This window comes from Muntiacus reevesi, chromosome 8 (assembly GCF_963930625.1).
Source record: "Muntiacus reevesi chromosome 8, mMunRee1.1, whole genome shotgun sequence".
NCBI classification, from domain to species: Eukaryota; Metazoa; Chordata; class Mammalia; order Artiodactyla; family Cervidae; genus Muntiacus; species Muntiacus reevesi.
This window is the reverse complement of record NC_089256.1, coordinates 59,244,036-59,314,515: the sequence shown is the minus strand read 5'-3', so window position 1 is coordinate 59,314,515 and position 70,480 is coordinate 59,244,036. Positions and strand designations below refer to the sequence as shown.

Sequence of the window (70,480 nt, the reverse complement as noted above, 5' to 3'; positions counted from 1 at the left end):
AGTTTGTTTATCTATTCATCCACTGAAGGATATCTTGGTTGCTTCCCAGAGTGGGAAATCATGAACAAAACTGCCATAAACAAGGATTTGTGTGGACCTAACTTTTCAGCTTCATTGGATAAATATCAAGGAGTGTGATTGCTGGATTATATAAGAGTATGTTTAGTTTAGTATGAGGCCTGGCGTGCTATAGTCCATGGGGTTGCAAAGAGTTGGACACGACTGAGCAACTGAACTGACTGAACTAATGTTTAGTTTTCTAAGAAACTGCCAAATGGTCTTCCAAAGAGGCTGTACATTTTGCATTCCTACCAGCAGTTCCTGTTGTTTTATATTCTCACCAGCATCTGATGTTATTGGTGTTTGGATTTTAGTCATTCTAACAGATGTGTAGTGGCATCTTGTTTTAATTTGCATTCCCTGGTGACATATGATATGAGCATCTTTTCATTTGTTTATTTACCTTGTGTCTATTTTCCTTTTGGCAAAGCTGTCAAAGTCTTTGGCCCATTTTTTCATTGAGTTGTTCATTTTCTTATTGCTGAGTTTTAAGAGTTCTTTGTATGCTTTAGATAAGTCTTTTATGCCTTTTGGAAATATTTTCTCTCAAGGTGTGGCTTGTCTTCTCATTCTCATGACATTATCTTTCACAAAGTAATTTTAAATTTTAAATGAGTCCAGATTATTGAAATCTTTCATGGAATTATTTATATATCTAAAGAGTGACTGCCATATCCAAGGTCATCTAAATTTTCCACTATGCTACCTTCTAGAAATTTTATAGCTTTGTATTTTACATTTAGATGCATGATCCATTAATTTTTGTTAAAGGTGTAACATCTGTGTCTACTTTTTTAGGGGGGGCATGTGAATGTCCAGTTGTTTCAGCACTATTTGTTGAAAAGACTGTCTTTTCTCCACTGTATTACCTTTGCTCCTTTGCTGAAAATCAGTTGGCTATATTTATATTGGTCTGTTTTCTGGATTCTCTATTCTCTCTATTCTATTCTCTATTCTATTTTATTGATCTCTGTCTATTCTTTCTCTAACACCACAGTGTCTTTATTACTATAGCTTTTAGTAAGTCTTGAAGCCACTAGGTATCAGTCACATGGTATCAGTCCCTCAAATTAATTTTTTTCTTTTTGTGTTGTGTTGATCATTCTGGGTCTTTTGCCTCTCCTTATAAAGTTTAGAATCACTCTGTCAATGTCCACAAGATAACTTACTGGGATTTTGATTGGAATTGCAGTCAATCTATAGATCAGTTTGGAAAGAAATGACATCTTGACAATATTGAATCTCCCTTTCCATGACCATGGAACACCTCTTCACTTATTTTTTTCTTGGGTTTGGTTCATCAGAGTTTTGTAGTTTTCCTCATATAGTTCTTACACATATTTTTTAAGATTTTACTTAATTATTTCAATTTTTGAGGTGGTATGTAAATAGCATTGTTTTTTAATTTAAAATTCCACTTGTTAATTGCTGGTATATAGGAAAGTGTTGGCCTTTGTATCCTGCAACCTTGCTATAATTGCTTATTAGATCCAGGAGACTTTTTTTTTGGTCAATTCTTTCAGATTTTCTACATAGAAAATCATACCATCTGTGAATAAAAAGTTTGATTCCTTCCTTCTCAATCTGTGTACTTTTAATTTCCTTTTCTTCTGTGATTGCCCTAGCTAGGACTCTGAGTTTTATATTGAAAAGGAGTGGTGGTAGGAGACATCCTTGTCTTAAGCTTGGTGGGGAAGTTTCTAGTTTCTATAGTAAAATATTAGCTAGAACTTATTTTATAGATTTTTTTTTAAATCAAGCTGAGGAAGTTCCCTTCTATTTTTAGTTGGGAGTTTATCATGGATAAATGTTTGATTTTATCAAATGCCTTTTCTGAATGTATTGATATGATCACGTGATTTTTTTTCCTCCTTTACCCTGTGAATGTAATGGGTTATATTAATTGATTTTTGAATTCTGAACCATTGTTGCATAACTGGGATAAATCTCACATTGTCATGGTGTATAGTTCTTTTGTACATTGTTGAATTTGATTTACTAATATTTTGTTGAAGAGTTTTGCGTGTGTGTTCATGAGAGATATTGGTCTGTAGTTTTCTTGTATTTGTCTGGTTTAGAACTGGATATGGAACAATAGACTGGTTCCAAATTGGGAAAGGAGTACATTCAGGCTGTATATTGTCACCCTGCTTATTTTACTTATATGCAGAGTACATCTTGCAACATGCCGGGCAGGATGAAGCACAAGCTGGAATCAAGATTGCTGGGAGAAATATCAACCTCAGATATGAAGATGATACCACCCTAATGTCAGAAAGTGAAGAGGAACTAAAGAGTCTCTTGATAAAGGTGAAAGAGGAGAGTGAAAAAGCTGGCTTAAAACTCAACATTCAAAGAACTAAGATCATGGCATCCACATGCATCACTTCATGGTAAATAGATGGGGGGGGGGAAATGGAAACTGTGGCAGACTCTTTTTCCTTGGGCTTCAAAATCACTGCGGACGGTGATTGCAGCCACAAAATTAAAAGATGCCTACTCCTTGGAGGAAAAGCTATGACCAACCTAGACAGTATATTAAAAAGCAGAGACATCACTTTGCCGACAAAGGCCCATCTAGTCAAAGCTATGGTTTGTCCAGTAGTCGTGTAAGGATATGAGAGTTGAACCATAAAGAAGATTGAGTACAGGAGAACTGATGCTTTTGAACTGTGGTGTTGGAGAAGACTCTTGAGAGTCCCTTGGATAGCAAGATCAAACCAGTCAATCCTAAAGGAAATCAACTCTGAATATTCATTGGAAGGACTGACGCTGAAGCTCCAATACTTTGGATGTGAAGAGCCAACTCATTGGAAGAGACTCTGATGTTTGGAAAGATTGAAAGCAGGAGGAGAAGGGGATGACAGAGGATGAGATGGTTGAATAGCATCACCGACTCAATGGACATGAGTTCTAGCAAACTCCTGGAGATACTGAAGGATAGGAAAGCCTGGCATGCTGCAGTCCATGGGGTCTCAAAGAATCAGAAATGACTTAGGGAATGAACAACAACATTAGGGTAATGCTGTTGTAGAGTAAGTTAGGCAGTATTGCTTTTGCTTCTGTCTTCTGAAAAAGACTAAAGATAATTGACATAATCTCTTCCTTCAAGGTTTGGTAGAATTCACCAGTGAATTCATCTGAGTCTGGTGTTGTTTTGGAAGGTTATTCATTAGCAATTCAAATTCTTTAGTAAGTATGAAAGTGAAAGTGAAATCGCTCAGTCATGTCCAACTCTTTGGGACCCCGTGGGCTGTAGCCTACCAGACTCCTCCGTCCATGGGATTCTCCAGCCAAGAGTACTGGAGTGGGTTGCCATTTCCTTCTCCAGGGGATCTTCCCAACCCAGGGATCGAACCGAGGCCTCCCGCCTTGCAGGCAGACGCTTTATCCTCTGAGCCACCAGGGAAGCCCTTTAAATAAGTATCAGTTCAGTTCAGTTGCTCAGTCGTGTCCGCTCTTTGCGATCCCATGAATCGCAGCATGCCATAGGCCTATTCAAATTGTCTATTTTTTCTTCTGTGGGTTTTGGCAGATGGTGTCTTAGAAATTGATCTATTGCATCTAGGTTATCAAATGTGTGGGGATAGAATTGTTCATGCTGCTGCTGCTACTAAGTCGCTTCAGTTGTGTCTGACTCTGTGTGACCCCATAGACGGCAGCCCACCAGGCTCCCCCGTCCCTGGGATTCTCTAGGCAAGAACACTGGAGTGGGTTGCCATTTCATAGTATTCCTTAATTATCCTTTTTAATGCCCATGGGTCGAGATGATGTTCCTTTTTTTCATTTATGGTATTAGTGATTTGTGTCCCCTCTTTTTTAGTTTGCCTTGCTAGAGGTTTATCAATTTTACTGAACTTTTCAAAGAATGAGATTTTTGTTCTTTATTGATTTCCTGTTTTCAATCGGTTTCTTCTTTAATTTTTATTTCTTTTTTCCTGCTTACTTTGGATTTAATTTGCTCTCCTTTTTCTAATTTTCTAAGGTGGAAGCTTAATGGATTGATTTTAGACCTTTCTTCTTCTCAAAAAATTTTGGCTGCAACACACAGCACATGGAATCTTAATTCTCTGACCAGGGATTGAACCTGTGCCCCCTGCATTGGAAGTGCAGAGTCCTAACCACTGGACCACTAGGGAAGTCCTGTGACCTTTCTTCTTTTCCAATATTTGCACTCTATGCTATATGTTTGCCTCTAAGCACTGTTTCCACAGCATCTCAATTTTTGATTGAAAATATTTTAGAAACTCATCATAGGGAATCTTTTAGAATCATTTAGAATCTCATCATAGAGATTTTCTCAATGACCCGTGTGTTATTTAGACGTGTACTGTTTAATCTTCAATTATTTTGGGATATTCAATATTGACTTCTAGTTTAATTCTATTTTGACCTGAGAGGAGGCATTGAACAGTTTCTATTTTTATTTTTAAAAAATTATTTTTAATTGGAGGATAATTCAGTTCAGTCGCTCAGTCATGTCCGACTCTTTGCAACCGCATTGACTGCAGTGTGCCAAGCTTTCCTGTCTGTCCATCACCAACTCCCAGAACTTGCTCAAACTCACGTCCATCGAGTTGGTGATGCCATGCAGCCATCTCTTCCTCTGTCATCCCCTTCTCCTCCTGCCTTCAATCTTTCCCAGCATCAAGGTCTTTTCCAATGAGTCAGTTCTTCAAGTCAGGTTGCCAAAGTATTGGAGCTTCAGCATCAGTCCTTCCAATGAATATTCATTCATAGAGGACAATTGCTTTACAATATTGTGTTGGTTCCTGCTATGTATCAACATGAATCAGCCAAAGGTATATATATGTCCCCTCCCTCTTGAACTTTTCCCGCCTCCCACTGCTCTAGGTTTTCACAGAGCACCTGATTTGAGCTCCATGCATCATAGAGCAAATTTCTGCAGGCTGTTATTTATATCTAGTTTAATTCCATTTTGGTCTGAGAGCAGGCCTTGGATGGTTTGTTTTTTAAAAATTTAGTTTTTTAAAAATTTGCTTCCCTGGTGGCTCAGAAGGTAAAGAATCTGCCTATAGTGCAGGAGACTTGGGTTTGATCCCTGGGTTGGGAAGATCCCCTGGAGAAGGTCATGGCAACCCACTCCAGTATTCTTGCCTGGAGAACCCCCACGGATGGAGGAGTCTGGTTGACTACAGTCCATGGGGTGGCAAAGAATCAGACTCTTTAAAATTAGTTTTAATTTATGGCCCAGAATGTATCTTTCTAGGTGAACTTGAGAAAAATGTATATTCTGATGTTGGTATGAATCAATCTATAGATGTCCATTATATCCAGTTGATTGTTGGTGCTGTTGAGTTCAGTTGTCCTTATTTTCTGCCTGCTGGATTTTGTTCATTTCTGAAAGGGGAGTTGAAGTCTCTATCCAAACTAGTGGATTTATCTGTTTCTTCTGGCAGTTAAGTTTGTGCTACACATATTTCAGTGCTCTGTTGTTAGGTGCAAATTCTTGTCTTCTTGAAGAACTGACCCCTTTATCATTAAGCATTGCCTCTTTTTAAGCCTGGTAATTTTCCTTGCTCTGAAGTCTGCTCTGTCTTAAATTGCTTAATAGAGTACTCCTGCTTTCTTTCCATTAGTATTAGCATGGTATATCTTTGTTATTTTTTTGTATTTGATTGTGCTGGATCTTAGATGTGGCACATGGGATCATGGAATGTTAGATCTTCATTGTGGTATGTGAACTCTTTTTAGTTGCAGCTTGTGGGATCTAGTTCCCTCACCAGGGACTGAACCTGGGCCTACCACTTTGGGAGCTCGGAGGCCTAGCCACTAAACCACCAGGGAAGACCCCATCCATTTAATCTATATATGGGTTTAAGGCAGACAATACTTGGGTTGTTTTGTGATCCACTTTGACATTTTTTGTCTTTTAATGTGTGTATTCATACCACTGGGCTTCCCTGGTGGCTCAGCAGTAAAGAATCCACCTCCAATGCAGAAGTCACAGAAGATACGGCATGTGGGATCATAGATCGATCCCTGGGTGGGAAGATCCCCTGGAGGAGGGCACAGTAACCCACTCCAGTATTCTTACCTGGAGAATCTCAAGGACAGAGGAGCCTGGTGGGTCACAGTCCATGGGGTCGCAAAGAGACACAACTGATATAGTTCGATTAATATCTTCCATATTTATTACTATTTTTTTTGTTATACTTGTTCTTTGTTCTTATTTTTGTGGCTTTGATATTTACATTTGTAGTTTCTTTCCTTTCTTAGCATATGTTATACTTCATTTTTTTAAAAAGTTATCCTTGTTTGCAATATACAACAAATCTAAGTCCACTTGAAAGTAACACCACTGCTTCACCAGTACTGTGAGCACTTTTTAATAAAGTGATTCTAATTCCTCTCTAGAACTGCTTGTTAATTCCTGTCATTCCATTTTTATAAGCATATGTAAATACATATGACACATATAAGCATAATCACATAGTTAATCAAATAGTACTGTTGCTATTATTTTCAACAAAATTCAGTTCAGTCACAGTAAAAGAAAAAAAATTACCTTTCCTTAATCCTTTGATGCTTTTCCTTTATGTAATGAGTTTCTATCTAGGTTATTTTCCTTTTCTCTCTGGAGCTTATCTTGCTAGGCAGGTGTACTAGCAACAAATTCACTCTATTTTGATAGCCTAGTCTTTAGTCTTCAGTGTTCACTTTTGCAAGATAATTTCATGAGGCAGAGAATTCTAACTTTGGGTGGGGGAGGGTGTTCTCTCAACATCTTAAATGTTACACCACTCTCTTCCTGCTTTCATGGTTTGTGAGACGTCAGATTAACTCTTACCTATGCTCCTTTATAAGTAAGATGTATTTTTCCTCTGGCTTCTTCCTGGATTTTTAATCTTCAGTTATCTGTGCTTTGAAAATGACATGCCTTGGTGTGGTTGGGGCATTTACCATTTGTTGTTGGAGTTTCTTGGATCTGTGGTCTGGCATTCAGCCTGTTCTAACCAGAGTATCATAAACTGGGTGGTTTATAAACAACAGAAATTTATTTCTCATAATTCTGGAGGTTGGGAAATTCAAGATGGAGACTCTGTCAAGATCAGACTCTGATGAGGATCTACTTCCTGATTCATAGTCATCTTTTTACTGTGTGCTCACATGGTGCAGAGCAAGGGAGCTCTCTGGTGTCTATTTTATAGGACTCTAATCCCATTTATGAAGGCCCCATTGTGATGACCTAATTACCTCCCAAAGGCCTAACACTCCAAGTAACATGACATCAGGGATTAAGTTTCAATTTACTGAAGGCACACATTCAGTCACAGCAGTCTGTAACAGTCAGACATTAACATGGGGGAAATTCTCCGTCATTACTGTTTCAAATATTTCTTCTCCATTTAGCACTGCCATGACATATGAGCCATACCTTTTGCAATTATCAGTTGTTTTTTTTTTAGGTTGGCAGTTTCTATGAATTCCTTAAGCTCAGCTATGGCCTGTTAATAAGATTGGTAGGGGCATTCTTTTTCTGTTCTTTATCTCTAGCATTTTTTTGATTTCTTAGAATTTCCATGTCTCTGCTTGCATTGACCATCTGTTCCTGCATGCTGTTTACTTTATCCATCCCAATTCTTTGCATGCTAATCAGAGTTAAATTCCCAGTCTAATTCCAGCATCCCTGCCATATCCCTGTCTGGTTCTAATGCTTACTCTCTCCAAACCGTCAATTTTGCTTTTAATATGCCTTCTAAATTTTTTTTTTTTGGTGTTAGCTGGACATAACACACTCAGAAAATGTGTTTATAACATATGGGTAAGGTCTATACCCTTATGATTGGTATCTTTTTGTGCTTGTGCCTCTGCCTGTAAACTTTTTAAGTGCTTCTGGACATCCTCCTCCCCCAACTCCTTCCCTTTAGGTGGGACAGGATGGCTAGTGAGCTAGAGTTGAGTATTTCCGTTCCAGGTCAGTGAGTGTCTGATAAAATCACAGCATGTTGGGCTCTGGTTAGTTTCTCTTGGGACCAGATCTTAAGAGGTACAGAAGCTATGGTGGAATCTCATGGTGGTTCCTTTTCTTCCTCCTCTGAGAGCACAAGGGGACTTCTGAACATTCATCGAAAAATTAGTTGAGCTGGCAAAGCTCACAGAACTGATAACTCCCTTATGGCCATAATACTTTTTATTCCCCCCCACCCCAGATTTCTACTTGTGGGTTTCTGCTCCAGTATATTGAGATTTTATTTGCCTGTCTCCAGTTTGGGAGGCAGCAGTTTGCCCCATGACCTTACCTCTCTTATGAATCTAAAAACAGCTGTTGACTTTTAGCTTTTTATTTGTTGTTAGGATGGAAAGGTGACTTCCAAGCTCTTATGTGAACTAAAAACCAGAAATCATTTGATAACCTTTAAATTCAAATACCACATTTACACTAAAGCAGAGAGTTTGTTTTTTTTTTACGATTATCAGATAATTCTTATATTACCTAATCAGACAATCCTCTGCAGGGAGAGAATCTTATGAACTTGGTGACTTCTAGTTTTAATAAAGTATATATCCATTGTATTGAAAAAGTAAATCAACCTGAACATAAGCGGCTTTACTTTAGGAAATTTAGTTTTAACTATTTTTTAATAATTTTAAGCTGCCGACATTTTAAAGCAAGCTTTAAATTGTATCGTGGTTACAAAAGTCAAGTAGGCAATAAGCCAAATAAAAATTAGGAAAAGAAAAACTGGGAGATGTGGTTGGAGAGATGCAGTGAGGTGTGTGGTTACATAGTGAAGGTCTTTTGAGGGTCACTTAAAAAGTTTGGATTTATATCTAAATGCAAGAATCAATGAAGGGTTTTAAAGCAAAGGGATGATGTGATCTTATTTACCTCTTGGGACATTCACTTTCACTGCGTAAGTGAAGAACATATTAGGAATATGAATTGAGACTAACAGAGATGGCTACCAATTAGGCATCACGAATGACAAGGAGTATTTGTCAAGACTTTTGACTGTAAACAAAAAATGCCAGATGACAAGCAGATAAGACACTTTTGGAGGGTTTTTAAGAACATATGAAGTTTGTAGACTGCAGGAGGAAAGAACCAGGCTACGAAGGAAGTTTAACAGCCAAAGCCACACCAGGAAGTCAGTTCAGTGAGGTGATCACCACTGCCAAACCCTGGACACCACAGCCTATCCCACTGCTGTCAACACTAGACAAGGAATCTCAGCTAGAGACAGAACCTCTCCACTCCTCAGGTCCACCCCTGCACCCATTTCACATATTGCTGACATCTTTAAGGCACTCTTCATCACCTACCCATTCTAATTCAATTTGCTACTGCCCCTGCTTCTTGGGGTTAAGGGTTACTGATTAGCGTTGTGCAACCACTTTTTGCTGAAATACTCTCAATGCAAAGGATGGCTAAAGAATTTGGGATTTAGGGCGTCTTATGTATCATGTAGTCACTAAATCGTATCCAACTCTTTTGCAACCCCATGGACTGGGGCCTGCTAGGCTCCTCTAACCACAGGATTTTCCAAGCAAGACTACTGGAGTGGATTGCCACTTCCTTCTCCAGGGGATCTTCCCAACCCAGGGATTGAAACTGCATTGGAAGATTCTTTACCACTGAGCCACCAGGGAAGCCTCAATATTCACTGGAAGGACTGATGCTGATCCCAGTACTTGGACCACCTGATGCTAAGAACCAGCTCACTGGAAAAGACCTTGGTGATGGTAAAGACTGAAAACAAAAGGACAGGGGGGCTCAAGGATGCATTTGAGCAAACTCCAGAGATAGTCGAGGACACAGAAGTCTGGATTGCTGTAGTCCATCAGGTCTAGGTCTCAGTTGGATACCCAGATTAAATGACATCATGATCAACAGCACAGACTACAGATTGAGACTGGTTAAGTTCAGATCCTGGCATTGGTATTTTAACTGCTGTTTGACCTAAGGTAAATTACTACATCATTATGATTGATGCAGCTAAGCGTATTGTGCTCAGTCGCTTCAGTTGTCTCTTTGCTACCCTATGGACTCTAGTCTTCCAAGCTCCTCTACACACGGCATTCTCCAGGCAAGAATACTGCAGTGGGTCGCCATGCCCTTCAAGTACACGGGACAGAATATTTGTATGTAAGTAATAATACAAGGGTCAGCAGGCTAACAAACTTATTTACCTGCCTAGAATTGACCATGAAAATATCCTAGAAAAATGTTCATTTCAGGCACCTTCAGGGCAAGTGTGGAGAATATTTTAATATAATACCATCCCCAAGTGGAGATGTTCATTCCAATACCTGGTTACTTACTTTAAATGTATTTTCCAGGAGTACAAAATTTACCTATTTAAAATAATTTTAACAACAGAAAGAATACCATCTTAGTCCAAGGAATACTGTATAAGGGACTACAAACTATAAAAGAACTCTATGTAGCAAGGTTAAAACAAAATCTCTATAAACTGAGTTTTACCAGCCTTTTTGCTCTTTTCATTTGCATTTATTTAAACACAGTTCTCAAAACATTTGAGTGAAATTGGGCCTCCTTTGGTAAGCAAAGGACCTGAAAGTAATATTTAAAAAATGAACAGGCAAAGTCTTCAGATCATCCACAACACAGGTGTAGTGTTCCCTTCTTTTTTCTCAAAAACTCTGAAGCACCCAGTTTTTCCATATAGTCTTAAAAGCTAGAACAAGAAGAGTACATTTGTGGTGGAATGTATTGTCACTGCTGATAACTAACTGAAATACCATTATCCCCTTGTAACAGCTTTAAGAAATAGCCTTTTTAAGGCATACATTGTGTAACTCATCTTATTCCCTGCTATATATAATACAGATTACATAAAGGCTGACAAATTCACATTATATAAGCAGTAAGCATTTGCTGTATTGAAAGATCTTTAGTTTTAACACTAGCAGTATAGAGTTACAGAGCGTAATTTTTATCATTTAATTGCAGGTATATTAAGTATGGTATGTTTCATGGACTGGAGGAAAACGGGCATTTTTGTCTTTAATTTACTACTGACAATCTAATCTGAACAGTTTTGCTAAGCATTGATATGTTAGAAAGAAAAGTAAAAACCAAACTTTATTGTTGCTTTTTGCCATTTGGTAGCATTTTACACACAGGCTTCGATCTTCAGAATACCCTGGATTCAGTAGAAAAACCATTTAAATGAAGTTCTGTACAATAGAAACTTCTCAGCAGTCAAAATTTTAGACTGTAAAAAAATACATGCAAAACATACTTTTCTGAAAACACTTAACTTTGAACAAAGCACCGAACTACACAAATGCAGAATGAAAACAGCATTTCAACTCCACCAAAAGTAGTCATCATAAAAGGTGTAAAAGTCACCTAACTTCACTAGGCACTGTTCACTTTTTAAACAGGAGACAATAAAAAATATTGTCCACAAACAATATCCCAACTCTAGGGCAGGTTTCAGAAAGTCTTCAACTTCATGCTTTAATAGCGACCTAGAAAAAAAAAACAAATACACTTCAATACTCAAGTGCATACATTTAATATTGAGAATTTTAAACTTTTCTGTCATCAGGAAATTCCTATGTACCAGACAGATTCTTTTGTGAAAACCTTCACATAGTGCAGAACCAATGTTAAAACAGAAATAGCTGGGAGTTTTATCTAACTCAATCTGAAAGCTAAGGTTTTTTGTCGTTTTTTTTAAAGCTAAGGTTTTAAGTCACTCAAAAATGTTTCTAAGCTTTAAAAAAATTTTAATTCCTAAAAAAAGCTACAAATGGTGAGAGAATACACATGCACTATTTTAATTAGCAATAAGAGTAAGATCCAAAGGTTGTTTTCATATACTTTCTTGAATCCTACAGAAAAAATTGAGGAAATACTGAGTCAACCCATTATCTGCTGTGGTTTCCATAAGTCATAGCAAGCCACACTATTATATCAAATTATATCAAAATAAAAACTTACGAGGTGAGTATGATCGAGATCTGGAACGTGATCTGTATCCTCCACGACTATAGTAGGGAGAAGGTGACCGTCTTCTGTAAACAAGTATCAAGACCATGTAAGACTCCACAGATCACATATTAAAGTGACTGATTCCTGTATCAGTTTCCAAAACTAAAAGACCCTCCTCAGCTGACCTTCAATAACACTGCAGTAGTGAGGTCTGTTTTAGTCCTGAGAATGAAGCACATTATCAGTACCAAAAAACTCCTCTATCAAAGAGGTTGAATATTCCTTGCTCTATCTGACCCACTGATCATCTGCTAGTTAACAGTACACCTAACAAATTTAAACTGGGTTAGAGAAGAAAAAAATCATTACCACTAATTTTAACCACACCCTATGAATGAATACCCAAAATTTCATTCATAGTGCTTCAGTGATTTAGTTTTGTGTTAAGATAGACTTGAATAATTTGCTCATTCTGAAATGTTTATAAAAAGCTAATGAAACCATTAGGGATAAATAAGATTAAAATATTATGGATTCTTAGTTTATGCCATCATCTCTCATGTTAAGGTATAAAATGGTACCTTTTATGGTATCACTGAGTGATAACAAGTATAAGCCCAATTTCTATAAACACAAATTAAGCCATGTACATTGTCATTTGACTTCAGTTACAGTATTTTTATAAACTTGTTATAAAATTTTGTGAATGCCATTTATAATTTATCAAAATATGAATAACAAATGTCTTTATGTGAGCCATTCTACTATTGTACAGATTTAAAATCTTTTCCTGGCCATACCTGTATATCTGATCCCTATCTTGAGCAGCTCTCCATCCTCCTCCTCCTCCACCTCCACCTCTGTGAAGGCAGAAAACAAACATTTTAAGCTTTCAAAATGCATAATTCATGCAATGAAATTAAAACAGAAGTGAAAGCTAGTTTCCTTTAAGCAATGAAGAGTTGCTTTTGCCACCCCTTTACAAGCTGACAGAGCTCTCCCTGGTGGTTAAAATGAGTATCATAGTAAGTACTCTTAAGACTAATCTTTGCAGACTCCACACATCAATCCCTTACATGTCAGTACAAAAATGCCACTTAAGAAAGTTTGTCAGTGCTAAATGTCAGGACTGTCAACTTTCTAAAAGTTACAGAATAGTGTGCAAAAAAAAAGACAGCTCACCACCACACCAGAATAGGGTAATCATGGATTAACTGTTATGGTCAATATTTACTACATAGTTTGCATTTTGACAAACAACGCAAGATCTGAATTACCTGCTGTTGCTTAAATAGAGAACTTTACTTCATTTTTACTTTCCAAAGTATTCCTAGTATCATGAGCATTTCCCTATCAACCCCTGAAAAATGTATCAATAGTTAGTATTAATAATAAACCTCTTACCATTGTTATAGCAAACTTAAATAATTACTTTAGATTTTTCCAAGAATCAATTTGCCTTGTCCTTCACAATTCCTCAGCTACCAAAAAATTGCTTTAGAAAGCAATGATAGTTAAAATCAATTCATGGGGGAGGGGACTGAAGTATGGTCTATAATTTTATTGTCCCATTGGTTTACAACTTGGTGCTTATAAAAAATACACATACCAAAAAAAAAAAAGTATAACCATAAAATCCAGACTTCCCTGGTGGTCTAGTGGTTTAATACTCCATGTAGGGGGCACAGGTTTGGTTCCTAATTGGGGAATTTAAGATCCACATGCTCCGAGTTGCCCCCCAGAAGAAGGCATGGAAACCTATTTCAGTATTCTTGCCTGGAGAATCTTAAGAACAGAGGAGCCTGGCAGGCTACAGTCCATAGGGTTGCATAGAGTTAGAAACAACTGAAGCATCTTAGCATGCATGCCTTGAGCTGTGGCCAAAGAGTCCAGTTTAAACTCTGGATCTCCAATTTAATAGTAAAGGTAAATACCTTTATCAAAGGCTAAAACCATGCTGCTTTATGTTGCAACTGAACCAGAAGAGTTGATTTGTCTTTCAACTTTGTATTTTGGTTAACATACCTGTACGATCTGCTGTAATAGTCCCGATCATCATAGCCTCGATCATATCCTCTGTCATAGTAATCTCGACGACGTGAGCTGCCACTGTGAATAAGATTTATACAAACTTGGTTTTACCTACATTAATACTTAATAGTTCCCAGTGTGGGAAAACTGGTCTCGTGAGAATCATTTAACTACCCAGCAATGTCAAATATAATATGGCATTTCTTTATGATAAAAGTAGGATGTGATCTATTACATGACATCAGAATTTATGGTACCAACCGAATGTTTCTACTGAATATATTTATACTGAATTTAAGTTTTAGTCAGTTGTAAATGCCAAAAGCCTCCCGGTGCCCTGAAGTGAACTGTCAATATTTTAACAACCTTGAAAACAAACTTACTAGGTAGGTCTCCCCATGTAAATTCCCGGTGTTGGAGTATGTGGTCTTTTCGTTATGGAGAAGTCAACTCTGATCCTACGTCCATCAAGCTCCATTCCATTGGCACGCTCTTTTGCCTTCAAAAGATATGTGAGTTGTTATATAAATCATGAACAAAGCCCCAAATTAATTATTATCTATAAATAAAACCCAACTAGATGTTTCAGTTAGCCAGGGCATTATATCTGACAGCTTATTAATAGGTTTTTCTGCCTATCAAATCTTTACTTACAAAAGCTAACCTAGGAAAGTTCCTTTAAAAAAAAACAAAGCCACCCATGAGAGCCAACTTAAGCCATGAAATATTTGAAATTACTGTATCAACTATAGATTTGACAGTACCTGTAGGTCTATAAAATAGTACACAGTTGGCAAACTATAACCCATGAGCTAAGAATTTAAACAGGTGTTGGGGGTCAAAGTAGTGTTTCATCAGAAATGAAATTCAAAATTAAGTGACCATGTTTTACTGAAACAAAACCCCACTTACTAATTTGCGTTTTATATGGCTTTTACATTATAATAGCAGGGTTGAAAAGCTGTCATTGAGCTCTTATGGCTCCCAAAGCCCAAAATATTTTCTGTCTAATCCTTTACACAAATTTGAGGACCCCTGCTATGGAAGCAAAGAACTGGGATGAAAGCTTGAATTACGCATAGTTCCATAACATTAAAATGAAAATACTGTACTTTAAGAAAGAAAAATACCCCACCTCAAAGACATACCAATTTATTCACAATTTAAAGAAACACCTCTCTAAGTAGAATTTAGATTTCTAATTCCAATTATGCTATTTTCTAGTTTGACTGTTTTAAGCCTCAAGGCAGTTTCTGGCATTACTGATTTAGATACAAAATATACTATCTTTCAAAAAAGGGAAATGTGGTTCTATAGCACACACACACACACACAAAACTAGAGATACCAAGAAGCTGATCCCATAAGTAAGCTTGGACAAATATTATTTACATTTTTCACATCAATTATTACCAAAATGAAGTTGAATGACATCTTAAAGCATTCCTTAAATCTCTTAAATTATAACCACTTGCATTCAGCTTTTAATTCTTCCTTTAGTAGATGGGCCTACTCTATTCATTTAATTTTATATAGAGCTCAAAATTATTAATCTCAATATTAACCTCAGATGACTTGTCATTAGTTTCTCAAGATTCTCCCCTCCTTATACTGTCCTTGGAGATGACTTTAGCTATCATCCACATGTATCTTAAGTTCAAATTTCTTCAATGGGCCAGGAGTCACACATCGAATTTTTACTTTAGTCTCTGTAAAAAAAAATTTTAACAAGGTCCTTGGTGGTCCAATGTTTAGGACTTAGTGCTTTCACTGCAGTGGCCCAGGTTCAATCCCTGGTTGGGAAACTAAGATCCCATAAGCCTCAAGGCCAAAAAAAGTTACTTCCTATGTTTTACCTCAACATTCAAAACATAAAATCACTTGCCAGTATACATTCAAAACCAGTTCCTTTCTCCTGAGTCATAGCTTTATCAGTTTTTCATGTTTTCTTTCATTTTAAAGTAATCTGATGTAAACACTCATTAAATATCCCAAACTGGAGTATTAATATTCTTCTATTTTAGAAATATCTGTATCTAGGCACACATCTGGAAACAGCTGACTGTGTTTGAATTTACTTCAAATAAAATGGTGGAAGAGACTGAGTTGGAATTTAGAACCAAACTAACTTTTCTGTTATGCTACAAATCTTTGAAATTTCCACATTAAAAGTTTTTTTTTTTTTAAGTTCTAATTATGGACTTTAGTTATATATTCCCAGAAGGCATTTCCTTTAGATCAAGCTATACAGATACTAAAAGGGCTTCCCTGGTAGCTCCCCAGCTGGTCAAGAATCCATCTGCAATGCAGAAGGAGACCCCAGTTCCTGGGTCTCCTGGAGAAGGGCAGCTACTCACTTAAATATTCTGGCCTGGAAAATTCCATGGACTGCATAGTCCATGGGATTGCAAAGAGTCTGACACGACTGATCAACTTACTAAAGCAAAAGTCATCCAAGGAAGAATAGTTAAAAATAAGACTGTGTGTGTGTGTAAAAGTGAAAGTGTGTGTATATACATTTTTTTTTTTTTACACAAAGGTACAAGACTTTTACTTACTTCCTTGGCATCATCTACATTTTCAAAGTATACAAAGGCAAATCCTCTTGAACGTCTAGATTGCTGGTCATATACAATAGATACATCAGCAATTGGGCCATATTTAGAGAACACTTCTCTTAGATCTCTTTCTGTAGTGTACAAGCTCAATCCAAATACTCCAAGACAACAGTTGGGATCAGGATTTGCCTAGAAATAGAAAAATGGATAAAAAAAAGAAAACTTTTAAAAAGCATCACATAAAAAATAAAAAAATAAAATAAAAAAAAAAAGCATCACATATCAATCCCCCCCAAACTGTCACTAATATGAATAGATAACAATGAAATAAAACAGAATTTTAAAAGTAATGTTATGTCAGCACCACAAGCATGTATGCACAGAGAACTGTGTCTAAACTTCAAAATGGTGAATTAACTAACATATCCACTCACATCATAGACGGTTCTGACCTGCCAGAGATACAGAAGGTATGTTCAGCTTGATTTCTACAGAAAAATTGTTAAGTGTTCAAATATACATACAAGTGAAACCATAGATGTGTACCAAACTTTTAAAAATCAGATATTAAGCAGCTTCAATTATTACAATGAAGATAAATAGTGAACTAAATGTTGCTGCCATCCCAGTTGCCATGAGTTTGCATAAAGGTTTCACTATTTCGCACATACATTTACTACAGTCAAATTCCACCCCACTTTCAAAAACATTAACTCCCTATAGACCTACTTGTATATTATTCAATAAAAACCACAATAGGAACACACTAAATGCCATCTCATTCGTAACTTCTCATGGAAGACGAGCAAAGCTTTAAAACTGGAAAGAAACTTGCTTAAAACTAAATGGAAAATCAGAGAATATTTTAAAGCATGTTAAACCCAGAAAACTCTAACAATAGTATGGAACATAGATACATGATCTAACTATATTAACCGTAATGCAGAGAATTTTTATTTGAAGTGCTGTTAATGTGACAGTATCTTAAATATGATCAACAGCTCAAATGTAGACCATATGGGAGCTATCTTTTAAAATGAAAAAAAAATCTCCAAACACCGAAAAGGCTCTAGAGAGAAATCATGCTACAGCTCCACCATCAGAAGTATCAGTTTAAAGTTATTACAGAAGAAAACAATAAAAACAGAGGGGAATATATTATACATTAATTATAAAGTGGCTTCCTACAGTGTTCACTGCTTCAGAAACAATTGTTTTCATCTTACCCGATTCCCAACATGACGCCGGCGAGTAGACATGGGAGAATGACTGTGGCTATGCCGTCTTCGATAATCTCTGCTGTAAGATCTGCTACGAGATCGTCTATGGGACCGGGACCGAGATCGTGACCTTGTATAATGCCTCCGAGAACTTCTTCTGGATCTAGACCTGAAAGACAAAGGCTTCAAGGTTATGACTAAATAGCTGACAGTAGGATATGGCTTTTAATTCTTTTAACACTTTATTCTAAAGTTAAGCCTCAAAAGGTAAAACACACAATCCAGGTATACAGTGGGATCAATACTTTTCTTTTGTATATTGTCATTTCTGAGATAGGAAGAGTTCCAAAACCATCACTAACTAAAGCTTCCTTCCATCATCTCTTAAATAATTACGAGATTAAACAACACAGTATCTATTAAAAACCATAAAACATGCAACATTTCATACTAGCCTGATTTGTGCCCACCTTTACCCTTCACAATACCATCCTTTATTTTTAAGCTTCTTGCATTATGCCCATTATTCACTTATGATAACATCACCATTACAAGCAGTATTCTCCAGCAGTGTTTTAAAATCAACCAGTTGCTCTTAACTACAGTGATCATATGAACTGTCATTTAAACCAGGAAGAATACAGTGTAAGAGAGAAAAGGGGCACTGTTAATTATGCCTGACAATAGGCATTAAGCTGGGGCTGACCTGGGCAAACCAGGATATATAGCCTACACTTGAACATTAAAAAAAAAAAAAAAAAAGTGCTATTAAGGTTTTTTGTTTTATAGTACATCTGTCATATTAGACTACACCTATTTATCAAGAATTGCAGTTACTAAAAGCCAATGCTCTGCACTCTTTTTTTTGCCATACTAATAAGCAGTTCACATAAACTAGTGAATCCTCACAACAATTCTGAAGAACTGGTACTATTGATAATTCATCTTTTATAGATAAGGAAGTTAAGATTGAAAAGGTTAAGTAATCTGCCCAAGCCAGAAAAAAACAGAGGTAAGATATGAACCCTAACACCAAAAGCCCAGGCTCTTAGCCACTTAGTCTTCTATCTCCCAGAACTTAACAATTAAGTTCATTTCTAATACCAATATTAAATAAGCCAACAAATGATCTAACCCTCTCTATCTTCCTAGTTTACAAAAGCACACACCAGTTTGAAAGCTAAGAGTAACAAGAAAATCCCAAGACAGTCTTTCTTACCTAGATTCAGATCTGGACCTGGACTTTGATCTGGAACGCCTGGAATCTTCCTTGGAGCGAGACCTTGCAGGGGTATGCCTTGCAGATTTCCCAGATCCATGAGCACTTCCACTTCTGGAAGCAGAACGGGATTCCTACACGTAGATGTCAAAAGTTTAATTTGTATACTTTCTGGGCAACTTTAAAAACAAATAAGCTGTGGTGAGATAAATGGTGAGGGAAAGCAATCCCCTTCCAAGATAAGAAAACATAGGTAAGGGCAGGAACTGAATATACCTGGTATAATAGTTACGTTGCTCCAATTGACATAAGCCAATTAACTTGAACTTCCACCTTTCTTGGGGAGCAGGGTTAAGAGTTAACTGACCCCACTCTCTTCAGAAATGGGTGCCAAAGCCAAGCAGTTAAGGGAACTGCCCAAGGATTGTTTTGGGAATGTTACTCCATAAAGACTAGGGTGAGAAAGAACCTTATTAACTATGACACCTATACCTCATACCTATTATTTCAGTCAAACTGCCATCAATTAAAAAAAACCCTGTGAGATTTGTAAAATTTACTTTATTTTCAACTTTTATTTACTGCTGAGTGGAGAAAAAAAGACAAGGACAGTACTGTTTCAAGTCACAGAGGAAGACAGAAACCTAGAGAGCAAGGACCAGCTTGAAGGAGACTAGATCTGTAGACCCTGTCCATCCAACTTTGTAGGAAGCCCTTAAAGATCTCAAAGCAACCAGATGAAGCTACAGCAGAAAGGCAGTGAATGAACTGCAGAGGTAAGAATTAAGAGAGTACCAGAGATTTTCCTTAGCTAAGTGTAGATGAGCCAGGGCCAATGGATGGGAAACTGGGAATAAGCAGTTAGAAAAGTTACATACAAAAAGGACATAGTAAAACTGAAACAGTTTAGATCACAGGCTCCTAATCTAGGTTCAGAAAGAGAAGTTCAGAACTGTATGTAAAAAACAACATCTAGATACATACTTTATACCTAAGCTTTCTCCTATCATAACTGTGACTAGCTGGTAGGCAGGTCGTACAAAAACAAAATCTCTAAAAGGAACTAGCAAAGAAATGGGTAAACAGGATAACTAGTTTGGTGAACCAAAGACACATAATTCGAGAAAAAAGCTAAAGGAATGTTCCGCCAAGACACCAAAATAGAAACAGTGGAAAAGACAACAATTAACTCAGTCTGACAGCTAACCAAGGTATCATCAAACAAGACAACATTTCAGGTTATCCACCTTCATCAAATTTAAAGGCATTAATCTCATGAATCTTCCTGCCCAACACAGAATAAAAATGGCTAAGTCGCTGTAGGGGTAACAATCAGTGTTCAAGTGGCACAAAAGTTTATCAAGAGACCTCCCTGTGTGGCAGACCTTCAGAATAAAACACTCCAGCCATTCTTAAAAGGATAAAGGTAGGAAATTCATCTAAATCACAGTCCAGAAAATTTGGGAAGATCTTTCCTATGATGCTTAAGGACAAAAGTTACATGCAACACAGAAGAAACAAGGCTTCAAGTTTAGAACAAGATAAGAGTAACTCAGTGGGCAAAATGAATTCCGGTATCTATACCCAAGATGACTCTAAATATCAAAGTCACATGAAACATGGTGTGAAGTGGCATGAAACATGGCTACTCTCCTTCCTGCCACGAGTTAAAGAGAGTCAAAGCAAAAGAGGACACCCCTAATTATTGCTGAAAATAGTTACTTTTATCATCAAGAGGCACTATGGCTTTGAGGACCCCAACTAACAATCCCTTGACTTTCTCTGGCAAATATTCTGGACATTTAAAAGTACAATTCTCCTCTCCTTGGATAAAGAGGTTCTCAAAATGGGGATGCAGTTTCTGCAATCAACCAACAGGCAAAAGCTAATGTAGAAGATAAGGTAAAAGGAGGGTCTCTAACACCTTTGTTTATTCCAATGCTAGAAAGATGACTTCATGGAAAGATTATGACCTTTAGTGGAAACAAAACAATCTGCTCTAGCAGGGAGAGAATATGGGTGCCTCACAATAAGAGTTAAAAGATTACCAATAAAATAACTATAGTTAACAGAAACCAGTCTGTCTAGGGATCTAAAAAAGAGTAGAAAGTCAAGATCCTCTTTTAAGCCTCTTGCTTCAGTAAAACAGAAAAGCCTTATTCTAAGCTGAGGTGCATTACAAATCTGTTCACCAAGAAGGAAAAAAAGTCCTTATAGCCTCAGAATAAACTTTAATGAGGTTTCTGGCAGATCAAGGGTCACAAATAACAGTATTTGTGAAATTATAAGACTTTTCACTCAACCTCTAAAACTAATTGGCTATATGCAGATGTATTTTATGAACAATCATTTCTCAGACCAGGAATAGGAGAAACCATTAGAACACTAAGTCGTCTTCTGTACTGACACTTGTTAGGCTAACACAGAAACACTGTTTCTACCTCCTACCTTTCATATCAGAGATAGTCTTAAAGTTAAACAAACCCTTTTGCAATTATCTTGGCTATTAACTGGTTTGGAAATATATGCAAGGATATATATATCCTGTCTAGAAGGCCGAATCTAAAAGCATAAAGTTAACTTTAAACCTTGGTCCATGTTTAAATCTGTAAAACCAACTAGAAAAGCTCCTAAACACAAAATTCAAAGACCACTTTCAGGGCTCACAACACTCTTCAATGCTAACACAATTAAAATCCTACCAAAAGAAGCACTACTCTCAACACCAATACCTCAAAAAAAAGGATCATAAATGTAAAGTTAGTATGAATGACACAACCAAAAATTCCCTGAAAACCATACAGGGAATCAAGTTCTTACAAACTGAATCTAAGTCATGTACTAATATACAATCAGTAGGGAACACATCGGGGGAAAAACAAACTCAGCCTTCCAACAAAATACCAGCATCTCCCTATTCTGAGAATGACAGAATCTTAATAAAACTTTTTGAAAGAGATGAAAGAAGTAGGAATAACCATCCAATTGCTAGGTTTCTCACATATTTTAAAAAGTAGATGCAATAAAGTAGATTTTCAACAAAGGCTCTTACAGATACGTAGTAAACCTACAGAACATTTAAAAATAGATCCCCAACTAGAGCTTATTTTAGCAGGTCTGGAGTTGGGCATCTGCATTTCTTAAAAACACCATACATATTTGTGATGCTTATTTAAGTCCACTGACTTAATTTCCAGTTTTATGCTTCTTACTTATCTGGTTTTTTCAACAGTCATTTTCCTGAAACCTTGTTTTCTGTCATCTTCTCTGACCCCACCTCCCCACCCTGTCATTTATCAGCCATCCTGAGGGCATGTACCTTACACTTGCCCCAGGACAAGAAGTCTGTTGTTTCCCCCTACTACCCAGGCAGGAGGTGGAGAGAGGCACTCTCAGACTCAAAGATGCTTTGGCCAAAGAGGGGTAAAAACCTGAATGGATAAGATGGTCCACTAGCATCAATGTTTACTTTTGCTTTACATCTTTCCAGCTTTTGCCATATAATCAATACTTTTGCTTTACATCTTTCCAGCTTTTGCCATATAATCAAACTCCAAACTGCTGCTTCTCCTTACACGACTAACAGATCCTTTCTCTTTCAGACCCCAAGGACTTTTTTCCGGTCTCCTGATAAAAGAATCAATGAGCTTGAATAAAAATACAACATCCATTCACATCACTTGCCTCAGCCTAATCGGTAAGTAATTCAGAATGCAAAACAAACACTGCCAATTTAAAGTTATTAGTTTACATGTGGCAAGTTCTACAAAGTAATTATCAGGACAAATGATAGAAGATGGGTATAATCTTCTGCTTGCAAGATACAGAATTGAAAAAGCACAAATTTGACACAAATCGGCCTTGAAGTATCAGAAAATGAATCTGTCTAAAAACTCATTTAAGACACTGCCCCAAGAGTTGTAAGGTTCAAAAACTCTCAAAAGTTTAGGCTATCTTAATTTCAGGGAGAAGTGATAGCCTTGGCTTTCCCGATAGGGGAGAAGCTATCTTGGTTGCCTACTACTGGGTATTATTTTGACACATGAACTTTCCCCATCCAACTGAAAGTAACAACACTGCACCAATCATTTGACTCTTCTATTCAGTTAAAACAAGCATATAGAAAGGGAAATGACAGAACTTTTGGGTCTATTTTTACAGTAAGTGGTAAGAGTAGAGAACCAGAAACAAAGTTACTTTATGATTTGTTATCTCTCACACCATTTTAACAGTTAAATTGTTAATAGCAGAAAATGAGAAAAGGGAATAAAGACACTTACTGTTACTGCCACTGTTGAGTTAGGTATCCTGTTCACTTATGCGACCTATCTCATTCTAAGGGAAGCCCCTACAACTTTTTAGCAGTAACCCCAGTCATTCAGCTGGAATAACCATTAAACAGAAAGAATTAAGACTCATCTTGTGAGTTTAGCACACATGCATCTTAAAGTTAGGGCCTAAGTGGTCATAGTTTTCCACTATTGCCATCTAAAAAGAAATTAATTTTTTCATAAATGCCAAAAGGAACTATCCTGTCCAATGGATTTTGGGGGTTCAGTTCTATAACCATCCTGGCAACATTCTTTAGGAAAACAGACTTACAACATTCTACTTATACTGATCTGTACTGATGGATAGGGGGTCAGTACATTGAGTCCAGAGAGGGTGGCACAGACCACCTACTTCAATTCTGGAAGTACTCACGCCCCAGGACCAGCAATGTCAGAGACGAAAAATCCAGGAGACAACATGAAGCTGGCTGTTACCCAAATTGGAGAGCTCATTCCTGCCTCCTATTTGACTACAAAGGGTTATTTTTTTTAAAGTTGCATTTCAGTCAGTTGACTAAGAAGTTAAAAATTAGAATTACCTAATTTAAACGTTTCCCCTGGAAGGCACTTCTTTACCCTGTATATATTTCTTCTATTAAACAAATAACGCATGCATGTTTAGCAAAATATACAGGGACACATAAACAGACTAGTAATTACTTAGCGTAGTGCTTTCTGATTCCAGATTACTTCTTATCTTAACTTCATTTTTATTTCTTTTCTTCATTCTTCCGTTTCAAATTCTGACTTCTTTCATCTTCCCCACTTCACACAAATTGCTCAATATTCTACAAGTGGGACTTCTGGTCTGATAATTAGCATGCATTCTTTCTTTTATTTTTTCAAATTTCAGCTTCACTTATTCCTGAGCTTCAAATACTCATTTATAAAACTTGTCAAATGACGACTTCCGCATTTTCCTTCTTCAACATTAACCTTAATAGAAAAAGAACAGGATGAAGAATATTTTAAAACTCCAGGATAAAAGCCAGTGCCAAAACTGAAACTAGAAAAAAAAAAATCCCTCTTGCTTTGGATTTTTTAGAAAAACTAAAATACGCAGCTCAAAAATCTGAAACTAGTTTCCTGCTGGTTCTAAAATATAGTTAATCTCATTTGTCTACTCCATGTAGATTTATCATGCTTAAGCTGAAATGTGAAGTGCGCAACTGAACATTTACTGTTCATCTAACATTAAGAACTATAATTACATTTCACACTTCTTATTGTATTCATCAATAGAAAGTATGTTAAGTGTCAAAAGCACATCTCTAGTCAAAAAATGACACATTAATACAAAAGTGCAAGAAAGGAAAAGCACGGACAATTCATTTGCACAATGATGACAAGGCTCAGGGTTGAAGACGTCTACAAATTGTGACTAAGGTCAAAATATGTATTTAATGTCACACTTTTTAACTGTAAAAGTAGCCTGTAGGAAAACAATGTCAGGGAATTTGAAAATTTGGACTAATGTTTAACCCACCCCTAGAAAGTTGTCCTAGTGAGATTTTATAATATGAACGGCCCAACTTACTAAAACTAAAGCATAAAAAGACCAAATCAAGTCAACCAACTACTGTATGCAAGGAGCTGTGAAGGAAGTAGAGCAAACTCAATTCAACTGCGGTGTTTTCAAAGAATTTTTGGTAAATCCGGCCCCCCCAAGGATTATTAAAATCGCCTGCAGTCCAAAGAAGCAACCCTACTTAAAAGGTGGCAATGTTGTGGATAAAACTGCAGCTCACCTCCTGAAATTATTAAAGACTCAATATCACTTAAAAGATCAGTAAGTTGAACTGTCTATTGAACATCCTGAACAAAATATTGCTCTCCTAAAACATCCTCATTTTCCTGTACTTCATACTTTATGATCCTTCACTGTCAATTTCCTCTCCTAGTTTTTTCCTGAAAATAAAACTTTCCTTAGGAGAAGAAAAAAAGAAAAAAAAAATGTCCTTTATACCTATCTGATCACAAAGACAACCATGCATGGCTATGAAGGAAGTGTTATGTCGTCTTTTCTAAGAGAATAAGCATAAGCTTCAGTCTAGTTTTTCAAAGTCAATTATTGCTTATTTAATCCAGGGAAAAAAATTTTTAAACTTTTTACTTAAGGGAATCACAGTAATTGTTTTCTCTTAATATCCATCACTAAAATGTAATGGGAAATGTTTACTGGCAGCACAATTGTAATCGTGGAATCAGAATGCCCAAGCAGGTTTCCTTTAAGGCCTCCTAAACTTTAAATATATATACAGGGCTTAGGTTCAGAAAATGCTGAATAGAGGCCAAAGCTCTAGATATGACAATTATTCAATATGAATGCCTTCCTGCTGTTATTTCACTACCCCCTTCCCAATTTTCTTTATATTTGAAGAACAAAATAAGCTGCTATATAATGTAAGTATTAGATTTCTTCAAACTCAGCTAAATTGAGGTGGCCACTTAATAAAACCAGGAGACTAACTACTGGGCTAATGTTAAACACATATTAAGAGGTCCTACTTAGAAACAAGCAGAAATTTGTCTCACCACCAACACAATTTTTGTTAAAATCACTCTAGCGGTTATAACTGGAATTTACACAACATTAATAAGTACAAACTCATTAGGTTGACTAGGTAGTATTTTAAAAACTGGGACTGGCAAAGGAAAACTCATTGATTCTGCTATAAAGATCAATGCTCATATCAACATTAAGAACTTTTCTGCAGCAAAACTCTCCAGAAGTTTGGATAGAAAAATCCTCAAAGATTGAGAATATGTTCTGAAAAAACTATCATGACAAACTTAAATCAGCTCTAACCCCATGTTTAAAAGATCCCTTGCAAAAACAGTAGACTCTGAATTTATTACTACTTTTAAGTCTATTAACTAAACACAAAACTGACTGCAAAAAAAGTCTTCATGCTGTCATATTCAGCAATCGTATTGATAAAAATCAGAATATAACTTCCAAAACCCAGTTCAAAGCAAACATTTTTGAGAATTTGAAAACTAATTTTCTGTAATGAAGAATTCCTCCCCCACTTAAAGACTAAATGACAATACCTAATTCTGTTCTGTGTGACCCAAACCCCTCAAAAAAACAAAACACTTAAAATTCCCCAACTTCAACCACCACATCACTGTATTTTATGAGGAAATAAAGCAATTATGTGTTAAAAAAAAAACCATAAATATAACACACATGCTAAGGCTCAAAAGATATACACAGCTGTAGCCCTGTCCTCGGGTGAAATGTAAAAAGACTATGATATTAATATTATCATTTAGGTTTGGGATTTTATTGGAGATAAAGAATGGAAAAGGCTGTACAAAGCAAATTCCATTTAACATTATCTCTCATCATCTGAGTTCCTGTTCAATCTCGACAAAACCAGTACTTACCTTGCAACCACTTGTATTTTCAGTTTGAAAGTGCCACCTTCTAATTCCGGACCATATCCACAATATCAAATCATTCTTAATTAAAACCACCAAAAATATTCTTCAATTTGGTTTCAAGAGACTTGTTGCCTTACCAGACTCAAACTGAAACAAAATTATCTCCTCCCACCCAACATGAATCCTCTATTTAAGGAACTTGGTGCAATGGCTACAACCCTTTGGGAAGAAAAAGCCTGCGATGTTTCAGTTTTGAAAATTACTAAAAATTCAGAGACAACCCAAGATTAAGCAGAAGAGGAGAAACTGCAGAGTATGAAAGGGAGTTTGATGGGATGGTATACAGATGCTAATTCATCTCTACAAAGAAGACTAAAGGTAATATACCTACATTGTAAACCCATTACTCTCGCAAAAATAAGCAATACGCTACCAGAGTACATGTATGTATCATAATCTTGACAGCAAGACAAATTAAAAAGACTTGGTCCACACAATACTGCTTCCTTAATTAATTTCTGGTTTCTCTAGGTCAAGACCCAGTTGTAGAATAAAAAAGTTTCAGTTAGGAGGGTAGAGCATCAAACCAGTGCCAAGGCCAAACTTCACCACACCCTGAACAGTGAACACAATTAGGCCAAAGGATTTATCACCTCCCTCCCCATTACCTACACTTGGCTACAGGACCCTATCACGTTATTCTCCCAAATGTTGACATAACAGATCTAAGACCACCTCTTCTTTCCAAAGGTGCTAGCCAACTTCTCTGCAAAAAAAACATGAGAAATTTTGGGTAATTACTGAAAAAACTTGAATTCGAACGAGTAATACCTTACTTTAACGTGGGTTTGGTCAGATCAGGAAAGTCAGCTCTAACCAGAAACATTTAAATTTAAATCTATTAACCGAGACATGAAAAATCCCGATACCGATAAAAGATACAGTCTGCAGTAACCGAAAGTGATCAACAAACACAAAAATTCAGGAATGCACCCTAGCCGCACATTTAAAATAAGGGAACACAAAGAGCCACAAATCAATATTCACCCAGTAAGTAAACACGTTATAAACAACCAAACTGAAGGTGATTTATTGCTCTCCCTTCCTCTACTCCGGTCTGGTTAGGACTAAAAGGAGGAAAAAAAAACATTTCTTAAGTGAAAGGCAGGGCCACGAGGTGGTGGTGGTGAGTGACCTCAGCTGATAAGATTTTATTACATTATCACTGGCTGATTAGATTAGGTGTTAGTGATTTACACTAATAATTTGTAATGTCTGAAAAAAGTGTTATGTGAGTCGCTAAATCGTGTCCGACTCTGCAACCCCATGAACTGTAGCCTGCCGGACTCCTCTGTCCATCGTGGGTTGCCATTCCCTTCTTTAGGGGATCTTTCCAACCCAGGGATCGAACCGGGTCTCCCGCGTGGCAGAAAGCTTAGAGTGGAATGAAAGTAATTTTTCAGGCTCTTGATAATCTATTCATAGCAGCCAAGTGCAAGATCATTACCCTGAAACGCAACAGTTTTCCCGTTGTTTTCAGGCACTTCCAAAAGGAAGTTTTTAGCCAATCAGACCTGACTGGTCTACCTAATGCTTTTGTGGCATTGTATTTAAACTATTTCATTGAGCTTTATGGTTTTGCCAAGCATTCTTTGAGAGTCCCTAAGTGTTTTAAGTCTAGTCTAACCACTTCAGGATCCAATAAACCAACTGGAAAGCAATCTACAGACAAAACAAAGGCCAAAGAAATCAATGTGGAAGTACTACATATCGTCGAAGTTCAGCGGTCTCTTTCAAGCCAAGACGCTTAAGAACATCATTTGTAACATGTACCTTTATTATTTTTTCTTCCTCCGTAAGAGTTTGTTGAATAACCCTATGTAACAAGACTGTGAGGTAACTAGGATGTATATTCTACTAACAGAAAAAAAAACACCAATTCAAACGCTTGATTAGTGGGACGATAATGTCTCTTGAGCTGTCTCAAACCAGGACTCAATCTCTGCAATTGTTTCCTCTCTCACGAACTTCCACACGTAACTTACTCAGGTTTATTTAACTGAGAGGTCCTCCACTGAAACCAGCCATTTTTTATTCCCAAAACAATGCAAAACGGACCCAATAATTGTTTTAATAGCTGAAAACTGAAATTATCACTTGCCTTCCAGTCCAAACACCGACACCTAGTTTCCAGTTTTCAACTGGAGGAAACGATAACCCACAGTTTTAACAACATGTGAGCTAGATCCAAGCTTTCTCACCAAAGAGCTTAAAACGATAATCACACACACTGCTGACTGGAAATTAACCGTCTTTAAGATAAAAAAACCAACATTCATCTGGGTAGGTAAAGGCGAGGACTGATTGGTTCAAACCAAATTAATCAGATTTGGCCGCAAAGTTACACAATAAGATTTCAACAGTTCACATTTTTCCTTTCAAAAACGCTCTAACGAAATCACCTAGAATTTGTTTCTTAAGTTTGCGAAAATATTCGATAGATTTACGGTGATCAAAAGATTCTGGCAAGACTGACATTTCTGCGGCTTAGTACTCACGGACCTGCAACCAAGCTTTATATTATGCTTTTTCTAAGCCCGGGAACATTATTTCTACAGTTTATCCAGTCCTCACCAAATTCCACATTTTGGGGTGGAAACTTTAAAAAATGCACAAACACAATTCGTGGTTCACAAAATAGGTATGGCTCAAAACAAAGGAAACAACGGCGCCAAAAATTGTTGCCCGCCAATTTCTCCTTCACCATCCCGTGGAAAAAAGATCTACTCGATCGGCAAGAAAACCTCAGCGACCTCGTGGTCTACTTGGTTACCGATAACTATTTGCGGTTTAAGAGCGATTTTGGCATCCAAGAAAATCACGCCATTTAGGCCGAACACAAAGCTCGCGCGCAATCCCCTCTAACGGGCCCAGAACTTAAGTCTACGTCAGACTAGTTTGCCATCTCTCAAGAAACCAAGAACACCTTAGATTCCCATCTATTCGGGGTCCAAAAGATGATCCTGTCTTAACCTAAATGCTGGGCAAAAACCCTGAAAAACACTGTTCTTTGCACCCCACGTTCCCCGACCGCGGCCTGGAAAATTGTTGCGCGGCGCCTCCGCCATTTTGTGCCTCTGGCAGTGCGCCCAGCCCGCCAGCCCAAGATGGCTGCGGCGAGGCTTCGCAGGAGAGCAACGGCGAAACGAGATACCGCTCCCCTCCCCCACCACCGAGGGGACGCAGCGGCCATTTTTAATCTTTCCCTCCCGATAACGGAAAAAACCGCCGTTTCGAGTACCGGGCAACCTAAACCCGCCGGCGGCCTCTTTCACGGATAAGGACAATACTACCAGGGTTTCTTAACCTGACTCGCACCCCTCCCGGTCTCAGACTTCGGGAGCCAAAATCGCCCCAGTCTCCCAGCCCGAGGCCGATGGGCCTGGAAAGAGATGCAAGAAGCTGGGACCACACAGCCGCCCCCTGCACCACCGATACCTACCCGCTCGCCGTAGTTCTGCTCGCCGCTGTCGCTCATGACTTCCACTGCTGTCACCGCTCGATGTGCTTCAATCGAAGCTGCCAACCTCTCGCGCCTTCAGTGTAGAGGCTCCGCCGCAGCCTCGCACTACACACCGGTTCCCGATCCGCTGAGAGCCGAAACGCTCCGCGCCGCCTCCGCTTGGGCTCTAAGTCTCCCGGACGTGACGCGGCGCTCTTTAACCCGTCCCCACCCCCCTCCCAGAGGGCGCGCTTTCTTGGCTCCGCCCCTCGACGTTAGGCCTTCGCTTTCCAGCTGTGGCGCGTCCCGAGCCGGATGTGACGTAAGCCCCACCCCTTGCGCCGCGCTAACCCCACCTTCCAGTCTCTTTGAGGCGGGAAAAGGGAGCGCGGTGGGTAGCTTCTGTGGTGGTCGCCGCGGGGCTTAGGGATGTCACCCTCCACACCTGACTCCCTTCTCTAGTTTTCCAGGGAAACCGTCGCGGGAGGTGGGGGATGGAGAGAGGAGATACCCACCTTTTTCTCCCATCCTTCTTGCTTCCGCTTTATTCATTTTTTGTGTCTTTATTTGGTTGCAGAGGGCAGATACTCGTATATAGGGTTCCGTGCATTACTTAGGTTTTTTGTAGCTTCAGTTGTGGGTCATTCCTACCTGAAATCCATTCATGTGAGCCTCTGTCAAGTACCAAATCACGTTACCAGATCCTGATGCACTGAAATCAAGCACGACCCCTAACCCGAGGAAGTTAGTGGTCTAGTAAGGGAGAATTGTTAAACATACATTTGCAAACTGATTTGGTTAAACGTACAACTGTAGTGGTGTCTCGGAGTAAACATTAATTATGCCATCACCCAACAGCATGATAAAGAGCTCAGATTTGGAAGTTCAGACATCTCTGTGCCTGCTGTTTCCCTTAAAAAAAAAAAAAGTATGTGTGTGTGTGTGTGTGTGTGTGTGTGTGTGTACCCGGCTTTTGGAAGTTCAGACATCTCTCTGTGCCTGCTGTTTCCCTTAAAAAAAAAAAAAAGTGTGTGTGTGTGTGTGTGTACCCGGCTTTTGGAAGTTCAGACATCTCTCTGTGCCTGCTGTTTCCCTTAAAAAAAAAAAAAGTGTGTGTGTGTGTGTGTGTACCCGGCTGGTGGTACTCTGATACCTATAAAGGGCCATTTGATTTTTTTAAAACAGTTTTCTTGCGATATAATTCACATACCATGCAATACTCTTATTTAAAATGTACAATTCAAGTCGTTTTTATATTTTACAGAGTTGTGCAACCATCACAGTTTTAGAACCAGTTCATCACTCCCCAAAAAGAAACCTGTCATTAATAGTTACGTTTCATCTTCTCTCCAGCTTCCCCCCACCAATTCTAGTTCTAAGAAATTTAAAATCTACTTTATCTATAGTTTTTCATATTCTGAATATTTCCTATAAATGGAATCACATATGTAATATGGAGTCTTGTGACTGTCTTCTTTAACAGAGTTCTCAAGGTTCATCCATGCTGTAGCATGCATCAGTTATTTCATTCCTTTTTATTGCTGAATAATATTCCATTGTATAAATGTATCACATTTTAATTATCCATTCATCAGTTGGTAGACTTTTGGGTGATTTTCACCTTTTATCTATTATGAATAACGCTAATATGAACATTCTGATACAAGTTTTTGTATGAACATGTTTTCAGTTCTTTGAGGAATATACCTAGTAATGTAATTGCTGGGTCATGAAGGTAATACTGTTTAACTTTTTAAGGAACTGCCATTTAATTACAGATACCCTAGTGGATGTGAAGTGGTATGCTATTGTGGTTTTGATTTGCCTATCCCTAAGAATAACGTTGAGCATCTTTTCATGTGTTTCTTGGCCATTTGTAGATCTTCTTTGGGAAAATGTCTGTTCAGATAATTTGCCCACTATTACTTTTTTTTATTGAGTTGTAAGAATTGGCAATTTGATTCTTGCTTGATTTAAAATAGTCATCTGGAACAGCATCAGTACTTAAGGTACCTGAGATCCAGAGATTTGGTGATGACTCAAGGTAGCAATTGTCCTCTCTTTTTACATGCTCTTCAGAGTCAACTTCATTGCTTTCATAGCTTAAGTCAGGGACCTATATGATTATGATTTCCAAATCTATATTTACTTCAACACTCACCCTCCTTCAGTTCCATGTTTAAATTCTAGGTGCTTACTGGACTGTTTACCTGGATATTTCAGAGACTTATAAAAATTAGCATAAGCATTTTAATAATATGCCCTAGAAACATCTCTGCTAAAACTTTCTTCTCTCTTTCCCTCATTTATTTAGTTAACACTTCTCATTAATTCTACTTCTCGTATATTTTTTAAATTTATCTTTTTTTTCTCCATTCCTCTTGCCACTATTTGTCAGGGTTTCATCAACTCACTTATCTGATGAAGTGCAAATTATCTTAGACACTTTAGTGGAGTTTTTACCTTCTGTGGAGTTTTTATCTCTTTAAACACTATATTTCAAGTTCTAATAAGAGAAAATCGTGTTATAAAAAATTCAAAAATATTACCTTACCCAATCAAAAAATGGGCCAAAGAACTAAACAGACATTTCTGCAAAGAAGACATACAGATGGCTAACAAACACATGAAAAGATGCTCAACATCACTCATTATCAGAGAAATGCAAATCAAAACCACAATGAGGTACCATTACACGCCAGTCAGGATAGCTGCTATCCAAAAGTCTACAAGTAATAAATGCTGGAGAGGGTGTGGAGAAAAGGGAACCCTCTTACACTGTTGGTGGGAATGCAAACTAGTATAGCCGCTATGGAGAACAGTGTGGAGATTTCTTAAAAAACTGGAATTAGAACTGCCATATGACCCCGCAATCCCACTTCTGGGCATACACACCAAGGAAACCAGATCTGAAAGAGACACGTGTACCCCAATGTTCATCGCAGCACTGTTTATAATAGCCAGGACATGGAAGCAACCTAGATGCTCATCAGCAGATGAATGGATAAGGAAGCTATTGTACATATACACCATGGAATATTACTCAGCCATTAAAAAGAATTTATTTGAATCAGTTCTAATGAGATGGATGAAACTGGAGCCCATCATACAGAGTGAAGTAAGCCAGAAAGATAAAGACCAATACAGTATACTAACGCATATATATGGAATTTTAAAAGATGGTAACGATAACCCTATATGCAAAACAGAAAAAGAGACACAGATGTACAGAACAGACTTTTGGACTCTGTGGGAGAAGGCGAGGGTGGGATGTTTTGAGAGAACAGCATCGAAACATGTGTATTATCTAGGGTGAAACAGATCACCCAGGTTGGATGCATGAGACAAGTGGTCTGGCCTGGTGCACTGGGAAGACCCAGAGGAATCGTGTGGAGAGGGAGGTGGGAGGGGGGATCAGGATGGGGAATACATGTAAATCCATGGCTGATTCATGTCCATGTATGACAAAAACCACTACAATATTGTAAAGTAATTAACCTCCAACTAATAAAAACAAATGGAAAAAAAATATTACCTTAAAAATATTACCTTATCATTTCAAAGTTAAAATGATACAGTGTGTACCTGAGAAAACAACTCTGGTACACTTTTTCCCAATAATTGTGCTTGGAATTTTGTGATGATATCTTGTGCTTTTGTGTATTTAATGATTTCTTAATCACTGTATCAGGGAAGCTCCTAGTGGCTCAGCAGTAAATAATCCACCAGCAATACAGGAGACTTGAGAGACATAGGTTTGATCCCTGGGTCAGGAAAAGCTCCTACAGGAGGAAATGGCAACCCTCTCCAGTATTCTTGCCTGGGAAATTTCAGGGACAGAGGAGCTTGGCTGACTACAGTTCATTGGGTTGCAAAGAGTCAGACATAACTGAGCACCATACCAAATCATTGTATCAGCTAGACTGTACTATTTCTAAACTTTTTTTCTTCCTAGGATGAAGAAATTAATTTCCTCCTTTTTAACACCTGCATACCTACCTGTGTGATGTAATTTAAAAATTTAAGTCAGGAGTAAAATGTTAATAGTAAAATCTATGTAAATCAACAATATGGGTGTTCACTGTACAGTCCTCTCCACTCTTTGAATGTTTTCATAATAAACTGTTGAGAGAAAAAAAATATAAGTCAGTCCATGGTATCACATGCTTTGAAACCTTCAATGGCTTCTCATAACTTTTAGAACAAGTCCAAAAACCTTGATACAATCTGCAAGTCTCTGCATGATTTGTTCCTTACCTGCCACTGTTCTCCTTGTTTTCTATGCAGTAGGCACACAGCTTCTCACACTCCATGTATCATCAAAGCTATACCTTTGAATGAACTGTTTCCTCTTCCTGGGGCATTTAACAACTATCTTCTTCCCAACACACATCTAAACCTGGGCTCCAACTCAGATCTCTGGTCTCTGAACTGGCTCAGAATTGTTCTCAGTAGGGGTCTCCCAAGATACTAAAGAGATGTGAAAGTGAAGGAAAGAGAATAACTAGACCAACTTCTGGGTTCTGGCTTGGGTGAACAGGTGAAAGGACAATGGTACCATGAACTAAGGGGAAATGAGGGAAGGTGGGGCAGAGTGGTGACTTCAATTTAGGACATCCCAGTGAGGGTGTCTAGTGAGTACTGGTTATAACAGTCTGGGGCTTAGGGAAGATCTGAGTGGAATATACATCCTGAACTAGAATTACCAGTATAGAGAGGGTCAGGGAAACCTTTCATTGAATAAACAAGGTGCTCAAAGGAAGTGATGTCCTCATGTAACAGAAAACAGCAAACCTGAGTCCATATTGGGTTTATTCTCCTAGTTCTAACCTTTGTGCTCTGTTGCTTGTGCTTTGTCATGCTGGCTCTGTACCTTGATTTAAAAGAATGTTGCCTAGAGCCTGAAATATACAGGATAGCCTTTCTCAAGGCTCTGCCTCCCAGGTTTGACCTTTAAAGCCGTTAACACACTTTTCATTCACATAGAGATAAAAAGTTGTAGATCATTCATACAGAGACAAAAAGTTGTAGAACAGGAAATAACATTTGTCCTTTTGGAGTTGTACAGGAACATATGACAGGACCTACATGGACAGCTACAAGATCAAAGCATTGTCACATGCTCTCTGGAGTCTGGTGGGCACCAGGAAGTCTGTGACAACCAGTCACACCCCCTTCCCTTTTAGTATCAGTTCAGTTCAGTTCAGTTGCTCAGTAGTGTCTGACTCTGCGACCCTGTGAACTGCAGCACGCTAGGCTTCCCTGTCCATTACCAACTCCCGGAGCTTGCTCAAACTCATGTCCATCAAGTTGGTGATGCCATCCAACCATCTCATCCTCTGTCATTCCTTTCTCCTCCTGCCTTCCATCTTTCCCAGCATCCGGGTCTTTTTAATAAGTCAGCTCTTCCCATCAGGTGGCCAAAGTATTGGAGCTTCAGCTTCAGCATCAGCCCTTCCAATGAATATTCAGAACTGATTTCCTTTAGGATTGACTGGTTTGATCTTGCAGTTCAAGGAGCTCTCTAAAGTCTTCTCCAACACCACAGTTCAAAAGCATCAATTCTTTGGCGCTCAACTTTCTTTATGATCCAACTTTCACATCCATACATGACTACTAGAAAAACCATAGCTTTGATTATACAGACCTTTGTCGGCAAAGTACTGTCTCTGCTTTCTAATATGCTGTCTAGGTTGGTCATAGCTTTTTTTCCAAGGAGCAAGTGTCTTTTAATCTCATGGCTGCAGAGCAGTTCTGTGAAGACCTACAAGATCTTCTAGAACTAACACACACACACACAAAAGATGTCCGTTTTCATATAAAAGAAGCCTAAATTCTGATTTGGGTAAGATGATTCTTTGGGATACTAGTCTGCCATCTTCTCGGTCTGCTGGATTTCTGAATAAAGTTGCTATTTCTTGCCTCAACACTTTGTGTCTCGATTTATTGGCCTGTCATGCATTGATCAGTATGAGCTTGGACTCAGTAACACTCAGAGAACCAATAGCAGATAAAGTGACTGAATGGAAATGAGTTTGAGCAAGCTCCAGGAGATGGTGAAGGACAGGGAAGCCTGGCATGCTGCAGTCCATGGGGTCATAAAGAATCAGACATGACAGAGTGACTGAATAACAAAAAAGTGGCTGAACACTTCATTGCTTGGAAACATGAGCATGGAAATCAAAAGTTGGCGACTTAGTTAAGGCTGATTTTCACGAACCAGCTTAAAGCTGAGAGGAAATTAGGAAAACATTTAGTTAATAATGATGGCTATGGCTGCATAATGTAAATAATTGTGGTGAAACAGCCAATCATTTTGGAGTATCCTGAAAACTAAAGAAAAGCTCAGCCTAGAAAAAAACAAAAGAATTAAATTAGGCATCTTTTCTAGCTACCTAGAGAGAACTGGGAAAGGGATAAAAGTAACAAAAATTAGAATACCAGATGACAAAATTCAGCAATCAGACATTTAGCATATAAAGAAAATATTTGCCTTAGAATTATTATTACATTACTAATGTAGTCTGGGAATAAAAATATTCAAACAAGAACTGTACAATGTAGAAGGTGAAAGTCCTTTATCCTATTTTTTTTTTAATCTCACTCCTCAGAGGTAACCTCAGTTAAAAATTTAATGTCTGAACCTTTAGACCTTTGGTAGGTAGGCAAATTTATTAATATCATGCTATACATATTCTTTTATTTTAATATACTATCCTGCAGGTTGACATTTTTCACTTAGCAATCTAAAATGCACTAAATTCCATATTAGTACATATACATTTAGCTCATATTTTAAAACTAGTTACATGGTATTCCACTGTAAGTATGTGCCATGATCTATTTTATTATTCCCTTTTTATATAGATGAGAAGCAGCAGCTGTTTAAAGAGAAGCAGAAACCGTGTCCCTGGGAGGGTCAGGCCAGGGCACAAATGCATTAAAATGAGGAGGTTGGTCAGTCTCCAGGAGCCTAGTGATCAGATCACAGGATCCTTGTGAGCACAGCTAAGTATTGGAGGGGGCTAGTGATGCTAAGAGCAGGGGCTAGACCACCTGGGGTTGAACCCTGTTTCCACCATTACTGAGAGCCCTCTGGCAAATTTAACCTCTGTGCCTCATTTGCCTTGTCTGTAAATTAGAAATTACAAGAGCACCTACTTCACAGGTTTTGTTAAGATTCCTTGAGATAGTGAATATAAAACATTTAGGATAATTGTCTAGCCCTTAATAAGTTAGCAATTATTATGTAGGTCATAGAAGGGTGTTGAGTGTTATGTAAATACAGTGGAAAGCCATTGAAATGTTTTCAGCAGGGGAAAGAGTTGACTCAGTTTTTATTTTTATATGATCACATTCTCCATTGGATGGAGATGGGTTGGAGGGAGGTGAAAACTAGACTACTCACTTATCAAACTATTGCAGTGGTCCAGGAGAGAGAGACCATTGCTATACAGTGGTGACAAAAGACACAGAGAGACATAAACAGATCTTAGATCTATTTTGAAGACAGAACTGAATGGACTTGTAGGAGGGTGAGGGGATGGAGGCATCAAGAAGCTCTCACAAAAGGCTGTGGCATGCCAGACTGGGGAAGCCTGAAAGGGAAAGAGTTAAAAACTGGGAGGGGATTAGGGTTTGATTTTGAATTCAGTAAGTTTGAGAGGTTATAAAATATGGAAGTACATGTTGTCAAGTAGGCAGTTCCATCTACAAATACAAAATTAGATATATGTTAAAATCTTATGCATCTAGGCTTCATAAATCTTATTTGTTGTCAATCATGAATTTGTATTCAACAAGTAGTTATTAAACAACAAATTATGCATTGAATGCTAACATATTTTATTGGCAATGGAACATTTTAATTGGATTCTTTCCTCTAACTAGAAAAGTGCTGTATCTTGCATGTGCACTGTAGGCTGTATAATATTCTACCATATGGCTATACATAATTTAATCATTTTCTTTATTTTTTTCTAATTTTTTGACATTTGAAATAGTACTTCAATGAATATTTTTTGTTCATAAATCTACATATGAGCTTTTAAGATAATTTTTGAGGGGGTTAGGATAGGTTTGTGGAAACAATACTTTGTCAACAAACATGATTTTTTTAGGATTCTTTTTTTAGTAGTAAAATATTATTGTCTATATTCATTATACTGTGTACTAAATCTCTTTTTTAGGACTTTTGAAACATACTGTCAACTTAGTTTCCAAAAAAGTTGTATTAATTTACACTCTTGGTCACAATCTATGAATGTTCACCATATCATGGGGATCAAAATTAAAAACTTTGCCAATCTAATGTAAAAGGTGAATCTAATATAAAAGGTGAAACTGTTAGTTGTTTAATTTGCTGTTCTTTAACAACTAGTGATAGGATTATCTCTGCTAATCTCCTATTCCTTTTACCACTGACAGAAGGTGTGGTTCTCCTTACCTGAAGTCTTCTCTCTGCCCTCATTATTCCTTTCACCTGATTTGTTTAGTTGCTCAGTCCTGTCTGACTCTTTGTGACCCTATGTACTGTAGCCTGCCAGGCCCCTCTGTCCATATGATTTTTCAACAAGAATACTGAAGTGGGTTGCCACTTCCTCTTCCAGGGGATCTTCCCAATCCAGGGGTCTGATCCCGTCTACTGTGTCTCCTGCATTGCAGGCAGCTTCTTTACCCAATGAGCCATTGGGGAAGTCCCAATGGTTTATTCGACCCCATTCTTCACCTTTCATCTCCAGTGACACTCCTTCAGTCCTGACTGCACTTCTCCCTACTTCTCAGTTTAGTTCAGTTCAGTCGCTCAGTCATATCCGACTCTTTGCAACCCCATGAATCGCAGCATGCCAGGCCTCCCTGTCCATCACCAACTCCTGGAGTCGACCTAAACCCATGTCCATTGAGTCGGTGATGTCATCCAACCATCTCATCCTCTGTCGTCTCCTTCTCCTGTCCTAAATCTTTCCCAGCATCAGGGTCTTTTCCAATGAGTCAGCTCTTTGCATCAGATGGTCAAAGTATTGGAGTTTCAGCATCAGTCCTTCCAATGAATACTCAGAACTGATCTCCTTTAGGATAGACTGGTTGGATCTCCTTGCAGTCCAAGGGACTCTCAGGAGTCTTCTCTAACACCACAGTGCAAAAGCATCAATTCTGTGCTCAGCTTTCTTTATAGTTCTCATAGACCCATGTTCTTCTCCTTCAGAGAACATATTTCTGTTTATAATTATGTGTTTATTAGCATAAGTGTTTGATTAATGCTTATTTCTCCCTAAATCCAAAGCTTCAAGAAAATGTAGGGATATTTTGTTCATCATTGAATCCTCACTCCAGAAACAGTTTTGGAATGAATTAATAGACAAAAAAATGCATAGGAAGTGGGAAGAGAGAGACACTATAATTGGCTAGCCTAGGTTACATGCCTATGCAGGGAGGCGGGTCTATTACCAAGAAAAGAAGCAGTGGCACAAAAATGGTCAATGGGAAATTATGAGCTGGGCAGCTATCCCAGTTTGTATCGACCACAAGCCATTCTAAATTTTCTTGTAGTCAGAGCTGCAGATTTTCTTTGTTAGGAATTTCTTTATCACATATAGACTGAAAAAGTCTTCATCCTGAGTAAAATTAATGTACCTTTACATTTTCCTCTAGGTGTTTTCTTTTTATTGTTTCCTTTAAACATTTGCTAGTAGTTGGACAGGTGTCATTGTGAAAATGTAGAAGAAGACACAGAAAACAAAGTGTGGCATACAGGAATACATTTTCTGAACTGGAAAGATGTGAAAGAAAGGAAAACTTGCTTTGTCTTCTGATACACATCACATCAGACTTTCTTTGGGGGGTGCTGTGCGTCTCAGGAGAAAGTTAGTTCCCTAAATAAGGGTTAGAACCAGAGCCCTCTGCTTGGAAGCACAGAGTCCTAACCACTGGACCACCAGAGGATTTTCTGATATGATTTTCTCTTGCTGGTTTGCTAGGGTAAAATGGAATATCTTAATGTTAATATTGTCCTCATCAGAATATTTATAGGGCTGGCATCATTAAAAGAAGACTCAAAGAACCAGACATGACTAAGCAACTAACACACACACACACAAAGAATGGATTGAGTTTTCTGATATGGATCGAAAGACATCTGTAGATTGCATTGGGTAGTATACCCATTTTAACTTTATTAATTCTTCCAATTTGAGAGCATGGACTATCTTTCCATTTCTTTGAATCATCTTCAATTTCCTCTATTAAATGTTTAGTAGTTGGCAAAACCACTACAATATTGTAAAGTAATTAGCTTCCAACTAATATAAATAAATTTTAAAAAATGTTTAGTAGTTCTCAGCATAAAAGTCTTTCACCTCCTTGATCAGGTTTATTCCTAAGTTTTTTTTTTTTGGATGCAATTTAAAAAGGGATTTTAGTTTTGTTTTTACATTTCCTTTCTGATATTTCATTGTTACTGTAAAGAAATGCAACCCATTTCTGAATGTTGATCTTGTATGCTGCTACCTTGCTGAATGACCGAGTTTTTTAAGTGTAACACAAATCTTCTCAGACCACATCAGCATGCCAAAGTGAGAAGCTGAATGAGCGATTACAAAACAGTATTAAATTTCCAGAATCCTCTCCCCATGCCCAGCCAGCCCCAATTCCTCCTGATAATCCAAGAATTTTTCTAAGGAGGTGTCCTCACTTGCTTTCTCCTTATGGCATTTCTCTGCCACCCCCGGTCAGGACCATGGGAGCTGGGGCCTCTGACTTAGATTGTCTTTCCATTTTTTGTTTTTTTTGGGGGGCCCCATGGCATGCAGGATCTTAGTTCCCCAAACTGTGCCCCCAGCAATGGAAGTGTGGAGTCTTAACCACTGAACCACCTGGGAAGACTAAGTAGTTTAATTTCATGTAATCCTCACCTCCTCTATAAGAGGGAGATACTACAATCACTGCCCTCCTCCCCACCCCAGCTCCATTTTATAGATGAAATTTTATCTATATAGGGAAATTTTACAAAGTGTCCAAGAGGTAGCTCTTGTCATGTGTTGCACAGCTTTCTAGTTGTGGATTTACTGGGTTGGGTTAGTTATACTTGGAAGTAAGAAGCAAACACAACCAAGGGAGTGCACAGCTGAATGTTGACAGCAGAGTCCTGCCCATTCTCTCCTTCTCTTGGCTGGGCAGACCAAAAAAAGCAAACTCTTCCTATCAAGGGGACCCTAAATAAATGTTGAGACATCAGCTTAGGATGCTTTCAAATTATAAAGAAAATGGCATCACTGACTTCTGTTTGAACACTAAGTCTCTTAATGGGCTGCTACTTGCCCTGATAGGGATTGGCTTAGTTAAAAAGCTAACTTTTTTTTCCCCACAGGACGAGATGGTTGGATGGCATCACCGACTCACTGGACTTGAGTTTGAGCAAGTTCTGGGTGAAGCTGAAGGACACAGAAGCCTGGCGTGCTGGCAGTCCATGGGGTCACAGAGAGTCCGACATGACTGAGCGACTGAAAAACGACGTAGTGGTCATTTAGATTGTCTCCAGGTGTTTTTCAATACAAATAATGCCATGGATAAACTTCCTTGAACATAATAAATCTTTGTAGTGGCACTGAGAACTCTCCATATGGCTAGGGTAAAACTGTGTGTAGTGTAGGGTAGCAGAAGTGTCATATATCTTTCTTGTGACAGGAAATGGAAAGATGTGAATGATCAACTCTTCCAGTTTGCACCAACTCCAGAATTTACCTCTTTGTTTCCTTGTGGGTTATATTATACAGGGGGGCGGGTGGGAGAAATGCTTCCTCTCACAAGGATGAACAGGCAGGAGCAGGTGATAGGAGCAGGAGGGTGAAGGAAAAGGCAAGGGGCAGACAGGCTGCAGGCAAGGGGCAGGTTGCTCCATTTTTTGGATCCATCTTCACAGCCTTTTGGCAGAGGGCTTCAGGTAATCCTGTGGTATCTGATATTTTCAGCTCCTCTTCATTTGTGATGCAAAGTTTGTGCCCTACAGCTTTCCCAGTGACCTAATTCTACCAATTATTCTTTCATTCATTCAACAAATATTTAACATGCACCTGCCATGAGCCAAATAGAGCTGTAGGCACTGGAGATACATACAAGTGAATAAAACAAAAACAGCCTAGTTGTGGGGAGCAGGGAGCAGAAATAAACATATGAGCAAATAAACATGCCTGTAACATGTCAAGTCATAAACATTATCAAGAAAAATAAACCAGAGTATGGGGGGAAGGAGAGAGCCACCTTCAATCCACAAATGTGTTCAAGTCTTTCCTACTGAAATGAAACTTCATTGTACCTTATAACCACAGTTCACTCTTACTTCCTTTATGGCAAGTTTCCTTAAAGGCGACATGTACATTTGCATTTGTTATTCCCTCAGCTCCCAGTTTCTCAACCAGCTGCAGCCCCAAAACCAAAGGTCCAGTTCTGAGCTCATTTCCCCCTGAGCCCCACTACTGTTCCCCCACTGCCAACCCCTCCAGTTGGCAGAGCCATTTTTAGTCCTTTCTCACTTTCCCTTCCCCAATCCAGTCAATCATAAAGGCCTTCTTACTTTTCTTCCTGAATATCTTTCTCTTCACCCCCATTGTCATGACTCTGTTGGCTTGCTAGGATCGCTGCACCAAAGTACCACAAAGTGGGTTGATCAAACTACAGAACTTTATCATCTCATGGTTCTGGAGGCTGGAAATCCAGAGTTGGGTAGGTCTGAATACTTCTGTAGGCTGTGAGGGAAGGATCTACTCCAGATCTCTCTCTTAGGCTTGTGGATGGCCACCTTAATGTTCATGTGGCATTCTCCTTGTATTTTCACATTGTCTTCCTTCTGTGTTCAAATTTCCCACTTTCTCTTGGTTGATTGATTGGCCATATTGTACAGGATGTGGGATCTTAGTTCCCTGACCAGGGATGAAACCCACACCCTTTGCAATGGAAGCACAGTCTTAACCACTGGACCACCAGAGAAATCTCCAAATTTCCCTTTTTTATAAGTAGATCAGTCATATTGGATTAGGCACATTCTAATCTCACTTTACCTTGACTGGACCTCTGTACATACTCTCTCTCCAAATAAGATCACATCCTGAGGTGTTGGGAGGTAGGACTTCAACCTAGGAATCTTGGAGGGGCACAACTTAACCCAAGACGTTGCCTCCATTCAAGCTTTTGTCATTTCTCAACTGTATCGTTTCTTATTTGTCTCCTTAGGGGTGTCCCTGCTTCCAGCATCATCTTCTTTCAATCTATCCTCCACTCTGCTGCCAGAGAATCAGCTAAAACCTGCTGTGGCTGCCAGGATAAATCCACAAACCAGCCCTTTGTCCTCTGCCTTCTGCCATCCTTCCTAGTCTTAATTCCCACCATTCAAGTAGCATTGTTGCAGCCATCTTGAGCCCTTTGTCATGATTATCCTGCCTGTGAACTTGACCATGTGTGGCTCCTCCTGCCTGGGGTGGTCTCTCTTCTTGCTCTCACTAACTGAACGCTCCATGGGGTCTTCAGGCCAGCTCCAGCAACATCTTCCCTCAAAAGCCTTCCTTAGCACTACCATTCTGGGTTTCGTGTTTCCCCTCTGGGACCTACGTTCCCTCTGCATTTCGCTCTGCTTTTCTTTTACTTACTAGTCTGTCTCCCTTACCAGAGCCTCTAGTTCAGTGCCTAGTATACCAAAGGTACTCACTACACATTTGCTGAACACATGAGTAAGTGAAATAAATGAAACCTCCTTTAGAAAATTGCTGTGTCAGAGTGAGTTAGTTAGGTGGTGATAACAAAAGTTTTTACAAGGGAGGGACATAGTCCATGATGGGTGTGGTAATCAGAAAGGTTTAAAATTCTCACACTCAACAGAAACTGCATTTCAGCTGCTGTCACTGTTCGGAGGAAAGTACTGCTGCTGCATTGACTCTTTGTTTAGCAACATGACCAGCAAGAAAATAATTGCAGTGTTTGGAGCAACAGGTAAAAAACTTCTTACTTTAAAAGTGTGTGCTGACTTGGGTTACTTTCTTGTTTTCCTGTTTTTAACTTCAGAGCCTGCAAGCATAGACTGAACAAAGAGCCCTTTGGAGAAAATTGAAAAAAGTTTATCATTTGCTTGCATTTCTGATGTGGTAAAGGGGCAGGGTGATTTGACTTGATTTGTACAGAAATGATCTGAGAGGCACAAGGACATCGGACACATTTTCTTGTTCTTGATCATGGGCTGATTTGTTGGTGTAAGTCTCATTTCAGCACAAGTTATCTGCTACAGATTTTTCTCCACTCGCTTCCTGATAAGCACAAGGAACAAATGTGAGAGACCCATGGGCATGCAGAAGATACCCACATCCTGACCAGTGCTGGAAGGACTCTGAAAGGATGGAGTGGGTGGGGATTGCTGCTGCTAAGTCGCTTCAAACTCTTGAGCATCATCTCCAGTGTCTGCCATTAAAATGCTGCTCTCTGCATGGACTCACCTTCAAGGAGCAAGGCCGATATGGTTGAATTCGTCTCCTGGTTTGAGTCTTAATGAGACATTAAAGTGGGTGTGATTAGGAGAGCCAGTCCTGGCTTTGGTTCAACTCTTCTTATTTTTTCATACTTGTCCATATCGCTTGCTTTTCCATTTTATGTGGGTCCAGGCAAAGACTGTCCACCTGAAAGCTGAGAATGCAGAGCACAGAGCTTTCATTATTTGTACTTCCTTCATTCACTCATTCTTTCATTCAATAAACAGATATTGAAAGCTTGCAGTGTTCCAGGCACTAATCTCAAAACATGATTAGCAAACAGCGATAAAGAGTAAACAGTTTGTCTTCAAGGTGAACTTTAAGTTACAGTTTAGTTATAAGGAAATACTTACAACGGTCAGTGTTTTGAGTTGTACCATGTCCCTCCCCAAATTCATATGTTGAAACCCTAATCCCTAGTACCTCTGAATGTGACAGTATTTGCACATATACAATGTGTTATTGTATTGTTAAAGAGGTCATGTAAAGAGGCGGTTCCATTAAAGTGAGGCCGTAAGAGTGGGCCATAGTCCAATTTGACTGCTGTTCTCATTAGAAGAAGGAAGTTTGACACAGAGACAGGAGGGGCTCGAGTACACACAGGAAAGACCACGTGAAGACCCTGAGCAGCCTCTCCGTTTACAATCCAAGGAGAGAGTCTTCAGGAGAAATCAAGCCAGCCGAGGACACCTTTTTCATGGACTTCTGGCCTCCAGGGGTGTGAAAAATATGGGTTGTTTAAGCCACCATTCTGTAGAATCTTGTTATGGCAGCTCTAGCAAACTAATGTCAACAGATTTTTTAAACTGAATTTTAATTTTTGTAGATACTGCATTTCAGAAATAGTGTTCTCAATGTAATATCTTTGCCAATCTCTGAGGATATTAATTCTTTAAAAATTTTCTTCTGTTCCCTGCCTTTTTTTATCTTTTCTTTTTTTTATCAGTTTGCTTATTTTGGTTTTACCTTTTTATGTTGGAGGCTTTCCTTGAACATCTGATGAACTTTGGCTATCTGTTCATATTCAGTACAAGAGTACAAAACTGTCTAAGGGTTCAAAGGCAAAGCCCACTGAACGGCAGGCTGACAGGATTATCAGTGGTCTATCAGTTGGGGTACCCCAAAAAGAAGTGCCACAGTCTCTCAAAGAAGTAGAGAAAATTTAGTAAAGATGGGAAAGAACAGAAAGACTAAGTAAGCAACACGGAAGGACCAGAGGACAAGAGAGGTGACCAAAACCTGGGAAGAGCAGCAATGTGAAGGGCTCACCTCTGCTCCAACCCTTGGGTCCCCTGTTGATGCCCTCCTCTGGCCAGACCCAGAGTGAAGGCAAAAGAGCCCACTGATGAAGTTCATACGGGTCAGCCTCTCAGGCGCTAGGCAGGAGAGAGAAGGGAAGGTGCATTTTGAACCACACACACACACAATTCAGGACCGATACGGGACCAGTTTGATGCAGGATCCCAAATATCAGTGAATGTGTAGAGTATGTGTCATCCCCCATAGGACACAGTAAACATTTGTAGAGTGGATAAATCAGGTGAGTGATGATCATATCATGAACAGTCTTGAACACCATAAAAAGAAACTTCTGCAAGTTTTCAACCCTTTAAAAAAAATAATAGAATAGGAACTTCTTTTGAAAGTAAAATTCTACGAAGAACCTAAAAAATGAAACCTGTGACCAGTTAAGGCTTCCCTTGTGGCTCAGATGGTAAAGAATCTGCCTGCAATGTGGGAGACCCAGGTTTGATTCCTGGGTTGGGAAGATCACCTGGAGAAGGGAATGGCAACCCATTCCAGTATTCTTGCCTGCAAAATTCCATGGACAGAAGACCCTGACCAGTTAAAAGTAGAATTGCTTAGTGGACTCTGAGGTGGAGGGTCTAGTCCCCTGCTCTCCTGGCCTCCCTCCCAGTTGCCTCCAGGCCCCCCATTCTTTCTCTCCTCCATGGCTTCTGCTAAGCTACCTCTGAGAACGCTGTGAGAAACCTAATTTGAAACCACTCTTGCAAGCCATGGGAATGCCTCCTGAAGCAGTTACAGCAGCAGTAATGGCATTCCCTGCCCAGCTTCTTTTAGTAAACATTCTTCCTGACTCTTTCTGTATTTTTTCTTCCCCAATTCTGCAGGAGCCCAGGGTGGCTCTGTGGCCAGGGCCATGCTGGAGAGCAAAAAGTATGTGGTGAGAGCGCTGACTCGAGACGTGACCCAGCCAAAGGCGCAGGTGCTCCGGGACCTCGGGGCCGAGGTGGTTAAAGGGGACCTGAATGACAAAGCATCGGTGGAGGCTGCCTTGAAGGGAGCCTATGGGGCCTTCCTGGTAACCAACACCTGGGAACATTTCAGCAAAGAGAAAGAAGTGTGTCAGGTGGGAACCACTTTCAAAAGCCCTTTCTTTTTTCCTGCCTGCCCATGCTGCCCTCCCTGGAAGGGGGTGGGCCTCACTCCATCACTTCTCTCTGGCATTTATGAAATCCATGTGCTTTAGGTGGATTGTTAGGTGATTGTAAAATCAGTGTCATGTGACATCTGTCCAAAGGTGACCTTGGAGATCTGAGAGTGGTCGTGTAGTGGAACCAGTTATTAGAGCCTCTGATTCTTACCATTTGTTGTAGATGGCATGTGAGGGTTGGCAGCAAGGACATCCCATGAATTAAAGGTTACTCTGAGAGTGAAATGGGAAGAACAAAATGTAAGGACTATGTTTAGACTTCTGGCAGAGAATTTGGAAATGAATTAGCAATGGGTGCATAAGAAAAGAAGTGAGCAAACAAGCAAATGATTCACAAGGATGAACTCTAGGGAAAATGAAAATTTGTAGAAAAAGTGAATGTGACCATCCATAAAACAGGTGAAGTGTGGCTCTGCTTCACCTATGTTAGCACTGATGAATGATGCAGCTCCAAATATGATATTCTGAGGATGAAAAAAAGGAAGTTGTGTATGTATGTGATGGTTACGGTGGTGCTGGGCCGTGTGTGTGAGAATACTGTTGTGCTCAGTTGTTAAGACGTATCCAGCTCTTTGCCACCCAATGGACTGTAGCCCACCAGGCACCTCTATCTAGGGGATTTCCCAGGCAAGGATACTGGAGTGGGTTGCTGTTTTCTTCTCCAGGGGATCTTCCCTGACCCAAAGATCAAACTCGCTTCTCCTGCTGCATCTCCTGCATTGCAGGTGGGTACTTTACCGCTGACCACCAGGGAAGCCCGTGTGAGAGAGACAGAGACATTGGGAGAGAGAGAGAGAGTTGAAGATGAGGCTCATCTGTCATAGTAGAAATTTAGTAGATGATTTCTTAAACTGTGAAAAATCAAGAATTAGCAATACAACATGTTATTTAGAAATAAAGAAGCAGCTAAAAGATGAAAATGAGCACGTAGAATATTGGGCATGAGCCCATAAAATTTCTGGAAAGTAGTTATCACCATAGCGGGTACAGGGAACTTTTCTGTCATTATAAGATCTACTTTCCCCTCCCCCATGCCAGTACTATTTGCAAATTATACATATGTTTAAATAGAAAATATGAAGATTAGATTTTTTAAATGTAATGGATGGGATCAGACTTTTTCAGAAATGGTAAAATTCAAAAAATTAAGAGCAGGATTGAACCATTTCAGGAACGTCTGTTAATTACATCACTTACAGCTTGTCTTTAAGTGATAAATTTAGGAAGGGCTTATTTTAGGAACTCTTGAGTTCTAATTCTGATATTCACTCACTGTGGAATGTAGGGGTACAAGTCATTTCTCTGTCTCACTTTCTCAACCTAAGCCAGATTAGTTATGTCTTCTCTGTCTGGTATGGGGTTTTGTGAGGAAAAGAAGGAAAAAAAAAAAGAGAGAGGGAGTGGAAGGATGAAGGAACTTTGAAAAATTTGGAACTGAAACTACAAAAAAGAAAATATATGTACATCCATGCATGCTTGTATGTGTGTGTGTTTATAAAAACCAATTATATGTATATCTCCCTCCATTTTGTCCTCAGTATCCAAATGGTGAGCAGATATAATCTATCATCAGAAAACATCACACACTGCTTTTGCAGGTATCCCTGAGCCTCTTATATATATATATATATATATATATATATATATATATATAAAATGTGGTAGTGGATCACAGAGTTACTGACAACCAAGAGGCAGGGGCCGGATTCCTTACTGTTTGCACCAGAAGACGGGTTCAGCATTTTGACACAGTGAAGCCTCTGCTTCTGGATCCTGGTGGCCTCTCCTATGATCTGAGGTTGGGAAAGCTCCCCTCCAAAGAGGACAATAAGAGAAAGGCGTCGGGGGGGAGTAGAGGACCCAGCATCAGCCCCTCAGTCTGCATGCAAATTCAACCTTCTCTATAAGGTGTCTACCTTTGTCCCTCAGGGAAAACTGGTGGCTGATGTTGCCAAGAACCAGGGTCTGAAGCACGTGGTGTACAGCGGCCTGGAGAACGTCAAGCGCCTGACAAACGGCAAGCTGGAGGTGCTGCACTTTGATGGGAAGGGAGAGGTGGAGGAGTATTTCTGGTCCATTGGCGTTCCCATGACCAGCGTCCGAGTGGCGGCTTACTTTGAAAACTTTCTTGGCCCACTGAAGCCGGTGAAGGCCTCTGATGGAGATTACTACACCCTGGGTATGTGGGGGGTTGTAGTGAAACTAACCTGACATCAGCTTTCCCCCTGCCCAGCCCCCTATTCCCACCCTTTCTCTCTTCACATGCCATCCGAGTGCCTGCTGTGTGGTCAGCTCTGGGTGAAGTGCTGACAGGGGCCCCATGTTGTCCTAGATTTCCTGGAGAGCTGGATCTTGGGCTGGAAGCACCAAGGATTACACTTCCTGTCTCATCCAGCTGATGCTCCTCATATAAGCAGTGAGCCTCATGGCCTCAGGCCTCAGTTTCCCCATGTCTAATAGGAAAGTTGGACAAGATGACTTTCCTTTCTAGCCCGTCTCTCTGCCCTTCTGTGGCCACAGGGAACACATTCTTCTCTTGACCTGGATCCCAGGGTCAGAATCCTGAGAGGGTCCATGGCCATACCGCCCTGAACACACCTGAGCTTGTCCGATCTGGGAAGCTAAGCAGGGTCGGGCTGGTTAGTACTTGGATGGGAGAATCCTGGAGGGACACTGACTCCTTCAGAATGAGTTTCCAGCCCTGCTTGCAGAGCCTGGTTCCATAAGTCTGGTCTGGGGCCTGCAGGACTATAGTTCTAACCAGGACTCCTGGTAATTCCAGCGCTGCCAGTCCCCTGGCCTGCACTCCCCTGCCCTTTGGGGACATTTTCTTTGCCCATAGTCCAGGGTGGCTCTGTGGAATGGAGGGAGCGTGAGAGAATCAGTGACTGCAAGGCAGTCTTTCTTCCCTGGCATGTAATTAAGACTGATGAGGGACGTAACTAGTGCAAAGTAGATCTGAGCTAGAGCCTGGAGCACCTGCCACATGTCACAGATGACTTGGGTAATAGTTCAACAAGTGACCAGATAAGTGTATAAATGTGATACATCTCTTCACCCCCCTTCCCTTCTTCCTATGCCTCTACCAGGTTTCAGAAGCCTGCACCCGTGACATTTCCCAGGTTCTAAACTAGGATATTATAATCTATGAATTAGATTGGCCCTAGGTGAAGAGGTGATGCTTTAAACTTTTGCTGGAACCCAGTCCCATGTGAGTTCCCCACATCTGTAAAACCCAGCCTCAGGTATCCCTGAGATCTCGTCCTCTCCCTTCTGTCAAGCGCTGCCCCCTCCATAGGGAATAGCTCCCTGCCACCGGCCACCCCCCCCCCCCCCCCACCGCCACACACCATAGGGAATATCTAACATTTACCGAGCACTTACTGGGTGTTTGGTGTCTGTTTCACAGATGGGAAAACCGAGGCACAGATAGATTAGATTAACTTTGCCAAGATCAATAGTAAGGTAGAACCAGAACTTGAATTCTGGTAATCTGACTCCAAAACCGTACTCTTTAAATGAAAAAAAAAAAAAAAAAATTCTTTTTTTTTGGTCATACCATGAGGCAAGTGGGATCTTAGTTCCCCAACCAGGGATTGAAATCATGCCCCCTGCAGTGGAAGTGCAAAGTCTTAACCACTGGACCACCAGAGAATTCCAGAACCATATTCTTTTTTTTTTTTCAGTCAGTAAGAAATTTACTTGTTTTAAAAAAATCCAAATGCCGGCATTGTCCAGAAAAATTTAACAGATTTATAATTGTTATAAAGTTGAACTGCTGAAACTTGTTCACTGAAACATTTTGACATTCATTAATGCTTTATGTCCTGCATTTATATTAAAAATTCACACACAAATGAAAATGGAAAAACTGCCAATACCTGATTTCTGTCCCCTATTTTTCCACTTGCAATCATATACTTAGGTGCCTTTTGACCCCAGGGAAAAAATATATCTAACATTCAGAACTACCAATAGCAGGAAGAAGAGAATTTTTCTTTTTTTAAGAATGAAATGTTTACCATCTTAGTGGATTCTTGAGCACGTTCTCCACGTATGTGGCATGCTAACTGGATGTCTTTTGGCATAATTGTTACACGTTTGGCATGGATAGCACATAGGTTGGTGTCTTCTTCAAAAAGGCCAACAAGATAGGCCTCACTTGCCTCCTGCAAAGCACCAATAACTGCACCCTGGAAGCGCATATCTGTTTTGAAGTCCTGACCAATTTCCTGCACCAGATGCTGGAAGGGAAGTTTGCGAATCAGAAGCTCAGTGGACTTCTGATAACGTCTCATTTCACCGAGTGCCACAGTACCAGGCCTGTAAAGATGAGGTCTCGTCACCCCTCCAGTAGAGGGCACACTCTTGCGAGTGGCTTTTGTAGTGAGTTGCTTCCTAGGTGCTTTACTGCTGGTTGATTAGCTTACATTCGAGCCATGGTATAGAGACCGCCTTACTTAACCCCTTCTCCTTTGGCTGGAGCTAGGAGAGCTAAAGGAGATGCTGGCCGGCTGCAAACAGAATTCCAGAACCATATTTTTTTTTACCACTGTCCCTTAGCACCTTTTAAACTCAGTCCAAGAACCTCAATCTTCAAATAAAAGCAAACCTCAGAGTCAGAATAGACTTGATTCTGAGTGCCTCAAAAAACAGAGACTGCTTTTTTACAATTATAATTTCTAATTTATTTATATTTATAAATTTATAATTTATATATTTTATAATTATCATTTATGCAGAGGAATGAGCAGACATATTTCCTACCCAGAAATCAGGTAGGAAGTTAATTTTGCTGCAAAAAGACAAATTGTGACATTTAGTTCCTGGCTGCTAAACCTTAAGTCACTTTTACACTGGACTGGAATTCAGAGACCTTGATTCTTGTCCTGGCCTGTTGTTTCCTAACTGTAAGGCACTGGGTGAGTCAGTAGACTTAGATTCAGTTTAAATAAACGACAGTGCTGGGGCTAGATCATGTCCACATTGGGTTCCAGCCTCAGGCTTCTGGGAATCTGTGAGAGGTTGTACCCACCTGTAGGAATGGCACAGAATTTGGAGTGATTGATGGATGAGGGCTTGAGTTCCCTTCTGCTGCTTGCTGGCTGAGTAACCTCAGGCAACTCCCTGATATTCCTATGTTTCAAGGTTGTTTTGAGGATTAAACCAGCCAATACGTTTGCTAATGATTTCATTCAATAAATATTTGAAGGCCTCCTACGTGCCAGTCACTTACTTCACTTTACTGGGGATTCAGTAATAAACCACTCAAAGCAGGCAAAGCTCTGCCCTCATTAAGCTCATATTCTGGTCGAGGAGGTGGATAGCAGAGAAGCATAATAGAGAAGTAAAATGTATTATATGTTAGAAAGTGATAAGTGCTCTAAAAAAATAAGGCTGAGTAAAGTGTATGTGGAGTGTTAGCAATAAGCGTGGTGTATGAAATTTAAATTAGAAAAAAATAATTAAAAAAATTTAAATTAGGTGATTGGTGGGTTTTGAGAAGGTGACATCTGAGCAACTTCTGATAGAGGTAAGTAACTGGCTTTGTGAATATTCAGGGGAAGACATTTTCAGGCAGACAGAACAGCCAGTGTGGTTGGATTGGAGCAGGTTGGGGGCTTGAGGAGAGGGGAGTAGGAGCTGAGGCCAGAACTAGTAGAGGGTCTGGTCCTGTAAGCTATGGCTTTTCTTCTGAGAGACACAGAGAGCCTTTGGAGGGTCTGGGCAGATATGACATGAGCTAACTTTAGTTTTTACAGAATCACTCTGACTTTTGTGTTGAAAAGAGACTGTGGAAAGGCAGGAGTAGAATTGGAAATAAGGGGCCCAACTTTGCAATAATCCAAGTCAGAGAAGATGGTGGCTTTGTTGTTCAGTCGCTGAGTTGTGTCTGACTCTTTGCGACCCCATAGACTACAGCACACCAAGCTTCCCTGTCCTTTGCTATCTCCCAGAGTTTGCTCAGATTCATGTGCATTGAATTGGTGATGCCATCTAACCATCTCATCCTCTGCCACCCTCTTCTTCTCCTACCCTCAATCTTTCCCAGCATCAGGGTCTTTTACGAGTTAGCTCTTCTCAGATGGTGGCTTAGACTAGGGTAATACCAGTGAGGATGGCGAGAAGTCTTCAAATTCTGGACACTATGAATACGACTACAAAAAAAAAAAAAAAAAAGGATCTGGGGTGGGAGACACATGTCAAGGTTGACGCTAAGATTTTTAATTTGAGAAACTGGAATCATAGAGTTGCCATTAACTGAGAAGGAAGTTTGTAGCAGAAGCAGGTTGCCCAGGAATTCGTTTTGGGGCACACTGAGTTTCTAATGTCTATTAAACATTCAAGTAAGGATGTTGAGTAGGACATGGGACAAATGCATCTGGAGCTCAACAGAGATGTCGGGGTTAGACATAACAATCATACTTTGCACACAGAATATGCTTAGTAAATGGTAGTTCTTTTTCTTTTTATCGATACCCAGGTATTATGATATTTTCTCAAACAAACCTTATAACTACATGGATGGTAGCGACTCAGTGTTACATGGTATTCCCATACCTTTTGTTTAACTGGTTGATTAATTCAGATTGATGGGACCTCCCAAGGATGTGATGTAATTAGCTATCTTTATCTTTTTATTTTTTAAACTAGCAATGCCTATGGGGGATGTACCAATGGATGGTATCTCGGTTGCTGATATCGGAGCCGTCGTCTGCAGCATCTTTAATTCTCCAGAGGAGTTTGTAGGCAAGGCCGTGGGTCTCAGTGCAGAAGCGCTGACTATGCAGCAGTATGCTGATATTCTGTCCAAGGGTTTGGGGAAAGAAGTCCGAGATGCAAAGGTGAGTTTTTAAGAGACAAACATGATCACAAGAGGTCACATTCCCACTAACTTACAAATTCTGGGAGACTTTTCACAGATTTGGGCAGGGTTGAGCTGAGGCCATCAGATGAAATTGGAGAGGATTTCTGTTCTATGAATCTGTCTTCATTTGTTGGTGCATCTGAATCCTAACCTTAAGACTTTATGCTTTGGCTTCAGGTTAATCAGCTTATTAAAGTTCAATTCCTTTTGGGTGGAAAGAACTTAGACTCTGAAGACCAAGGTACAATGTTCTCATATACACCATCCCATCCCTCCCCTCCCAGGGACTCTTCGCTGATCAGGCCAGTGTGCCAGAGTTGGCCAGCATCAGGCAAGGCACTTAGCCTCTCTGAGCTGTGGCTTCCTCATTCACAAAGTGGCTGAGAGCATCTTCCTGGGGCATTTTGTGAAAATTAGGGTATATTTAGGGAGCTTAGCCTAGTGTTTGGCATATAGCAAGCATATCTCAAGGACCTGTTATATACCTGGTGCTACCTTTGAGGACTTCACAGCAGACTTGGGGTGAAAATTCTCACATGCATGAAGTCATAGTGATCAGATAAGAGCAGAACACTGTGGTGCTTGATTGTGTTGCCCACACTCTCTGCTCTATGGGTGGTCAGAGAGGGTAGGAGAAGGCTTCACAGAAGGAGTAGCTTTGAGGTGATCCTTGAGTCTGGGCAAGACTGGGTGTGGGTGGAGGGAGCAATGGGTGGCCTGACTAAGTTCTAGAATCAACAGGAATAAACCAGAGGCAGCCTGGGGAAGTAAGCAAGTCCTGGCTCTGCCCTTATCCCTCTGGGGGCTCTTGAAAAATTACTTAACTTCTCCATGGTTGTGTGTGCGTGTTCAGTCGTGTCTGACTCTTTGCGACCCCCTGGATTGTAGCCTGCCAGGTTCCTCTGTCCATGGGGATTCCCCAGGCAAGAATATTGGAGTGGGTTGCCTTTCCCTTCTCCAGGGGATTTTCCTGACCCAGGGATTGAACCCATGTCTCCTGAGTCTCCTGCATTGGCAGGCAGATTCTTCACCACTGAGCCACCTGGGAAGCAGACTTAAACTCTCCAGCCTTCCTTTGTTCATATGTTAAAGAAGATTATTACACCTGCCATAGGCTTGTTGCGAGGATGTGGTGAGACCCATGTGGGAAAGGCTAGCATTGGGTCTGGCATTTAGTAGCCCTCGATAACTAACTGGGTTGGAATGGCCTGGGCTTGAGTGTGGCTATGATAGACCTTTCATAGAGAAGTGAGGGCAGTGGTTCATCCTGAGTGCTTCCAGCCATTTCTCCAAGCGGCTGTTGTCAGAGGATGGAGAGAGAACAGTGTTTCTCAGAAGAAAGTGTGAGTCTGTGTGTTCCTGGCCTGGACACCGTCGTAGCTGAAAGGAGGACCCTACCTTCCCTCAAGCTGGCAGGCATCAACTAACACAGCTCTTTGCCTCTCCTGGATGCTGTTCTCCCATCTGTGAAAGGAGAGTGTAGTCTGGATGGTTTCTCAGGTTCTGCCCAGTACTGACATTTCTCCAGAGTAGAGAGAGTCCCTTCCTCTTTACAGAGTTCGAGTCTGCTTTTGTAAATTAGGATTAATTGGAACACACCCCCACTTTTGTTTGTGTATTGCCTCTGGCTGGTTTCAGGATACATTGGTAGATCTGAGTAGTTGTGACAGGGACCATATGGCCGGAAAGCCTTAAATATTTATGTTTAGTCCTTCATGAGTAAGTTTGGTGAACCCTGCTCTAGAATGTTCCCTAGAGTTAGAGGCAGAGGATTGGTTTTCGTTTTCATCTGCAGCTCGTGGGCCAGTGAATCTTGAGAGGCTGTCTAGACTCCAGTTCACCTCAAGTACTGGCCCTGTGAGGAGGCTGACAGATATTTTGGGGAGAAAACTATTGTAGGTATCAATCCAGCTATAAAGCCACATTTGGGGATCTCACTGAAAGCCACACAAATTTCATGGAGAAAATGTTACTCCCAAGCCCAAGAAGTCAGCACTCATTCAAAAGATGGTGAGAGAACATCTTTTGTTCTTATAAGAACTTCTGCAAAGTCATCTATCCCTGGGTGCAAATTTACTATTTAGTGACTGACCCCTCTCCCAGTGCTTTGCATTTGGGTCTTATATTCATTTTGTCTGTGGGGTCTGAACTCTACAAAGAAGGGGAGGAAGGTGAAGAATGTGGGCGTGTGGTGTGTGTGCATTCATTTCAGAATGCCAGGTAGACGTTATTTGGGATGGCTCAGGACTGTCCAAGTATCTCTCAGTCACATACCTGGTTTCTGACGGCTTTGGGTACAAGTTGTTTCGCAATGCAGCAGAAACTTCTCTGGCACACAGAATTTTATGGGATTGGAAGCTGGAAGCTCTACAGAATGGTTAAAGCTGTTCTTAGGAACGAGTTTGACTTAAAGCCACTGGTGCTGGTACGGTACACTGGGGAAGGACGCATGTGGCCACAAGGTGGCGCTCCAGCCCTGGCCGTCTGACTTTCCCTGTCTGGTCAGATGGTTGCTGTTTGCTTAATTACTTCAGTGACTACCCCTCACCCCCACCCCACTCCCGAACTCCCCAGAATAAACTCCATCAGAAACTCTGGTCTGGCTGAAACTGCCTGTCTAACCCCAAAAGGGATACTGTTCTCTCAGAAAAGTGAGACACAACAGAGCAAATCTCTTTTCTTAAAAACCTGCAGAAAAGCATCCCTTATTTTCCTGAGGGATATTAGTTACCAAAGTTACAGGATGAGAGAGTAACTCAAGGAGACAGATATTTTAGAAGTCATCTTCCATGCTTCTCTGATAGTGTTCTATTTTCAAACTCACTAAAATTTAAAAATGTTTTCTGATTTCAAAAATTATAAATGCTTATGGCAGAAAATACAGAAAATTATTTTTAAAAAGAATATAAAAGTCACATTGTTTAATCTATCAGAGATAGTAACTGTTAAGATTTGTACATTTTCTTCTGGTCTTTTTCCAGTATATATGTAATACAATTAAAACAACATGCTATGTACCATTTTGTATCTGGCTTTTTCACTTGACATTAAATTATGAGCATATATTTCTATTCAACTTTTTAAAAAATATTGACTACATAATATTTCTAGAGTAGATGTACCATAGTTACCATAGTTTATGTTACCATTTCTCTATTTTCTGGATATGCAGATTGTTTTTGATTTTTCATTACTATAAATGGTATGACAGTCATTATGTTATATGAGTTTGTGCCTGTCACATTATTCTAAGGCCAGGTAGAGGTTAGAGTTTTCTAAGTGAGGTTAGAGTTTATCGCTGGAGACTAAAAACTGATTATATTGGATCCAATAGTTAGAAATATTCTTAATAGGAATCCCATGGTGGTCCAGTAGTTAGGGCTCTGCGCTTCTGCAGGGGGCAAAATTTTGATCCCTGGTCAAGGAACAAAGATTCTACATACCATGTGGCATGGCCAAGAAAAAAAGAAGAAAGAAAGAAAGAAATGGTCTTAGTTGATGCAGATGGCATCTCTACAGATCCACTTAGTGTTTTTTCAGAAGGGTTTTTCAGAGGGTGGCTCAGTAGGTATGTGATGGGCAGTGTTTGTTGGGCCTGGCCCTGGCAGAGGCTGCATGGCTGAAGTTCAGATGCTTGTTTCCAATCAGGAGGGAAGGATGGAGAGCTTAGTGCCTTGATGCTGCGTGGAGGGCTTGATGGGTTGAAGATCTGGAAGGCATGCTAAGGAATCCCAGGAGGAAATGTATATGAAAACTAGTCAGATGAAGGGGATATATATCCATGGTACCTTATCCCAAGTGCTTGCGGCCAGAAACAATTCAGCTTTCAGAGTCTTGAAGCTTTTAGATGGGTTATGTCTACACACACTATGTGACATCACCATCAGGGGCTGGGGCAGGGCCCTATAACCAAATATATCAATATCTCTGCAGAGAAAGACAGGGCAATTTCCACTAAACAGGATGAAGACCATAAATAACTTCTCTTAAGTTAGATAAGGTTTTGCCCCCAAATTAGTTCAGGAAAGTTGGTATGTTGCCAAATTGTTTATGAAAAAAACTTCAGTGTTTCTTGGGTCTTGGGATTAGGCAAAAGAGTTGTGGATTTGTATCATCATGAAGGTGAACAAGTTCTTTTCAAACTGTTTTAAATGAGGGCTATAACATTTCCTGTTGTTTCTTTTCTTTCTTTCTATTTTAACTTGTTCTTCTAAGATCACCCCAGAGGCTTACGAGAAGCTGAAATTCCCTGCAGCAAAGGAAATGGCCAACATGTGTCGTTTCTATCAAATGAAGCCAGACCGTGACATCAAGCTCACCCACCGACTGAATCCCAAAGTCAAAAGCTTCAGCCAGTTCATCTCAGAGAACCAGGCAGCCTTGAAGAACTTATAAACTGTTCACACAGGCCTCTGAGAACACAGTGTTCTTCCTCCCAGATCCTGGTCTTCTCTATGGCACTAAAACTATGTTTATGGAACAGATAGCTTAGAATACAGTTGTTATACCCTGAAGGCTTCCCTGGGTTGGGAGCAGGGTGGGGGCGGGGGGTGGGTGGGCGGTAGGACACTGCAGAGCTGATTGACACAGTAATGTGACCCACATGTTAGGTTCCAGCTGCTAATAAACATAGTAAACATGTCAGGTTAAGTGAGAAGCTCCCAGCCTGTCACCCTTTGTAGTTCTCTCTTCCCAACAGCCACGTTGCCTTGGAAGTCTCCGGACTGAGCAACTTGGAGCTCCTTCCCTCTCACAAATCAGTGGGGATGGGGGGACCCTCAGCTTTCTCCTTCATATGTGACTTTGAACTGGTCACATATGTGTGACTGTCACACCTGGAACTCCCCTAGACAGCTCCAGTTTTTTCAAGCGCATTGTCACATTCTCTGTGAGGTTTTAAGTGATTTTAATTTTCTTAAAAATCTTTGTAGAGGGTTTTCTAGGGAACTTGGTGTTCAGTGAACAAGTGTTGGAAATGGAAATTCAGTTTTGCTTCAAGGTTGGAAGCTCATCTCTGATTGTCATTAAATCAGCTGTTGAATCATTACTCAGTTACTCGTCTTTTCATTCACCTGCCCCTCATTTATCCATCCCCCAGCTTTCTTTTCAGCACCAGCACCAATGGTACATCTGCAGGCCTTGCTCCCCTCCTGTTTTCTTGCTGGAGTGGTCCACTCTCCAAAGGCTGCCATGGCCCCTTTTCAGTTTGTGGTTGGGATTGTGTCATGCGAGGGCAAGAGAGGGGGCTATGTCACTGCTTAGCGACAAGTGAGGCCCAGAGCCTCTGCAGTGGGTACAGTCCAGGAGCTTGAGATGATGTCTGGCCAAAGGTAGTAAAGTGAAAAAAGAAGGTGATGGAAGTGCCCCCATGGTGTCTTTTTCTGTTTCTGGCTTAGCATTTTTCTATCCCATATTGTAATTTTCTTGTTTACTAGCCTTCCTCTCGGCTGTGAGAGACTTGGACCCCTTTTTACCCCAGCACCTGGCACATGGTAGGCGATCAATAAATGTTGATTGACTAAATGTGTGAATAAAGTTAACCGATCATACCGTTACAAGAAAAGGGAAATAAATAGGTGCATGGGTTGGAGAGTGGTGAGAACCAGCAACTGATACTTAAAGCGCAAGAGGTTGTCCACGTCCGGGAGCGGGGTTGACCCCTACTGCTCTGGGGCAGGTAGCAGATGGGGCTGAGCGAGGACAGGGTGGCGGTGCCTGTGTGACAGGACGCAGTGGCCGGGGACCTGGCTCAGAAGAGGACGCTCAGCAATGCCAAACGCCAGCCTTTCTGTCTCTTAAGGCATCCAGTGGTGTTTGTTGGATGAATGATGGAGGTTATTGCAGACAAATTTTGATTCTTAAGGGGAAATCAGTCAACTTGAGGACCATGCTCCTTTCTGAAGAGCACTCTCCTTATTCCCCAAGTGATCAACTCGATTTGGCCTAAGCTATCAACCCTGAGAAATGGGTCTGGATAAATTTCTAAAACAGGAAAAGAAAAACAAAGCCCTAAACTAAAAATAGGTGGCTTATTAACTCATCTGGTGGGCCAGGCAGGAAGAATGGCCACTGCTTCCTAAATAAACCTCAGTATCCCCTAAGTGGAAGTGTCTGTAGGCCAGTGGGTCCCCTGGGCTCCCTGTGTGTTCACTGGGGTGGCAGGTTGGTCCTTCCAACTTTGGGGACAAGGCTAGGGTAACTCTAGGCCAGCCCCACTCTTGTTCCTGGAAAGCCCACGAAACCCATTCTGGGTTTAAAATATTTGTTTATTTGGCTGTACCAAATATTAGTCGCAGTACATAGCATCTTTGATCTTTTTTGCAGCATGTGGGATTTAGTTCCCTGACCAGTGATAGAACCTGGGTCCCCTGCATTGGGAATGTGGAGTTTTAGCCACTGGACTACCAGGGAAGTCCCCCTTTGTGGATTTAGAAGCAAACTTTACAGTGGCTGATCTGAAACGAGTCTGCCTTTTAGAGATCTTGTTTGCATCTCCATCTCACACAATCAATAAAGGGAAAGAGCTGTTAACGTTGGTCTAAAACATTTTGACATTTCTGGACAACAGATGAGGGACTCTACCACCACCCCTGCCCTTTTCCCCCTACGATCTCCAAGCCTACGGAGAGAAAAGCTTCCCTTCCAAGTTTCTCAGAGGGGAGATTTGGGGACCCACAAGAGGCACAGCAGGTAGAAATGAGCTATGCACCACAGGAAATGCAACCACCGTCTGTGGTCCAGGGGATGGGGTGGGTAGGGGTGAGGGTGGAGGTGCAGGAACAGAAGGGGTGCTGGCAGTATCTCTCTGTGATACTATAATTGTTCCTAGAAACGTTGGCTATAAAGTCACACAATGTTGGGTTTGACTCCTGTCTGTACCACTGACTGTGGATTTGGCTTCAGTTTCCCCATCACAGGTTCTGCTGGGCTCCAGCTACAAGATTAAAAAAAAAGCACTTCGGACAGTCTTTGGCAAATAGTCAGTGCTCAATAATTAGTATTGAGAAAAATCCCTGCCCTCATCCCCTCTGGGCTTCCCTGGTGGCTGGCTCAGATGATAAAGAATTTGCCTGCGATGTGGGAGATCCAGGTTTGATCCCTGGGTCTGGAAGATCCCTTGGAGAAGGGAATGGCAACCTACTCCAGCATTCTTTTTTTCTTTTTTAATTTTATTTATTTTTATTAGTTGGAGGCTAATTACTTCACAATACTCCAGCATTCTTATCTGGAGAATTCCATGGACAGAGGAGGCTGGCGGGCTGCAGTCCGTGGGGCTGCAGAGTTGGACATGACTGGGTGACTAACACTCACTTTCTTCATATAGCACTCTGAGTTCTGAGGTACCTATGGGGTACTCTGGGTCACGCCCTAACCTGCCATGCACTCGTGGCCTCCTGGAGAGCAGATTCATCTGGCTCTCCCCACCCTCTGCTGGAGATCTGGTTCCTGCTGCCATCTCCCTTTATCCACCACTAGATGGCAGGACGAGCCTAGCATCTAGCATGGGAAAGGGTCCCTGCAACCTCATCCAAGCTGGCTTCCTCACCAGCATCCATTCTCCTGCCCAGGGGATACTTCCAACTCTGATGTCCCACCAAACTGCACAAGGGGCAGAGACGATTCCCCGAAAGGAATTCGGGGCACTGTTAGGAAAACTGAAGTGCTGATTGGGCCAAACACTGTGCACTGTCCAAAGCAGCTGTTCCCTGGCAAGAGTCAGCTCCTGGAGTCCTCGCAGAAGTCAGCAGGAAGGCAAGAGCATAGACTTTAAAACACCCCAGAATATAAGCTGTTAGACTATTTCTGAAGGGTTGTTCAGCTAATGGTTGCAAGAGGACTAAAAATGTGCACACCCTTTGACTTTGCAATGCTTCTAGGAAACTATTTTAGGTAAATAAACACAAATACAGATAACAATTAAATTTCCAGGATTTTATATGAAACTTGCGCATGAGTGAAAAAATGGAAATAAGCTAAATGTTCAGCATTAAAGGAATGGATAACTTAATTACTGAATAGTTTTAAAGTTCCCTTAAATTTTAAATTCTTAAAAGCTAGAATTTGTAAATAATTTTACTGGAAAAAACTTATTATGTTTCAAGTGAAAAATGTTGGACTTCCCTGGTGGCCCAGTGGTTAAGACTCTGCTTCTAATGCAGGGAGTCCCGGGTTTGATCCCTTTTTGGGCAAATTAAGATCCCATATCTGCACAGTGTGGCAAAAAAAGAAAATATTGTATGTAAAGTAATGTTATACCTAGCTTAATTCCAGTTGTGTAAAGTATGCAAGTATATACTAAAATATCGAGAGGAAAACCACCAGCACATTAAAAGTGGTTTTCATTGAACAGTGAGATTTTGGTTGGTTTCTACTTTCTCCTTTTAAGTTTTCCCTTTTTTCCAGGTTTCTGTAACTAAAATATGTTAATTAGACATTAAAATTTTATGTAAAAAAGTTCCTTTTAAAGTTTAACAAATATCATAGATGATCTTAATTCTTCCTTATGACAACTATAATAATTGTTATTTACTATGTACTAGCTACTATGATAGGAGCTGTATGAACATTCTTGCACTAAATCTTTACACAAACCCTATAAACAAGATTATCTTCTCATTTTACAGATAAAGAAACATATTTTGAAGAGTTTAGGTAATTTTTCCAAAGTCACACATTACTAGGTGTTAGAGCCAGGATTTAAATTCAGGTTTGTGTGTATGCAAATTCCGTGAGCTGTCCTGCCTATCAGGACTTCGATCAAGGCAATTCTCAACTCAAGAAAGAACTGGGTCATCGAGTTCATTCAGAATTTAGTTGTTTGGAATTTGGGGCGTATTTTTCTCTTAGAAATACTGTCAATGCTAACTCGCAACACTATATAAAGACCAACCTCCAAAACTGGTGAAACCACATTTACTCATTTACTGTGAAACCACAACTTTTTTTTTTTTAAACCACAACTTTTGATAAGGTGTTTCTTGCTAACCCTTTCTCCCAGATGTACAAGCAAGTGAGTATTGAAACTAATATTGGGGTGAGGACGAGGCAGTACTTGGGGATGTTATGAAAAGGCTATCTCAAACTGTATGTGTGAAATAAGAGAAAGCAGACTCAAGGTGTGACCCAGGGTACAGCAAAAGTCATGAGGTCTGAATGGCTGACTGTGTGAAGGCATCCAGGATAGGAGGGGTGGGCCTAAGGGACAAAGCCCAGCCTAGAAACCTGGGAACCCTCAGGAGGGCTGGCTGTGTCAAATCCAAATGTTTCCTGAAGCCAGGCAGGTAAATTTATGAAGCAGCCAGATGTAACACAATAAAGGACGCTGGAAACCACAGCAGTGAGAGCCTGGGTGACCCAACTACAGGGGTTAAGAATAGAATTTAGGAGAAACATAATGCCACCAAGCATCGTCGCTTCAACTGTTCCTAACATGATGGTTTTCTGGCTTTAGGGTTTAATAGCGGAATCTTCCTATTTTGTAGAAGGAGCGAGGTACCTGGTGAGGTTGTCAGGACAGAGCACGAGAGGAAGGAGCAAGAACAAGACTCTGGCGTCCCCGCTTTGTCAATGGGGAAAATGTCAAAGGCAAGGGCCGTGGGGGTCAGGGAGGAGCTTGTTGGCAGCAACTGCTCCTGTTTGTATGTCATTACAAATGAAGCTTTCTCGCATTGCTTCCAGCAAAATTTGGCCATGCGGGAAGAGAAAGAAGAAAGGAGTTAACGTTGGTTGAGAGCCACACAGTTTCATAACCATCATCTCATTTTAGTCTTTTTATCTCCTTGGAAAGTTGGTGTATGTGGCAAAGTCTAGCTAGATGTTTACCAAACCTGTTTCCTCATCTTCCTGGGCACGCAGCTGGACCTCATTTCTAAGTGTTCTTTGCAATTCATTGCAGTGATAGATAGATGCTAGCCTGTAAGTGGATGGGATGCGGTGTGTGGATGTGTGTGCAAGTGGATGGGATGGGCCCAGCAGAAAACCTTCCACTGGCCTTCGTCCTACATTTTCTCCCACCTACCTTTGGATGGACATCTACAAGGCTGGTGACCTTGAAAGCCATGCTTAGAAAACAGTGAAGACAGATAAAGAAAGGATGCAGGCACCTATCTCCTCTCTTGGAGAAGAGCAGCCCAGAGACCAGGAAAACCTGTTGTGGACTTAATGAGCATCAGAAATCAGTTTAATGTTAGAGACAATGAACTCTAACTGTGTGTGTGTGTTTTTATCACAGCCACTAGCGTTGCTTTAACTAATAGAGCATTTTAAACACCCATTTTACAGAGAAGTAAAATGAAGGTCAGAGAAGTCAACTAATTTGCCTAAGGTCACAAACTGAAAATGAAAGTTGAACCCAGGTTTATCCTGTTCCCGAGCCCAGGCTCTTTCTGTAAAAACATATTGCTTCCAAGGGAACCGATAAATGCTGCAGTCATAATTTGTGATTTCATATCTTATTTTAACCAGCACACCCACCCCCCAAATCTGATGGGTGCCTCCAAAATGCAAGCGAGTGGGAAGAAATCATGTATGATTCACTAAGATCTCGCTCTACCATCAAGTTGCACAGGCAGCTCCCAGGTCTTTCTCCTGAGAGCCAGGCCAGTGGCTGGCAGAGCAGCGTGGGGCCTGACAGTCCTGGGGAGGTTTTTCCATTCTCAGTAGCGCTCTTGCTTGGTCCTCTTGTTCATTAACATCTGTGTCCCCTCCAATCTGGGCTCTGGCTTGAACTCTGTGAACTGCTCAAAGAGGCTCTTGCTACCTCTTTGTTCAGACGGACAATGGTTGCAGTAACAAAGAGGAAAATCAGATGCAGGTGAAAGTTTATTTTTAACGTTTCCGAGGCCAAATGGGGATTTCACATGAAAATCAGAGCCCTCACTTCCGCCTGCTGTCTCTGAAAGTGGCTGGGGTGCTTTGGGCTGGCCAGGACTCCAACACGCTTGGATGTTTTCCAAGCAAGTGCACCATGGATGAGGTAGATGGTTCAGTCTTTCTGGGGCCTTCGTTTGGCCAGAAATAGACATTTTGTTTGAAGATGGTGCTCAGCTTTGGCTGACAGAATGTGATAAGCCTAGGAAAGCAGGCATGCTGCTCTGGTCACCCAAATACGTGAGGTTTCTTTACATTTTAGTCAAGTCAGACTGAAGCCTGAAAAAAATGTGTAATAAAGTGAAAATTCTTGGAAACCACTAGATGAAAAGCTCCCTTGGGAGTGGGCCGCTAACTCATCTCTCCCCTGTGGCTCCCCTAGAGGCTTGCAGGGAGCAGAGGCTGGGAGGCTCTGGGGAGAAACATGGAAGGCCATCAGAAGTAGCTCTTCAGGGTACACCTGCATTGTGCGAAGAGCTTGACTTTGCTGCCTCCTCATGTCATCTCGGGAGGTAAGAGTCATTGTCAGCTGTGTTTGATCAATGAGGGGACTGGCTCTGAGAGGCGATGAGTCAGCCCAGTAGTTGCAGAGCACACCCAAGATTATATGACTCCAAAATCATATACCTTCGGTCAATTGTCTACAGCAAAGGAGGCATGAACATAGAATGACTGAAAAAACAGTCTCTTCAGCAAGTGATGTTGGGAAAGCTGAATAGTTGTGTGTTAATCAATGAAATTAGGACACACTCTCACACCATCTACAAAAATAAACTCAAAATAGTTTAAAGACCAAAATATAAGACGTGACAGCATAGAAGAGAATGTAGGCAAAACATTCCCTGACGTAAATCTTAGCAATATTTTTTTAGGTGGGTCTTTCAAGGAAAAAAAAATAAAAGCAAAAATAAACAAATAGGACCTACTCAAAAGCTTTTGCACAGCAAAGAAATCATCAATAAGTTGAAAAGATGACCTACAGATTGGGAGAAAAACTTTGCAGACAATACAGACAATAAGGGGTTAATATTAAAAATATACGAACAGCTCATGCAACTCAATTAAAAAAAAACAACACAAAAACAAAAACAAATCCAAACAACCCAATCAAAAAATGTGCTGAAGAGTTAAATAGACTTTTTCCAAAGAAGACATACAGGTGACCAACAGGCATATGAAAAGATGTTCAACATGGCTAATTATTAGAGAAATATAAATTAAAACCACAATGAGGTGTCACCTCACACCAGTCAGAATGGTCATCATCAAAAAGTCTACAAATAATAAATGCTGGAAAGGGTGTGGAGAAAAGGGAACGCTTCTACATTATTGATGGGAATGTAAATTGGTGCAACCACTATGGAGAACAGTATACAGGTTCCTTAAAAACCTAAAAATAGAGTTACCATATGATCCTGGGTATATATCCAAAAAACCCAAAAAGGTACAGGCACACCCATGTTGACAGCAGTACTACTTACAATAGCCCAAACATGGAAGCAACCCAACTGCTTATCAACAGATGCTTGGCTTAAGAAGTATGCTGTGTATATGTGTGTATATATGTGTATGTATGCATACATGTGTGTGCATGCTCAGTTGTGTCTGACTCTTTGTGATCCTATGGACTGTAGTCTGCCAGGGTCCTCTGTCCATGGGATTTTCCAGGCAAAAGTACTGGAGTGGGTTGCCATTTCCTTCTCCAGGGGATCTTCCCAACTACCCAGGGATCGAACCTGCTTCTCTTGCATCTCCTGCATTGGCAGGTGGATTCATTACCAACTGTGCCACCTATTGTGTGTGTGTGTATATATATATGTATGTAAACTGTATATACACACACACACACACAATGGCATATTACTCAGTCATTAAGAAAAGAATGAAATATTATCACTTGCAGCAACATGGATGGACCTAGAGATTATCATACTAAGTGAAGTCAGAGAAAGACAAGTACCAAATGACATCACTCGTATGTGGAATCCAAAAAATAATACCAGTGAATCTATACACAAAACAGAAACAGACTCACAGACATAGAAAAGAAATTTATGATTACCAAAGGGAAAAGGGAGGGAGTGGAGGGATAAATTAGTAGTATGGGATTAATAGATACAAACTACTATATATACAATAGATAAGTGATGAGGATCTACTGTATAGCACAAGAAACTATAATGTATACTTTATAATAGACTATGATGGAAAATAATCTGAAAAAAATATGTAACCGAATCTCTTTGCTGTATACTTGAAACTAACACAATATTGTAAATCAACTATACTTCAATTAAAAAAAGATTATTTGACTCCAAAGTAAATTTTCCCCATTTGTCGCATAGTGAAGACAAGCATTAGCTTTTTTTTTTTTCTTTAAAAGTCTTTATTCAATTTGGTACAATATTGCTTCTGTTGTTTTTTATGTTTTGGTGTCTGGACTGTGAGGCATGTGGGATTTTAGCTCCCAACCAGAGATCAAACCGGAGTCTCCAGCATTGAAAGCAAAGTCTTAACCACGGGATTACCAGGGAAGTCCCGCTTTATTTTCCTTTCCCTGATTTTCTACCTACCAGGGGGAGGCATAAAAACATGCAGAAATGACCGTGTGCTTGCACTCTCTGGAGCCCCAGCAGTTATAGTTTTCTTGCAGAAATGAGGTAACCAGAAGTTGTGGGTTGATAGCAGCCATGACTGTAATAGAATGTTTCAAGAAAACAAAACAAACATGAAATGGCTTGGTCTTCTTTTTCACTAAATTCACGTTACGTTAAATTGGCTTTCTGATACAAAGTGGTTTTCCTTTCGGATGTCGCTCTTTCACTGGCAGGTCTCGGGTGGAGCGTGGATTGAGGAAGAAAGGAAGAGGAGAGCAAGCAGTCCCAAGAGCTGAGAGTTGCCTTCTTTTAGGACACTTGATGAATGTGCCTTCTTCTTGCTTGTAGTTTTTGTTTTTCTTTGTGAAGCAGGGAAAGGGGGGGTGACCACCCAAGGAAAGGGAAGAGCAAGGATGGGCATCGTGAGGCGGTAGGGTGAAGGTCCAAGTTTGGGGAGCGCCAAGTGCGTGTGTGTGCGCTGAGGCTCTTCAGCCATATCCGGCTCTGTGTGACCCTAAGGACTGTAGCCCACCAGGCTCCTCTGTCTGTGGGCTTCTCCAGGCAAGAACACTGGAGTGGGTTGCCATGTCCTCCTCCAGGGGATCTTCCCGACCCAGGGATCGAACCCGTATCTCCTGCAGATCCTGCATTTCAGGCAGATTCTTTGCCGCTGAGCCACCAGGGAAGGCCGGGTAGGGGCAAGGGTGGCCTGTAAAGCCAGTTCCATGAAGTGGATGGGGCTGCCTGAGGCAAAGCTGGGAACACTTACATCCAAGGGGGTTATTGCCATCTACCTGCTTCCTCTCTGCTCTAAGCACCCCCGACTGTCAGTCCCACCTGCCTCCTGGTACTCGCTCCTTTCCCAGGGAAAAGAGACACTCACCGAAGGTCACCAAACTGGTTCTTCCCAAATCTCCAACCCCAACCGGTACTTTTCACCCCATAGCGCCCCTTATTACTTCATTTTCCTCACCTGCAACTTTTATGAAGTTCAAAAAAACCCACAGAAACCTTTTATGAAGTTCAGCAAGCGCAAAGTCACTGCTAAATCTTCTCTTACAAGCTAATTTTTCCTCTTTCTTCCCATTTTAAAAGGGCCATTGCCAGTGACCAGGAACCCTGGAATGGAGTCAACATTGACCCTTCCTTTCCCCGGAACTCCCATAATCTCATTCACAAAATCCTATCAGTCCTTTCTCCCCCATTCCTCTTGCATTTCTTACTTCTTTTTACTCTCTCTCCCTCCATCCCAAGTCAGCATCTTGCATCTGACTCTTTCATCTGCTCCTTGGCTGGTCTCTCTATAGACACTTTCCTCTTCAGGTTATCATCCCATATCCATCTATTATTCATTCAACAAAAGAATATTTAAGTGTCAGGTAATGTATTGGACACAAGATGTACCAGTGAGTAAGACAAGCACGGTCCAGTTGCAATTGTCAGGCAGCTACAGAGCCTGAGGGTGAGTGTGGTGATGGAGGAGGTACTAGCTGCTAGGGTATGCCTCAGGGAGTCCAAGTCCAGGTGGGAAGAAGTGTTAGGGAGGTCCGCACACTCCTGCCAGACTCATTTTCATAAACTAACAATTTTATCCTGTTTTAACCACACTGGGCCTCCAATTGCTTTTGCTCCTTCAGGTCTGCAAAGGGATGAATGTTTCCTAAACCTCAAATCCATGTGTGGAAACTCTAGCCCCCAGTGTGATATTATTAGGGGGTAGGACCTTTGGGAAGTGATTGGGTCATGAGGGCGGAGCACTCAGGAAAGGGATTAGTGCCTTTATAAAAGAGACCCCAGAAAATTCTCTTGCCCTATTTCTGTCATGTGAAGACACAACAAGAGGTCAGCAGTCTGCAACCCAGAAGAGGGCTCTCAGCTGAAGCTGACCCCACAGGCATGCCAGTCTCAGACTTCCAGCTTCTGGAATGGGGAGAAATAAATTTCTGTTGTTTATAAGCCACTCAGTCCTTGGTACTTTATTGTAGCAGCATGAAAAAACAAGGTTCAAACTTTGCACACTGAGCTCCTAAGCCCTCCCTCTTCAGCCCAGCCTTATCCCCAGGACTCTGATGGCAGAGGTAGTAGTAGCCAGAGCAGAATAGCAAAACTTCCTTGTGATTATATATGCCTCAGGTCCTCTTCTCAGTGCTTCTCCCACGTTCACTTTCACAGCATTCTCTTTGAGGGTAACACAGTTCCTATCACTAGTGTTGCCTCACTTACAGGTGAGGAAATGGAGACACAGAGAGGGGGCTAAATGGCAGAATCTGGGTTCAAATCCTGGCCATGTGGCTCCAGGTTTGACACATGACCACAATGCCCCTGACTGTGTAACTCGGCCCCATGGATTTTAGACTTTCATCAGTTCAGTTCAGTCGCTCAGTCATGTCTGATTCTTTGCGACCTCGTGGACTGCAGCACGCCAGGCTTCCCTGTCCATCACCAACTCCCAGAGTTTGCTCAAACTCACATCCATTGAGTCAGTGATACCATCCAACCATCTCATCCTCTGTTGTCCCCTTCTCCTGCCTTCAATCTTGCCCAGCATCAGGGTCTTTTCCAATGAGTCAGTTCTTTGCATCAAGTGGCCAAAGTATTGGAGCCTCAACTTCAGCATGAGTCCTTCCAAAGAATATTCAGGACTAATTTCGTTTAGGATTTACTGGTTTGATCTCTTTGCAGTCCAAGGGACTCTCAAGAGTCTTCTCCAACACCACAGTTCAAAACCATCAGTTCTTCAGCACTCAGCTTTCTTTATAGTCCAGCTCTCACATCCATACAAGACTAATGGAAAAACCATAGCTTTGACTAGATGGACTTCTGTTGGCAAAGTAACATCTCTGCTTTTTAATACTCTGTCTAGGTTGGTCGTAGCTTCTCTTCCAAGGAGCAAGCATCTTTTAATTTCATGGCTGCAGTCACCATCTGCAGTGATTTTGGAGCC

At 40.4% G+C, this 70,480-nt stretch overlaps 2 protein-coding genes and 1 non-coding gene across 4 annotated transcripts; 1 reads left to right on the top strand and 2 right to left on the bottom strand.

The window, feature by feature from the left end:
• Window positions 1-4,125: 4,125 nt before the first annotated feature.
• Window positions 4,126-4,200, bottom strand: TRNAG-UCC (transfer RNA glycine (anticodon UCC)). The gene has a single exon. It is a non-coding gene; the product is annotated as a tRNA-Gly (tRNA).
• A 6,315-nt stretch (window positions 4,201-10,515) lies between these two features.
• Window positions 10,516-30,439, bottom strand: TRA2B (transformer 2 beta homolog). 2 transcript variants are annotated; one of them, XM_065943457.1, is made up of 9 exons: window positions 30,241-30,439; window positions 19,018-19,151; window positions 17,805-17,967; window positions 16,579-16,767; window positions 14,404-14,519; window positions 14,015-14,098; window positions 12,790-12,849; window positions 11,999-12,072; window positions 10,516-11,523 (listed from the first exon to the last, which is right to left on the bottom strand). In XM_065943457.1, the coding sequence occupies exons 1-9, from the start codon at window positions 30,274-30,276 to the stop codon at window positions 11,513-11,515; spliced, it is 867 nt and encodes a 288-aa protein (XP_065799529.1). In that variant the 5' UTR covers window positions 30,277-30,439; the 3' UTR covers window positions 10,516-11,512. The 2 variants fall into 2 exon arrangements, with proteins under 2 accessions (XP_065799529.1, XP_065799530.1); XM_065943458.1 differs by lacking the exon at window positions 19,018-19,151 and having other exon boundaries at window positions 30,241-30,390.
• Window positions 30,440-44,130: 13,691 nt separating this feature from the next.
• On the top strand, window positions 44,131-58,590 carry LOC136173614 (nmrA-like family domain-containing protein 1). Its single transcript, XM_065943307.1, has 5 exons — window positions 44,131-44,217; window positions 46,880-47,118; window positions 49,132-49,381; window positions 53,857-54,047; window positions 58,286-58,590. The coding sequence occupies exons 1-5, from the start codon at window positions 44,178-44,180 to the stop codon at window positions 58,463-58,465; spliced, it is 900 nt and encodes a 299-aa protein (XP_065799379.1). The 5' UTR covers window positions 44,131-44,177; the 3' UTR covers window positions 58,466-58,590.
• The last annotated feature ends 11,890 nt before the right edge of the window (window positions 58,591-70,480 follow it).

Excerpts from the sequence above, each read along its gene's own strand:
- TRA2B (XM_065943457.1), bottom strand. The coding sequence starts at position 30,276 with ATGAGCGACAGCGGCGAGCAGAACTACGGCGAGCGG. Across the intron at positions 19,152-30,240 it reads AGCAGAACTACGGCGAGCGG|GAATCCCGTTCTGCTTCCAG; the intron begins GTAGGTATCGGT and ends ATCTACGTGTAG. Across the intron at positions 14,520-16,578 it reads ATGTAGATGATGCCAAGGAA|GCAAAAGAGCGTGCCAATGG; the intron begins GTAAGTAAAAGT and ends TATCTTTTGAAG.
- LOC136173614 (XM_065943307.1), top strand. The coding sequence starts at position 44,178 with ATGACCAGCAAGAAAATAATTGCAGTGTTTGGAGCAACAG. Across the intron at positions 47,119-49,131 it reads AAGAGAAAGAAGTGTGTCAG|GGAAAACTGGTGGCTGATGT; the intron begins GTGGGAACCACT and ends TTTGTCCCTCAG. Across the intron at positions 49,382-53,856 it reads TGGAGATTACTACACCCTGG|CAATGCCTATGGGGGATGTA; the intron begins GTATGTGGGGGG and ends TTTTTAAACTAG.